This window comes from Pongo pygmaeus, chromosome 19, assembly GCF_028885625.2.
Source record: "Pongo pygmaeus isolate AG05252 chromosome 19, NHGRI_mPonPyg2-v2.0_pri, whole genome shotgun sequence".
Taxonomy (NCBI): Eukaryota; Metazoa; Chordata; class Mammalia; order Primates; family Hominidae; genus Pongo; species Pongo pygmaeus.
The window spans coordinates 15,271,281-15,343,369 of NC_072392.2; the positions used below are offsets into that span (position 1 = coordinate 15,271,281).

Sequence of the window (72,089 nt, forward strand, 5' to 3'; positions counted from 1 at the left end):
ACATTGTTAAACAGAGATGTGAAGATTTTGCATCATTTTTCAACAGTGGCCTTTTTTAATATGCCCATTGAGATTTTTAAAATCCTAAAACAAACACAAAATATTGCTTTTCTAGTTTTAAACTGAATATTTCTATCTAAAGAGTCACACAGCCAACACTCAAATCCTTCTCCAAAGCACACACAGGTTTAGGTCAAAATAATCCCCCAAAGTTTGTAAAACCAGTTTCATTAGTTTTTGAACATTTCTGCTCAGAAAGGAAACAGCGTACGCTTGTGGAAATCATTTGTACTGTTCACTACGTTTCTCTAGCTCATCAAGAGATTGCATCTCTCTGCTGCCCATAAAGTGAGACATGACCCTATAACCGGCTTCAGGAAATGAGAGTGGAAACACAGCTTGAAGAGTTGGTATGCCATGTACCATGCTGTCTCTCCCCTTGCCGCCATGACAACTTGGCACTGTTCCAGTAATGGCGGCTCCGCCAGCCTGGGTCCCAGAGTGTGGAAGGCATGCAGCAGAGCCTTCACGTGATCTGTGCTAGGTATGAACTTGTCTGAGTAAGATTTGGAGGTCATTTGTTACTGCAGCATAACTTAGTCCACTCTGAGTGACACGGAGTGACTGACAGAACTCTTAACCATTAGACATAAGTTGGATGAGGCAGAGTATTAATAGCATATAAAGTGCGTATGCACAGCATACAATGAGCAACGCACATGCTTGTGTTTGCTTTTGGTTTATGGTTGGATTAAACCACTGATATAGCAAATTTGGAACTCACTCTTAGACTAAGAGTGATATATATTCAAGGAAAAAAATGGCTGGTGATGTTTTCCTGTTGGAAACTTACGTTACAAAAGAAGAGGTGTTTGTTTTAGTTAACAATTATGGTGTGAGTCATGGTAAGGACTGGAAAATGTGTGTTGAAATCAGGATACATGGAAACTAGCTACGTAGGCATTGAGGAAAGGAGATGCCGTGACAATAAAAGAACTTGCTTCTCGGCCGGGCGCAGCGGCTCACGCCTGTAATCCCAGCACTTTGGGAGGTCAAGGCGTGCATATCACGAGGTCAGGAGATCGAGACCATCCTGGCTAACACGGTGAAACCCTGTCTCTACTAAAAACACAAAAAATTAGCCTGGCGTGGTGGCACGTACCTGTAATTCCAGTTACTTGGAAGGCTGAGGCAGGAGAATCACTTGAACCCGGGAGGTGGAGGTTGCAGTGAGCCGAGATCATGCCACTGCACTCCAGCCTGATGACAGAGCGAGACTCCATCTCAAAAGAAAAAAAAGTTGTTTTTCAATGTCAGTCTTCTCATTACTTGGTATTCAACATTATACATATTAATTGTGATGCAATAATGAAGGAAGTGCATTCAGATTGGAAATTAAAACGAAGCAACACCTATTTGGTGTATATATACCTTCTAAGTGCATAGTGTGAAGGTGTTGGCAGAATATAAAATTTACTTTCCACACAGACTGTTAGGATAAGGGGTATCCAAATGAGGATTTCAAATTAGGAATGAGTGGTTGTGAGGTTTTTGTTGTTGTTGTTTGTTTATTTACTGTAGAGATGGAGATCTCACTTTGTTGCTCAGGCTGGTCTCGAGCTCCTGGGCTCAAGTGATCCACTCACCTCGGCCTCCCAAAGTGCTGGGATTACCGGCATGAGCTGCCACAGCCAGCTATGAGTGTGTGCGTGTGTTTTTTAAGGCATTATTACTACGTGGCACTGATAATATGAGTTAAGGCCCTTTAAATAATGTCAAGTGATTTGTCCATGTGGCATGTGGAATATCTTAGCAATATATTTAGCAATTCATGAGGATTGTTAGAGATGGACGCTGGATGCAAATGACTTAGTTGCTAAGAATTTGACTCCTTTCAGATATTTGATGATTTTCTTCAATTACTAGAGGAAGAGAGTAGTGGCATGTTGTTAGGTACACAATACTTCAAAACTGTAACTGAAGGATGCCATGGAATTTGAAAAATTCCAAAGCCCATTCAAATAAAAAGTGTGTTAGGAACCATTCACTGCTCCCTTCCAGCTTTTGCGTTTAAAACACTCTTGCTTCACTTCTAAATGTTCAGATGGATGCAGGGAGCACAGAACAGTTTCTCACCATAATCTATTTAGTTCTTCGTCAGGTGATTTCTGAAACAGCCACCTAAAATTTCCTTCAGTCTGAATGGCCCATAATTGTGAGCTAGGAGTCTATGTTTTTGATATGTTTAGATTAACATTAAATTTACTTTTTAGTACTTTCATGACTTTTTAAAGTCCGTGATCATCTGAAATTTATATTAACATATCAAATGAAATTACACTCTAATTTTTTTTTCCAAAAAGCCAATTGTTAGATCATCCATCCTTTTCCTCATTGTTATGAACTGTGGATTTTATTGGATCCACACACACACGTGGGCCTGTTTTTGGACTTTCTATTTCATTGATCTGTCTGTCTATCCCAGTCATAATTACTATAGTTTAAAAATATTGCTTCTGGAATAATAATCAAGTGAAAATGGATGAAAAGTTTTTTTAAATATCATGAGAGAAATCTTACCTTAAAAATAACTTCAAAGTTATTATGAAGTATTTCATCTATCACTAGAAGATAATATATGCTGTATTATACATGCTTTACTTTCTTGCCCTCAGCAAGCCTGCACGTGTGAACAGCTTTCTCTATGTCAAAGCAACTCACATTGACTTCATTGTCTCTCTGATTGTTGCTTTTCTCTCCTTCCTTTCACTGCCGATCTGCCCCTGCTGCCATGGAATGTGCTCCTCTTTCCCTTAAATTCCTTTGTTATCTGGGTACACTGCACTCCCCAAAGAGAACTATTAAAAGTTATCAGTGACCTCCTTCGTGTCCTTCAAGTCTATTTCTGATCTTCAGCCTCCTGCACCTCCCTTATATAATGTTGCCCCATCAGCACACTGCCCTGGCCCACCTTGGTACCCTCTCTCCACTATCTACCCTGGACCTCTTCTGACTTTCCTGCTGGGAACTTCTCTGCCTTCTTGCTTTTCCTGCGTGTGTGCTGCCTGTACACACTTCCCTTCAAGTGTGACTGGGGGTGCCTCGAACAGGTTCCTTAACCTCGCTCCCCACCTCCTGTGGTTTGGATATGGTTTGTTTGGTCTGGCCAAGTCTCCTGCTGAAATTTGATCCCCATTGTTGGAGGTGGGCCTGGTGAGAGGTGTTTGGGTCATAGGAACAGATCCCTCATGAATGGCTTGGTGCCATTCTCTCAGGAGTGGGTGACGTGTCATTCTTAGTTCCCAAGAGAATTGCTTGTTGAAAAGAGCCTGGAATCTTCTCTTCTCTCTCTTGCTCCATCTCTCATCATGGGACACACCGGTTCCCCTTCCTCTTCTGCCATGAGTGGAAGCTTCCTGAAGCCCTCACTAGAAGCAGATGCTGGCACCATGCTTCTTCTACAGCCCTTAGAACTGTGAGCTACATAAATCTCTTTTCTTTATCAATTACCCAGTCTCAGACAACACAAACAGACTAAGACACCCCCAAACCCTGAGAGTATGAGATGGTTTAGCTCACGTGGCTTGTGTTCATCAAGGACCAGCTGAACGTTTTCACAGCGTGGTCTACTATCAGCTAACACCTTCCTGATCTAAAAGGAACTGCCCGCTCTCCTGTGGTCTCCCAGAACAGTTCCTCTCCTTGACACTCCGATGGCACCATTGTCCCAGCACCTCCAAGACATCTTCTGGATGTGCATGAAAGGAGCCCCTAATTTACAAACCCTTACCATGTGATTTCTCCTCCTTCCGCTCTACCGCCTCCACTAGCTTATTCTTCCTACTTCCTAAGTAGGTTCCATGGAGACTTTTATTAATCCTGATCCCAACAGGATTAATCAAAATTTCTTACCCTGGCACCCAAGAACCCCAGTGTCGGTGCACAGACGTCGTTTGCAGCATCTGTACTCGCTGCCACCCTGATTGATACTGAAGTCAACAGGATTTGGATTTCAAGCTGGACTTGGTCTCTTAGTGGCTATGTGGGCTTGGGCAGGTTACTCAGCCTCACTCTCATCAAAGACCTTGGGTGGCATAAGTGGGATTTCCCACATGTAGCCTGTATGTGTCAAACGATGAAGACCCTCAAGTGATCAAGGATCTTGCTTGTTGAACCTAGACACAGAACGTGGCTACACTGTACAACAGTAATGGTAACACCTCTGGACTTAAGAAGGTGAACAAAAGGGCTCACCTCCCTTCCTTCTTCCATCTTCTCAGAGGTCAACACAGGGACCCTGCTTTGTTTCTTCTCTGCTCGTGGAGATCAACAAAGTGATTCTCTCTTCCTTTCTTATTGGTCACCCCTTTTGACCCATTGGAGCTATTTATTTCTTGCCATCCCCAAAATGACCATTACATATAATAGGTGTTCTGTAATACTTTGCAAATGAATTGTTGCATGAGACCACCCATTCATTGTATAGAGAAAAGATCACTGAGAACGAACAGATCTTGGTTTAGGTTCAGATTTGCCCTATTCTGGCTGCATCACATTCAACAACTATATAACCTTGCTAAGCTTTAGTGCCCTAAATTTTCATGGGGTGCTCTTGTCAGTGTTCAATAGCCACATGTGGCTAGTGGCTATCATTCAGACAGATAAGATGTGGAATATTCCCATCATTGCAGAAAGCCCTATTGGACAGTGCTGATAGATAAAACACTACAAGAAGGGTGGTGTGTCTGCCAATAATGTCATTAAATACTATTTATGGGAAATGCCTAGAACAGAAGCTACACAGACAACAGAAACACTGCATTTGGCAGAGGAGACAGCCTCTGTCTCTAGATTACTCCAGTGTGTCCATGGAACTCGATTAGTAGGGATTCAGACAAAAAACTGAAAGACCCCATTGCAATCATCTGGGCTCATTGAATGATAGGAAAGAAGAGGAAAAGGCTACCTTGGAAAGGTAGCCCCACCTTACACAGGAGCCCCTAGTGTTCAGCCAAAGATACCAAGCAATTCTAAAAGATAATCTGAGGCTTCAAATGGGAAGTTATAGCCTTCAGGTTTTTTTTTGTTGTTGTTGTTGTTTTTGAGACGGAGTCTCGCTCTGTCACCCAGGCTGGAGTGCAGTGGCGTGATCTCGGCTCACTGCAAGCTTCGCCTCCTGGGTTCGCACCACTCTCCTGTCTCAGCCTCCTGAGTAGTATTTTTAGTAGAGACGGGGTTTCACCGTGTTAGCCAGGATGGTCTCAATCTCCTGACCTCGTGATCCGCCCGCCTCGGCCTCCCAAAGTGCTGAGATTATAGGCGTGAGCCACCGCACCCGGCTGGCTCTCAGGTTTTTAAGCTTCTTAATCGATGTAAGAAATCGAGCCTTCAGTCAAAAAGGCAAAGGGAACTGCATGGTATTCAGCTCAGGGAAAGACATTGGGAGGCAATGTATAAGAGATTATAGCTTATCCCAACGAGGGGATATTATTAGATGACTGCCGGACCTCCAATTTCCCCAGATCCTCTTCAATATATTTCTATAATATGTTACTTTTAACAAATGCCTTGGCTGGATTTGGCATTACCAGCCTTACCCTTAGTTCCTCGAGGGCGATACCTATGTCCATCTTTTCCTTCTTCACAGCACAACCACCATGCTCCTTTAGGACTTTAAGGCACTCCTTGCCTTAAAACCCTCCAAAGGGTTCCAGATCCCACTCACACACCCAGGATTGGCTACATAATTTGAAGCGCCCAGTGCAAAATGGATATGCAGGGCTCTTTGTTCAAAAATTATTAAGAATTTCAAGATGGGCTGGGCATGGTGGCTTACGCCTGTAATCCCAGCACTTTGGGAGGCCAGGGCGGGAGGATCACCTGAGGTTAGGAGTTTGAGACCAGCCTGGCCAACATGGTGAAACTCCATCTCTGCTAAAAATACAGAAATTAGTTAATGTGGTGGCACGTGCCTGTAATTCCAGCTACTCAGGAGGCTGAGGCAGGAGAATCTCTGGAACCCAAGAGCCGGAGGTTGTAGTGAGCTGAGATCATGCCACTACACTCCAGTCTGAGCAACAGAGCTAGTCTCCATCTCAAAAATAAATAAATAAATACATAGAATTTCAAGATGGTGAGAATAAAGCACTAAACCAAGCATACACCCTTCTGAGTCTCACACCAATGAAGCTGGCCCGGCCCATATATAACTCCTATAGATAGCTACTCAAATTTTCAGGGTCTTTTAAAATGTGTTTCTCTCTATCTAGAACACCCATGGGGGCTCTCCCGCCGCCATCGTGTTGCATATTGATTTCTCACCTTTCAGGTAATTGCTTAAATGTCCCAACTTTGAAAAGCCTCCCAAGGCCCAAACACTCAAGTCCTTATAAATTCTCATAATTAACATAGTTCTTTGTATGATTATTGGTTGCCAATCTAATCCACTGACTGTAAGCTCTATGAAGACAGACCCCATTTCTGTCTCATTCATCATATTATTTTCATGGTCTCATAAAGCACTAGCACATAGAGGGTGTTCAGTAAAAATTTGTTTATTGAATCCGTGAATAAATGGATGAATTGCAATTTTCTATAGACCATCTCTTCAAAGGATTGGCGGGGGGACAGGAGGAGGATGACTCTGGAGGTGAGCATACCACAATTCCCAGTCCAAATCCGGTTTCCAGGCTAGTGTCACTGAGGACACCTGATTCAACCAGCCTGAGAGCAGGGAGACAGTAAATCCAAAGGTTTGGATTTATTTATGTATTATTGGACCATCCTATTGTTCCTACTGGGTCTCAGTGTATTCTTCTCACTTGCCACTGAATTTGACTTGCTTATATATTTTTCAGGGAGTTTTATTGATTACGAAAAAAGACTTCATTAGACTATTCCTCAAAGCCTTACGGGTTTCCAACCTCTATTTTGAAAGACATAGCAATGGCTTCCAAAAGGCCAAGCAATGCAGTCTTTACAACTAAAAACATAAGCGTGTCTCATCTGACTGATAACAGTATTTAACTGAGGAGAGAGAGGCTGTGACTGGGGGGTAGAGGTCAAAAAAGAATTTAGCCTCATCTGTAATGTTTCATCATCCTAAAAGGATAATATATTTCTATGTTGTCATATAATTTTATATAATATTAAGATATAAAATATAAGTCATTTGCTATGCAGGTAATATGGACAGAGGAAAAAAAGAAAAAAGTATATATAAATTAATATTATATATTTGCTTCACCTTCCTGGCCATAAAAACATTAAAACTCAAATTCTTAAAAACAAGGATGCTCTACCCAAAAATATTCACATATATGGATATACAGATATAAATATATAGATAGGGTTTAAATGTTAAAATAAGCAGCTACCTTGATTATATCCATCACATAACTGACGCTACAGAGCTTCTCATTCTCATCATGGGATGGATTTTGTTGACTAGTATAATTCTCTAGTTGTTTTGATGTCTTTACTGAGCCAGAGTATTTCACTAATGCCAATCTGGTTATTCGATTTTAATTTGATGTCTCTTCAACTCAAAATTACACTCTAACCACGCAGTAGTCTGTAAAATCATGCAAAGGTGAAGAATCACAAGACTATGTGCCGTCATGTCCTTTTGTATTATCCATTTGGAATTTGTAGTAAGGCCCATGTCTTCGGCTCATGTGCATCTTCCTCTGTTTGCCCAATTGACAGCTCAAATTTTGTGTTAGAGAATGTCAAGCTTCTTTTATTTTTTATGAATAGAATTAAGCTACACTATAATGCTGTTTTTGTAGACATGGATGAACAGGTATTGCACTATAGGTTAGGTCATATTTCTTGATTTTTAACAACATATGCTTTTAAAGTTAATTTTACAGTTCTAGGTCCCCCAGAATGACTCAATCTCCCATTTTCTATTGGACTGTACACTAGTGCCATAAATTAAAACCACATCATGTTACCTGTCCCGGCTGGTACATTCTTGCATCTCTGGGCCTCAGTTCATCTCAGGCCCAGTGTGGCCACTGACACTGCAATTTAAAGTATGAATAAAACAAACCTAAGCTCTAGGACTAAACTGGGGCTCCCGTCTCTACTGTTATCCTTCTTAAGTTGCTTTGTAAGATAAGCATCTGAAGACCTCATAGTTTTATTTCAATCTCCAAGCCAGAGCTTTCTGTTTCTTACCAGGGTTTCAATAACCTCAACAGCAGGGTACAGCAGTTCCAGCCACACAGGGCACATTCCAGAGCAGAATAGAGGCTCCCTCTTTAGTCTGGGCACATGTTCTTCAGGCCTGCTTATTTGAGGCCTGCTCTCTGCTCCCCTAAAACTCCTTATTGTTTCTCCAACCCAGCAGCTGAAGTTCAGCTGCCACTGAACCTCACTGTTGTTTCTGTTATAGTAAAGTGATACCAGGAAAGCTGAATAACCTTCGCTTATATCTCCTGGCTGGCCCCATAAGCATTTGAGCTTGCCATCCCCACTCTATAGCTTCTGAGGGCTTTAACACTAAAGCGCCTTGGGTTGTTTTGGCTCTCATAGTCTTAGAAATACCTGCACCTCTGGGCTAGCTATCCTGTGCTTAGAGGGCCTTGCTTTGTCCTGTTTCCTAAATAGGTAAAAACTTTTTTTTTTTTTTTTTTGAGATGGAGTTTCTCTCTTGTTGCCCATGCTGGAGTGTGATGGCACAATCTCTGCTCACCACAACCTCCGCCTCCCAGGTTCAAACAATTTTCCTGCCTCAGCCTCCCGAGTAGCTGCAATTATAGGCATGCACCACCACACCTGGCTAATTTTGTATTTTTAATAGAGACGGGGTTTCTCCATGTTGATCAGGCTAGTCTCAAACTCCTGACCTCAAGTGGTCCACCCACCTCGGCCTCCCAAAGTGCTGGGAGTACAGGCATGAGCCACTGCACCCAGCTGAAAACTATTTCATTTTAGCCTGCTATTTCTAGGGATGGGATGTGCTCAATTGCCTAGCCAGCACTACCTGCACTCTGGGGAACTAAACAGTCTGAATTTCAGAGTGGAAAATGACCATTCACGTTATAGTCCCTGCATTCAGCTGTTTCTTCTGGTTGGTGCATCAGTCAGGATAGGCTAGGTTAGGCTGCAGTAACAACTCCATAGTGTCCATGGCTTATGACTACACGAGTATATTTCTTCCTCATATTGAATGGCGGCAGTGGGTCAGCAAGTAAGTTCTGTTTATTGTGGTGGCTCAGGGAATATCTCAAATGTTCTTGGTTGTCACGTCAAAAGGAAGAAAACTTTGGACAATCTCACACTGGCAATTAAATATGCAAGTCTGAAGTGACTCACATCCCTTCTGCTCGGTCACATGGATCCACTCATCCACAAGGGACTAAGGAGGTGGAATGCTGTAAATAGTTTAGTATTCTAAGCCACTAATTGCTACCAGGGTTGGTTTTCAATGACAGAGTTCTGGAAATCAAATAATTGTACCTCACTCAATCTCTTCTAGCATCCTGTTGGCAATACCCATTGACATTGATGAGTTGTGGGACTAGCCTCCATATACCTTTAATCAAATTGTCAGGGAATGGTTTTCTTTATCTGAAAAAACAGAGTACATAGATACTCAGCTCTTATACTTAAATTCTACTTAAAGATAGAATCAAAGAAGTTTAGAGCTAAGACTTGGCAATACTATGGTAAAATTTATTGTACTGATGGTATTGATTATTTATAATAAAATATTACACCTTCATGAATATCTGTTGGGATATTAAAACATTGGTTTTAAAATAATTTTCCTTTAAAAACACAACTTTTGAGGATGTCTAATTCATTCTAAACAGCTTAGAAGAAGGCACTGTAGGATGATAGCAAAGAGCTTTGGAAGCAAGTTCATCTGAGTTTAACTCCTGACTCTGAAATGTGCCCCTGTTTGGCTTTGGGTTATTTTCCTTCCCTAAGTCTCAATTTTCCCATTTTAGAATATAAATAATTAAATGTATGTACCTTAGCCATGATGTTGAAATAATACACGTACAGTTCTTCTGCTCAGGAAAAGCTGGCTATCATTATCATTACATGTATCAATCGCAAGATAGGATCAATGACACAGAAGCTGGATCCCACTCATGTTTTAATTTTATACACATTTTCCGAAAGTAAAAATTTCTTAAATGCCTCTGTCCTCAGTTCTAATTCCAATAATACAATCATTTTACACATTTTTTGTTGTTGCTGAGAAGGGAAACAGTGTCAGGGATTACTCTCCTCTCAGAGACCAACTAACAGTATAGGATGGTAGTTAAGAGTATCAGCCAAGAGGACTCAGGAGATTGTCATGTTATATGATGGGATCATAATAAGCACTCCACAAATGTTAGATGTCCTTCCTCTCCAGGAATTTGATTTCTGAGAATCCAGTGAAAACTTTAGTTGTCTATTGTCACGTAAAAAATTACCTAAGAACTTAGTAGTTTAAGACAATAATTTATTATTTCTTGAGATTCTGTGGGTTGACTGAAGAGCCCTTCTCTCTCATGGTATCAGCTGGGGCACTAGGAGAGTGGAAATATCCCAAATGGCCTCACTCACATGGCTACCAGTTGGTGCCTGCCTAGCCTGAGAGCTCATCTAGGGCTGTTGGCTGGGGAGCCTCTCCATGGGCTGCTTAAGCTTCCTCACAGCATGGTGGACTCAGGCTAGTCAGATTTCTCATATGGCAGCCAGCTTCCAAAAGCAGAAGCTTCCAGGCCTTCTTAAAGCCTAGACCTAGAATTGACACAGTGTTACTTCCATTGCACTCTATTGGTCCAAGTGATCACAGAGTCCGCCTATATTCAAGGAGGGAAGACTTCACAAGGACATGAGTATTTGGAGGCATGGTTATTTTCCCACAGGTGTTTCCCACCAATATCTATGATATCTACCTTAGGGAACTGGGAAATTTGGTCACCCCTTCTAGCACTGCTGCAAAGCACCAACATGTTAATCTTTCAGACTGTGCTACATGTGGTGTTGTCTGTGGACCTGGCTTATTATTTTCCTCTCAGGTTGCCTGTCCTCCTCTCTCTTCAGGAGCCCCTGTCTTTCCTACACCCATGAAGAGCACTGGGGTTGAGAGATGAACACAACCAGCTTGTTGCAAATAAATGGGTGGCCCTCAATACAGATATGGATTTTCATTATCAGAAAATGTGCAGTTTTGCTAAAGAGCAGGTCCTTGGGCAAGTAGGGCATCATTTTTGTGGAAGTAGGGAAGGCGTTCTTATGTCTGAGTGACTGCAGGGCTAAAATGCCAAAGACAGGAATGTTGAAACTTAGTCCAAAGATTTCACATCACCTTAAAAATTAACCTTTACTTTACAGGGAGGGAAAAAAGTAATTGCAAAATAAAAAGTTATTTTTATGGTTCCCACAGCCCTGTGCATACACAAGGGGATATTATTTAGAATAGCTATGAAAAGCTCCCTGTTCCCAATAAGCTCTCCCCTCACTCTACCATGATGCCATCTGAGTTGTTCAGGAGTCATGGTGGTGTATTTAGGGGTCTTTCCTTGCTAAAAGGAAAACGTGGGCTACAGAAAGGGTCTGCTTCTAGCTCCTAGCAAAATTAGCAAATGGGTAGGTCCTATGGGAATGAGCCAGAAGTCACAAGACAGATCCTTCTGATGTTGAAAGCCAAGGATCTATCTGAGCTGAGAAAGAATTCAGAGCTGTTTAGAGAGAGGGATGAGGGAATGTATGCAGCCACTTCCCCATTCTGGATTCCCTGCAGATGGAACTGTCTCATTCTGTAGCCCAGGCTGGAGTGCAGTGGCATGATCACGGCTCACTACAGCCTTGACCTTCTGGGCAAAAGTGATTCTCTCACCTCAGCCCCTCAAGTAGCTGGGACCACAGGTGTGTGCCACCATGACTGGTTAATATTTTTTATTTTGTAGAGAGATGGGGCCTCCCCATGTTGCCCAGGCTGGTCCTGAACTCTTGGCCTCAAGCAGTCCTCCTGCCTCAGCCTCCCAAAATGCTGAAGTCCTAAGATTCTTAAACAGGACCACGCTTCTGAGCCTTGGAGCTCTTGGACTTTAGCATGAGCCACAGCACCCGCTTCATATGGCACTATCTATTGACCTCTCAGGATCCTTCTCAACTCAACCTTCCAGATAAACATTCCCAGTGGTCTAGGACTGGCCCCCGAGGTGAATTGATTCACCGTTCCTGGGGAAGAGATTGAGTATTGTTTATTTTCCCCATGAATGCATGAATACTTATCAGACCATATATATTAATATAGAGCTCAGATAATATCAGAGCACTCTGCATAGAAGGCTGGTCTTGGCAGTTGGTGCCAATGGTGAATCCAGCCCTGCTGGGAACAGTTTCAGGGCCAGGGCTAGAAGAGGGGAGGTTGCAAGGAAAGACTCAGGCACAATGATGAGCAGCAGCTTCACCTCCTCCTTTGTGCTTTGGGTTAGCCCTTCATACAAAGGAAAGGAATCCGCCCCTGTTTTTGGTGCAAAACAAAAATTATAACCTAAAATCAGACCCCACACTTCAGCTATTTACAGCATGAACTCAGGACTCAAAAGTGCCAGGTGAGGTGTTTATGACAACACTCTCCGGAGACATAAATGGAAATTACTAAAATTATAGGCAACTCGGTTATTTAGGGGCAATTACACACATTTCTAAATCTGAATGATGCTTGGGTAAGTGGAAGCCTTTGACGTTCCAGCAGCCCTTCTTAAAGCCACATGATATTAAAGATAGTTTGGGCTTAAATAAATAAAGCCAGATCATGTGCCAGTATTTGTAGTCCTAAGATTCTTAAACAGGACCACGCTTCTGAGCCTTGGAGCTCTTGGACTTCAGCATTAGAATATTTACCCTCCTGGAGTAGCTGCAACATTTTAGATGAGAAACCAAATGTTTATTTGTGGAATTTAGCCTTGCCCACGGTTTACCAAAATAACAAAAAAACTTTTCTATGTTTGAATTACATTTCCTTCCCATCACAGTCTTGTAATGCCAGGAATATATATGCTTCAGTAAAAGGACTACATAAGCATATATTCCTAAAAATATATATAGTTCATGAAAAAAGTCAGAAAGGTTTTACCCCAAACACATAACAAATAAGAGATATGCTGAATTTATGTTTATTCCTACTATTGTCTAAAAGTCATAACTACCAACATTTGGTTACTCTCATTGCTAAAAATTTTAGTGGCATTTATATACCTTTGTTTCCATTAGAGGCAAAAACAGAACAACTAAACCTACAATTTGATTTCTAAACTGAGACCACAGCACAACCCCAATACAAGCTTCTCATCTGGACATCCACTCTTCTGGCATTCTGAGATGATTTGTGAAATTGACTAACCAAGGTCTTAAAACACTTTTCAGAAACAGAGAGAGAAGGAAATGGAGTTGGGGTTAATGGACAGTGGTTAAGGCAGAGCAAGGAGAACACAAGGATACAGAGAGAAATGCTAATAAGAGAGAGAGACACACAAGCGTGAGAAATAGGAGAGAAAAGAAAGAAAACCTTGTTCCCTTCCTGGTTCATCTTCCCATTTCAGAGCTCCCAGACCAAAAGGATTCAAAACTAGCATGCTTTCTACACCATCTAAACATACATTCCAGGTGATTAAATGCCACTTTTAAACATACAAAAGAATTAGAATAAATTATAAATTATCTTGGGATACAGAAGTGCTTTCTGAGCATAATTCCAAAGGCATAAATCATACAGAAAACATTGACACATTTTTAATTCTGTACTTTAAAAAACCATAAACAAAATGTAAAGGTAAGTAACATATAAAGAATATATGGTCAGTACATAGGACAAAAGTGTCACAGATGAAGAAATACAGTGGGCGAGGTGCCTGGAGAAGTGGGGCAGCGGGTGTTCAACTCCAGGTTCAGGGGCTGGGGGAACTGATGAGTATCTCTGAGCATGGACATGGCTTTATGAAAGCAATGCTCAAGTAATGAAAGTTTGAATTGGAGAGATGAGAGTGGAATAGAAAGAGACGTGCAGAACACATTATGAATTATGCATTATGAATCACAGCCAAGCTGGCCCTACCTACTATTGTTCCAAATGCACTCTGTATTTCTCTACCTTTGTTTTTGATCAAATTACCCCAACTACCTCATACCCAGTGGCCTTTCCCCTTCTCACTGTGGATCCTTTAAAGTAAAACTCAGAAACCACCTACTTCATGATTCCTGACTGCCTCAGAGAGAATACAGTCCTCCTTTCCAGCCCATTCGGATTAACACACAAAATGACAAGAATCACACCAGTTATCCTTTTACCTTCTCTATTAGATTGATTATATTTCTTCATATCCTTCCCATAACCCAGACGCCTAGTAAATAGTAGAAAATTAAGGTTTGGATGCGAACAAAAGGCTTTCCGAGACAGGAGGCTGGTACATTTCCATCAGCATAATCCTTTAATAAGTGACTATATTAGCACTTGGTTCAAATGCTGAGACAGTGCTCTGGCTCAGCCTTAACTTAGGGGTATCAAAACCACACCCGATGGGGTCCCTAGCAGAAGCCGACCAGCCGGAGGGTGTTGGGGTAGCTCTTGCGCATGCTCATGCATTTTTCCTGGTCAATGTACAGGGAATTGGCTTTGACAGCTAGGTCATACTCGAGGGTGGCTTTGGTGTGGACCAGTGACTGCAGGGTGTCCTCTGCATCCCTCAGGCGCTGCTGCAGGGTCTGTATGGTGTCGTCAACCTCGTGTACCTCGTTAACAAGGCTGCAGCATAAAGGAATCAGCATGGTTAGGTCAGCATGTAGCTTACGCAACTCCAAGTACATCACATTGTAACCAGTGATGCAAAGCTCACATTTTCTTTACTTTAGGATATATTTATCAGCAAATGAGAGGTGCATGAAATTAATAAAATATAAAGAAATATAAAGAGAATGGTAACAATGAACCAATGGGAATGTAGATGTCCCAGGAGATAGAAAAGGATTTCATAATTATAGAAAAATATCCAGACCATTTTAAAGTCATTATGCCAAGGCAATTCTGTAGTTTCACAGAAATTCACAACTGGAAAACGAATTTAGAGAGGTCACCAAGACCAACTTCCTTGTTTTACAGACTAGGAAATAGAGCCCAGGGGTTCATAAGCTGCCCTCTCCATTGACACAGGGCCCACATGTGTTTGTAAGCTGCACCTGCTTATCCAGGAAGCTAAGAAGGAAATACAGAGCTTCAGTGGCCATAATAAGAAACTGGGTCCCATTTCCTGGCCCCATTCCCCTCTCAGCTCCTTGAGACAGAAGAGTAGAAGCAGAGACCCAGGAAGACCCATCTCATCATCTGCAGACACATCCTGGAATATGCTTGCAATTTCTCAGACCTCAAGGCCTTCACTCTTGCTGTCCCCTAAGCTCAGAATGCTCCTAACCCACTCTTCATCTCGCTAATTTATCCCATCCTCAAATCCTAGGTGAATTAACACTTCTTCCAGAAGTCCCTCCCTTAACCCGGAAACCATCTGCTGCCCAGTGTTGTGACTTCCAAGAGGACCAAGCCTTTTACAGCACTCAGGGTCTTGTGATTGTCTGCTTGCAGCATCTGCTGTCCTTGCCCAGGGTTGCATCCTCAGCCCCTCCTGCAAAAATACAGGTGTGAAAAAATTACTTATTGGGTGAGGACCAACTTTCATGCCCTAGGTGAAGGAGGATGTCTTGGGAGGTAGGGAACTGCCCAAAGGTCTGAATCCATGGGATCTACTAAGAACAAGACCCAGATCCAAGGAAATAAAAAGGAAGGAAAGGCAGGACGGAGCCTGGAGCATTCACTTCCAAGCCACTTGAAGGTGGCCTAAGAGGAGGAAGGTGCTGGTAAAGGCCCCCATGTGGGCTCATTGAAGCAACAACAGGCCATGGGAACATATCCACGCTGTGCAACACCTTTCATCTTACAAGCTCTACTGTCTCCTGCTTTCCAATGGGGAGGGGAAGAATTAAAGCTTAAGTGCCAAAGTTTGGTTTTGTCTGGGGACAGTAAACACAAAATCTGAGAACTCATCAGAAAGCAAATTTCTTGTTATTGTTTAGGTCAAACTGAATTAAAAAAGAAAGCCTTTTTAAAGATCCCAGGGTATAAAATATCACTAGGAAAGAAACAGATCTTTGGCAAGGCTGCCGCAGATGGCTGGTAATGGGATTTTTGATGGTGGATTGTTTACAATCACACGGGGCCTGCCTCTTGTCTCCCACCCTCCCTGGCTTCAATAGGAACCCTGAACCCCAACGTAGGAAACAGAGCAGGATGATATATGTGTCTTTACTCCTTTCAGCCAAATACGAGTCTAGTGGAAATTTTATCTGGGAGGGAACATTTGAAAATATACATGTCAAAACATCAATGCTAAAAAAAAAAAAAAATCAAGAGATACAGAATGTAGGCAGTTAGAACACTTGTTTTCACACTGCTGCATGGACACAGCTAGGGAATAACACGCTCCACTTCCCTCAGCGTCGATTAGAAATATGTTGTTCATCATCTTCAAGGCCCTATTTCACTCCCAGTTTCCTTGTTCTTGGCTGATTGCAGAGAGCTGTTCTGCTGAAGTCACTCTTTCTCTTTCTTTCTTCTTTTTTTTGGAATTACAGAACCACAAAACATCTTGCATTCGAATACAAATAAAGCTACCACAGTTTATATATATATATATATACAAACGAATATATATATGTGTGTGCATATATATATATATATATATATATATATATATATACATATAAAGATTATTTAAGTAGAGCAGAGCCTGGTCTGTCTGGCCTGCCACCAAAAATGCCAAGAATGTTTAGAATCACTTTTGAAATAACTCGTTTAGAACATTTTTAAATAAAAGTAAGTCTTGAAATGAAAACAGCAATTTTTTTCAGTCCCCACTCCCCTTAGTTTATGATCTTTATTTTTTCTAAATCTAGACCGCCAAAGGGCTGCTTTCAGAACCATCCATTTAAAAAGGAAAGTAATCCCCTCCCACAATAATAATCCTAAAGATTTTTGGCAAGGATATTTTAACAAGAAAACTTGACAGAAACAAAAGTAGGTTTTGTTCAAAAGTCAGTAAAGGAGCAGAGGAAATAGACATACCATGAAGTCGGCAGGAAGTGAAAGAAAAGCAAATTCTGTTTAGCCAGGAAAAGGAAAAAAAAAAAAAGAGTAAAAATCATTCAGTTCCTCAGGAGAAGCTGTGAATGCCTCATTGTTTGATAATTCCAAAGTCCTATTAGACCACTACCCAAAACCCATTTTAAAAGCAACCCTGTGTTTGTCTAACGGCAGTATAAACAATTTATTTGTTCCCATCTCCACTTTTGATGACTCTGCAGAGATTTTTAGAGAATGAAACATCAGCTCAGCTTCTCCTAATAACATTTACATAAAGTCAAAACTGGTGATCTAACTCTAATAGGCCAAGTGGGTGTGCGCTCACTGCTGGGTTCTTCTAAAGCAGAGAGGTGCCTCCAGCTGGCTGGCTGGGGGACCATCTAGTCTCTGGAGTGGAGAGCTGCTTATCCTAAATAATGAGCTGTGCATGAAGAGGGGTTCTATGGAACCCACTTTGAAAAACATGCAGACTGAGTGATCTCTTCTGTCGCTATGGCCTAGATAACAGCTCCACCAGGAGAAATACAACTCATCCTGGAAATGAAGATCATGTGCGTACAACGTAAAGCACGCCTCATGGCACTCAACACAGACAACATGCATGCTATACACGTAAGGTGTTTTATCAGAATGATTTCCTCTGTGACCTTCAGTTTCATCCTCTGTGTGAGAGAGAGATGAGCTGCAGCATTTACTTTGCCAACTCTTCTCAAATGAGATCAGGTACCTGACAGGGGGATGGTAAATGCATTACACGACGTAAAAGACAGGAGAAAGAGAAGCAAATGGCTTGGTGGAATAGAACTCTGGGGTGAGACAGGCAAAGACTCAAACTGCAGCTCTCTCACCACTAAATGTGGTCTGGGCCAAGCCACTCACCCACTCCTGCCTCAGTTTCCTCACTTGTAATATGAAGGTAATGAATGAGATAGTATAAAGTGCTTAGGGCAGTGCCCAGCATCGAGTCAGGTTAAGAGATGGTAGCAGCTATTATTATCATTGCATTGAATATCACCATCATTATCTTTACTATTATTATCATCATCAGTGTTGGCCTCACAAGATCCCCCTTCCTTCCATTTCAGGAAATTCACTGTCTCAAACCACCACTTATTTATTTTATCCCTAGGATCAATCCTTCAAGATAAGAGAATTTTATCGTGGAAGCAGAGCGAGTGGCATCTCCCCACTGCAACAGAAAGGCTTCAAGAGTTCACGCACTGCCACTTGGCTCCTCCAGTTGCTATCAAGTTGATTTACTTCTGCATGGAGCATTTTAGGACCTAAGAATAGCAATGATGAAACCCAGAAAGAAAAGACAGACTCACAGGTATTGGGAAATTGGAAATGAAGCCAGATTGTGGCGGGGGTGGGGAGGGAATCTTGGCCAGTTCCTTACAGGTCCATCCCAAAATGAATCTTCAAAGTGAAAATAATAATAAAATTCATGTAGTGTTTAGTAGATAAACTGTGGGGTCAGATTCCTCCTGCTGTGTATATACAGGAGCTGTGCTCGATGAAGACCAGCTGGCTTTGATTTCTACTGAGAATGAAACACATTGAAATAAACTTAAATGAGATCCTCAGTCACAAAGACAGCAAATGAGTAGATAGGAGTCAGTGGAATTGGTACTGAAAGTCCCTTTTCTGTTGCGTTCCCCATGCTGAGAAATACACAGAAGTCAAAAACTGCTGCTTATAAGACAGGAGTTCTGGAAACTCCGAAGACTCCAAGAACGTGCAAAAGAACCCGAACACCACACTGGCCTCCATGAATGAGTTAAAGGCTTAATAGCACTTTTTTTGCGTGTAGCGTTGATGTCCTTTCCTTTTTTAAGGACTTGTGGTAAAATATACATAACATAAAACTTTAACTAATCTTAAGTGTACAGATCAGTGGCATTAAGTACATTCACACTGTTGGTGCAACCGTCACCGCCATCCATCTGCAGGACTGTTTCATCATCCCACACTGAAACTCTTCTGCATTCAACATCTCCCCATTACTACCATTCTCACAGAAGGCTCCTACACGATGTGTATGGGCAGAAAGCAGCTTTCTAAAGAGCCTGGCACCACAGTTGGTCTGGTGGCCCTCCGAGTGAGCCCCGAGCCTTCCCTTCCCACCTTACCGTAGCTGAGCCATGTCTCGGCACAACTCAATGTTCGGCCGTCTAGTGCGCTCGTCCAGTCTGGTCTGAGCCACCTTCAGGAAGGCAGTCTTGTCCTTGATGGCCTTCTTGATGGATTCTATGGTCATTTCAGTCTGGAAAATCTCCTGCAGGGTCTGTGACAAAGAGAAGCAACCGCCTGAGGCTTTGGTGTGGTCCCTTCAACAACCCGCCTCCCACCTCTTGCCTGTCCACTCCATGTCCAGCACCTGCCTCGACCTCGCTGATGAGGAGATTGCTTCACCAAGACCATCTATCCTTCCCAGTCCTGCCCCAGGGAACCCACTTGTCTCACTGGAGCTGGCATGCACCTGCTCTGGAGAGTGGGCGGCGCCTCTCTCCCCAACCCTAGGCTCAGCAACCTCATTTTGGTAGCTGGAAATCAGCCAGAGTGGGAGTATTTCAACCACAGAAATTGGCAAATGCTACAAATCAGGGGCTCCCTGCATGCTGCCCCCAATGGCCATTGTTAATTACTGACCAGTGTTCTGATAAAAGTGAGGCTTTGAGTGGCCCTGGTCTCCCTCCTCACATCCATTTGTCCATGCATCTCTTCCCACTTCCTCTTCCTACCAACTGGAGCAGCATTGCTTCCTCCTCGCAGAGGATTTCCCTTGCAGCGAATCAGGCTTGAGCTTCAGGGTACCTCACTTGCAACAGAGGAGTACTGGCAATTTTGTATTCCTGATTTTGTATTCGTTTTTTCTTAAAGAGGCCACTCCCCCAAATTGCATAAACATGGATCCCTCTTTGGTTCTCCCTCCTCTTTCTCTGTAAAGAGAGTCCCTGTCCTATGCTCTGAAAAACCTCCCTTCTCCACGCATCTTGATCTCTGCACTCCCGTAGCTCCACATCCTCCCCATTACCGTCCCTCTTCCTGGGTTCCCTTCCATGGCCTGGAGACACAATCAAGAATCATCTGTTTTTTTGAAACCCTATGTTTTTACCACCACTTCCCCATCCAGTCCCAACTGAGTCCTCTGCCAAATGTATTCAACTACGGCTGTGCCCACTCCCTTCACTTCCCACCCACCCAGTCTCCCAGTGGCATCTGGATTCTGTCTCTGGCCCTAGCTGCTGCCATGAAACTTCAGTTTCAAAGCCGACCTCGAGGCCTCTCTGACACCTCCCTCTCCTTAAGACCCTCATCTTCTTTTCTCTGGCCAAGTGTTGTTCCAACTCCCTCCTTTCCAACTACTCCTCATTCCCTTCCAGTGCAAGGCTTTGTCCTTGGGTGATGTCTCTGCAATATCCTCTCTACACTACAGAGATCTCATGCAATCACAGATTTAGCACTTGTGTAATCCAGGCACTCTTCAATCTGTCACTTGAGCTTTGACCTCCCTCCCAAGCTAAAAATCATTTCACTGTTTCTATCACTAAGACCTTCTTCAGATACTGTGTGCTCCATGAAACCATCTTGATCTCTTGCCAGTGGAAACAACTGCTCCTTCTTGTAAACTGTGTTCACATTTCATCTGTGTTTCCAAGTTCTTTCTGCACCTTTCTGATGCAAATTCCTGTTTTCTATGTGCATGTCTTGTCTCTAAGACATGAGATGTATGTACATCCCTGAGTGCCTAGCACAATACCTTGAGTGTACCTGTTAGGGCTGAATAGTGCCTCTTCCCCCAAAATTCCTATGTTGAAGTACGAATTGCTGGTGCCTTGGAAGGTGACCATATTTGGAGATAGTGTCTCTGGGGGGGTGATTAAGTTAAATGAGGTCTTTAGGGTGACCCTAATACAATACAACATTGGTGTCTTTATAAGCAGAGGAAATTTGGACACAGACACACACAGAGGGAAGACGATGTGAAGACACAGGGAGAAGGTGGCCATCTACAAGCTGAGGAGAGAGGCCTCAGAGAAAACCAACCCTGCTGGCACCTTGATCTCAGACTTCCAGCCTCCATTAATTAATTTTCTCTCTCTCCAGTGAGAAAATTGATTTCTACTGTGTAAGCCACACAGTCTGTGGTGCTTTAAGTTAGGGCAGCCCTGGCAAACTAACATATCAGTAAATAAAAATTTGTTGAAGAAGGAACTCTGTCACACCAGCCTTCTAAAAGGCCTTTAGAATGTCGTCTTACAATTGATAGTGTCTGACCCCATTAACCTCATCAACGTCTTCTACAACCTGTCTTCAACCTACTTTTCCATGTTCCTCTCCCAGGACACAAACCATCTACACCGGCCACACACCAGACTCTTTACAGACCTCAACTCATCCTCTGATTTGCTGTCTCCAAGGCTTTCTTCAAGATGTGGCCCCACCTGGAATGGTCACTTCTCCTTCCAAACCCCAAAAACACTTTTGTACTTGTTATTTGATAATCATGATTTGCAATATTCTATTCGTATTGTTTATGAGCTTTTCATATGCAAGTATTTCTTCTCTGTAATGTAAACTTCCTAAGAACAAAAACTACATTTGATGCTTCTCTCTGCTGTTCACAGCATGGAGCACGCTGTCTGGTTCAACTAATATTTGTTGCCTAAAGCAGGCACCATGAGAAGGAAAGGTAAATCACTGCAGCCTGAGAAAATGTGGTACCCTCAACTGGGTAAAACCATCGTAGGCAACATGGCTCATGGTGCAAGGTTCTTAAAAATAAGAAACAGCATTGCTTGCTTCAGCAGCACATATACTAAAATTGGAATGATACAGAGAAGGGTGGCATGGCCCCTGAGCAAGGATGACATGCAAATTCATGAAACGTCACATATTTTTTTAATATAGGTAACAACAATACATTATATAGTTTCAAATAGCTAGAGGGAGGATATTGAATGTTTCCAACACAAAGAAATGATCGGTGTTTGAGAGGATGGATATGCTTGCTCATTACCCTGACCTGATCACCATACATTAAATGTATCAAAACATCACTGTCTACCCATGAATATGTACAATTATTTTTCGTCAATTTTAAAAAATAACACACAACAAACTATATGCAGCATAATCCACAGAAACAGTAAGAGCTCCAAGACTGGTATTAAGGAAAGGAAGAGCTCCTTGTTTATCTTGAAACATACGAATTCTGCTGGACTCCTTCATTTTATAGTAATTGTAAAACTCTTACGCTTAGAGCACTTAAAATTTTTCAATATCAGAAACACTTTGAACTACCTAACAGTTTCCTGTATTTGATTTTGTATTCCAGAAAAGGGTTCTGAAATACTTTAATAGAAAACATTTCTACCATATGTTCTAATAATAAATTCACTTCCTAGTTATATACAGCGATTCATTAAACTTTAATAATAATATTTTTGTTTCTTTTAAAGACTAAGAACCTTTCATTACATAGTGCCTTCTTTGTGTTCCAAATACCAGTGGATTCCAGTTTCATTTTGACACCTGGCTACCTGGCTGAAATAAATGGCATGCTTTGTGCTGTTTTAAATTTTTCTTGCTCTGTGTGGCCAGGCTGTCACATGCCTATGTTGCCTCTCTGGGAGTGGTGAGAGATTTGTGGTCCCAGAGCACACCGCTCTGTCCGGGTCAGCTAAGGGGTACCACTGGCGGTTGATTTACCTTTGCTAAGTGCGTCTGAATCTTATTCTTAGCATCTGCAGTCTCAGCAATGCGATTGGTGAAAGACAAGTTCACTTTGTTGAATTGATTCCACATCTCATTGGCAGTCACAACCAAGAGGTTTTCAATGTCGTCTCTTAGCTTAGCGGAAGCTGCCCGTTCACTCTGGGAGCGGAGAATATTGTCATCTGTAAATTTGGCCCAGGACTCGGGCACTGAGACACTGAAAAAGAGAAGCAGAGGCAGACAACGGTGAGAGTGATGAATCAGCCTACAGGATCGCTAGGCAACAATTTATCCTGTGAGAGAGAAACCCCCAGGTCGCTGATCCTAGCTTCATTATATTAATGTAAATATCACAGTGAGGCTTATTTTAAACTTTCCTTAATTATTCCTTATTTTACTGCTAATCAGTTTTCTATATAACTAAAGCATAAGCTAGTTCTTCTGCCAGTTTCAGGGGTAAAAGGATTAATGAATGATGTGAACGTGTAGGTTCATTATAAATGTGTCACACATCACATCAATAAGCATATGACAAAATACTCAACCTCAAGGGTAATCAAAGAAGCATTAATGAAAACAGCCTACTAAGGAAATATTAGTAAGAGTAGAGAGAATGATCATTTGCAGTGCTGGCGAGCATATTTAGAAAAAGTTTCTCTCGTATCCTACAGATGAGAATGTTGAATTGGTACAACCTTCCTGGAGGGTAAAGAGGCAACACAAACCAAGAGCCTTTCATTCAAATGTGGAAAACCCAGAAATTCCACTTCTAGAAATGTATTATAAGGAAACAATGTATCCAAGGATATATGTGTGAGGATATTCATTTCAGCCATATTTATGCTGATCCCTGAAAAATGAGAAACAACCTAAATGCTCAAAAGTTTAAAACAAAAAGGTTGATTATTGCGCATTCAAAAAAGTAATCCATATACCAGGCAAATTCATGTTAAAGTAGAATATTTATTTTATAGACAATGTTACTGAAAAATCAGACAGGCTATATTTCAACTGCGTGCATTATATGGTATGTGAATTTCACCTCAATCAAGTTAACTTTTTTAAGGGAGTGGCTGCAAGAGACCATGGATCCTGCCCAAAATTGCATCCAGGGGCCTGGCAAAGAAACCACTGATGGGGTAAGTTGAACAAACTGTGGTAGGAAAGGCATCAAGCTGTTTTCAGCCTGTATCCCACAGCATCCAGGGCATGCTATACAATGGCAATGTGTGGCTTGTCTGTGTTTTTCTTTTTTTCTTTTTTTGAGACAGAGTCTCACTCTGTCACCCAGGCTGGAGTGCAGTGACACGATCTTGGCTCACTGCAACCTCTCCTCCCAGGTTCAGGCGATTCTCCTGCCTCAACCTCCTGAGTAGCTGGGATTACACGCATGCACCACCACGCCTGGCTAATTTTTGTATTTTTAGTAGATACGGGGTATCACCATGTTGGTCAGGCTGGTCTCGAACTCCTGACCTCAACTAATCCTCCCACCTCAGCCTCCCAAAGTGCAGGGATTACAGGCGTGAGCCACTGCGCCTGGCCTTGTCTGTGTTTTTCTAGGACCTCTGCATCAGGTAGGGTTATTTTCATAGTTAGAAAATATAAATAACAAATATTCCTTTACAAAAGAATTCAGGATGCAATTATCAAGGCCTGACCACAGAACGTGCTTGCTTACTGGAGACTTGTCCAAAGCTGGGTATGTTTCTCACCTTCAGATATCTTACCATGCTTTCCGTTTTAACCTGTAAGCTATGTCCTTTCAAAAGGAGAAAAAGTTAAATGACTTCGAAATCACGGCCGTGGCGTGTGCCTGACTTACGTTGCATCGACCCTCTCCACTCCGCGGAAGGAGCCAACACCGTCTGACGTGTTGCGCAGGTGGTGGCATTTGTCGTCGATCCGGTAAGCCGTCTGTTTGTCACTCAGGTCCTTTTCCAGCTCATGCTGGGACGCTCTGTCAGCTCTGCAATACAGAGTCGGGAAGTGGAGCTTCACACTCAGGTGACGCTGTCCTGCAAGGACATATGAGTGCCCTTCCATATTGGAACCTCTCTCACTGTTGCTCTCACCATCTCTCCCTCTTCACACAATGTTCAATTTCTCAGTCAAAATGAGCACTCTCTGGATATGCCCATACATCTACGTCACTGGGACCCTAACTCCCACCTTGTCTACACTTCTCCTTTCATAGGGTGGGATGGAAGTGGGTAGAGCAGGTGAAGATAAACAGGGGTCCAGGATCTGCAGCCCCAGCTGGGGCCCATCTCCCTAAAACACACAAACTCTTCCAGACAGGACACGGGTTCAAAGTAATCTGTCCACATCTGTGCCTTCCATTCCTTCCTTTTCCTTTTCCTTTTCCTTTTCCTTTTCCTTTTCCTCTTCTATATCTCAGCTCCCTTTTCCTCCATTATTTGAATATAAATCCCCAAGAAATCATGAGGCCTTTATAGCTGAGCCTCCTGCCATCCATTGGTAACCTTGGTTTGTGGTCGTGCTATGGCTAAGAAGTTTGCCAGGAGATAAAAACCAAGGATCAAAATTAACCTCCAGGGCAGGAGTGAGAGAGGGCTTCAGCAGAGATCGAGAACTAATGGTCCACCCAGGCTCACACACTCCAGCAGCCACCCTGCTGGAAGGAAGAGGCCTCGGTGAGCTCTGAGATGTATGGTCTTGCCTGCACTGCCAGGCAGACAGGGGACCCACAGCTTATTACCAAAGACAGACCCTGGGGGCAGGCATGGGTGACAGGTGAGCCACATGGAATACTTCATTCGACAAATAATTATTGAGTGCCTCCTATGTGGCAGACACCATTCTGCGAGCCTGGGATGCATCAGTGGACAATACCAACATCTCTTCTCTAAGGAGCCGACATGCTTCTGGAAGGAGACAGCACATTCAATGAATCGGCAATTTGTGTGGTTCGAAGAACAATGCTAAAAAGCAAAGCAGGAAAAAAGAGACCAGGACTGTGGTTATGATTTTAAAGAGGATAGCCAGAATTGGTCTCACCAGGTGACATTGAGCAAAGACATAAAAAAGGGGGAATCAGATCATGCAGGGCCCTAATGGACATGGGAATGAGTCAGGCTTTCCTTCGAGTAAAATTGGAGGCCACTGACTTACAATTTAAAAGGATCATTCTGGTGCTGGTCTGAGAACAGACTGCCGGGGGCAGGAAGACCCATTAGGGGGCCACTGCTGTTACTCAGGTGAGAGATGAAGGTGGCTTGGACCAAGAGGATGAAAGTGAAGGAAGCAAGAAGAAGTATTCAGATTCTGGATATGGTTTGAAGATAGAACCAAGAGAATCTCCTATGAAATTGAACACCAGTGAGAAAAAAAACAAAGAGCTTGAGTCGTTGGAATAATGGAATTCCATCAACTAAGGGGGGGGGGGGGTTGGCTGCGGAGGGAGAAGCTAGGGAAGAAGATGGAAGTTCAGTTGACATAGTAAACTTGAGTGTTCACTGAACATCTACATGGGAGACATGAAGGAGATTATTGGAATTTGAAAGAGATGTCTAGGCTAGAGATAAAAAGTAGGGAGCCACTGACAGATAACTAGTATTTGAAAAAGTAGGATAGCTGAATGAGCTTGGGAATTTCTGTATTCTCAGCACCTAAGAACGGTTTTGGTAGAGCAAAGCCGTTCACTCAGTAAAGGCTGCGTTGAATGGAATGAGTCAATTCTAGCTGCAGGTTCCCTTCAACTTAGCCTGTGCTTTCGAGCAAATCACTTGACCTCTCAAAGCTGTTTTTCTTATTTGTAAAGTGTAAATGAGAGTAGCAGCATGCAAATGATCTGCACTTTGTGAATTCTAAGACAGTATACACATACGAAGGATGAAAAATGAAAAAGCTCCCTTCCCTTGCCACTTCTGTGCTGAGACTCTTGCCTTAGGTGATTATGTTGAAATTCTAGGACTAGAAGGCCTTTCTCCTTTGGTCTGGGACCAAGATGTCCCACAAGCTTCCTGTCTTAAGCTGAGACCGTGTTAGAGAAGGGGCTGAAATGTTCATGAAGCATCTGTTGTTACAGTTCACCTCTTGGGAGGTGGGGCTTGGGGAGTTGGAATAGAGACTTCACAGCCTTTTACTTCCCATCACCTCAAGTGAAAATCCCTTCTCATACACACTTTCAGGTCTTGGCTGGAACAGTGGTTGAAAACATATGCCTTGAGAGTGTGGAACGATGAACAGTGGGACTCAAAGGAGGGGAGGGAGGAGGGTGGGATGTTGGAAGGTTGCTTGGTGGTTACAATATGCGTTGCTCCAGTGATACATGCTCTGAAGGTCCTGATTTCACCACAGTGCAATATATCAGTGAAGCAAAATTGCACTTGTACCCCATGAATATATACACATTTTTTACAAAATTAAAATGTTAACAAAAGCCATATGCTTCAGCATCAGACAGCCCTGGTTCAAATGTCTTTGCTACTTGCTAAACCTGACCAGAGGAAAGTTATAAACTAATGGTAATAATACCCATCTTTCCAGGCTGTCGGGAAGAAAATTATGTGCCTAGCAGATGCTAAGTGCTCAGTAAGTATTAGCTCTCGTAATATTGTAACATGGGTGATTTTTATGACTTTAGAACTGGGGCTGCCTGGACACCCTCTGATCTGGCCTCAGAGTCTGCTTGGGCAGGCATTTAAGGCAGCATCCCATCACTACGTCTTACAGCCCAAGATGGGAAGACCTTGGCTGCCCTGTTAGTGCCTAATGAGATTCTATTTTCAGCTGAGATCCAAGCTGAGGGTTTCATTGCTCCTTCTGAAACAAGTGTAGTTGATAAACTCTCTTCCAGTCACCTGCCCTGGACAGAGCACAGTGGCCCCCCACAAATCCTGGAGAAGCCATCCCGGGAAGTGAGGTAGGCATTATACCCACTGTGTATTAAAGGAAAGCCAATCTCCTTAAAGGATCAACAACAAAGATTCCAAACAGGTACATATACACAGAACTTTCTGCAAAGGTCTGCAATACAGCCAGTATTGAGGCAATTTGTAACAGGGATTTATACGAGATGAGGCTGTTCCACAGTAGAACAATCTAGGCCAAGAACAGCCAAGAACACAAAAGATGGGCAGCAAATTCCAGACTATGAAATAAAATGCGAATTAGGAACTAGAACCAATGCTTTGAACCACACTAAACATGTTTCTAAAATTCCTAGGGAGCAGAAACTACATACAGTCATCCTTAACTACTCTTTTGCTTCTCCTCACCAATTTCCAAATTTAAAAACCCTTCCAGTCACAGCTCAAGACAATCTCAGCACACAAACCTCGCCAACCTTCGTGGTGTTCAGATCCTGATGCACAGGGTGGGCAAATTAAATGAGCAGCATGGACGCTTTTATAACACACATAATCACCTCTCTTATTGGGTGGCATATTTGACACTACCTCTTTCTGTGGCCATAAGCAAATGGCACTGATCTTTCTACTTAATGTTAGCCAACAGTCTTGGCCAATACTTTTCCTATGCTGACAGCTGTGATCATTGCCTGAGACCTTCTTTATTATTATTCTTCCCCCTCCTCATTCCTCATCCCACCCCCAATCATAAATATTAAGTACCTACTATCGCCAAGAAAAGGAGAGCCCATCCCCTGGATGAATGTGTATTCTAGTGAGGAATAGGATGGGTTAACAATTACAATGCTGTGGGATGCAGGGAGCATTGCAAGGGTGTAATCATTGCAGAGGTCGGATCTTTTTTTTTTCTTCTTTTTTTTTGAGACAGTCTTGCTCCATCGCCCAGGCTGGAGTGCAGTGGCGCGATCTCAGCTCACTGCAAGCTCCGCCTCCCAGGTTCACGCCATTCTCCTGTCTCAGCCTCCCGAGTAGCTGGGACTACAGGCGCCTGCCACCACGCCCGGCTAATTTTTTGTATTTTTAGTAGAGACGGAGTTTCATCGTGTTAGCCAGGATGGTCTCGATCTCCTGACATCGTGATCCGCCCGCCTCGGCCTCCCAAAGTGCTGGGATTACAGGTGTGAGCCACCGCGCCCGGCCGCTGCAGAGGCCAGATCTTTAAGGAGGTATGGAAAATAAACACTCAAATAAACCACCACTCATTACTTTTTCAAATGTTAGAGCTGAACAAGTATAAGTCAATCTCTTATATAAAAAAAATGCCAGTCTTTTGAGTTAAAAGAAATCTTAGTTACACTCCAGTGAGGGCAGAAATCCTTCCCACAGCATCTCAGAATTATTTATTTAAATAAAAATTTAAAGCAAGTACTCCATGTACTTATTTTTCAAAAATATATTTGTTTTTGAGACAGAGTCTCTCTCTGTTGCCCAGGCTGGAGTGCAGTAGCACAATCAGAGCTCATCACTGCAGCCTCATACTCTTGGGCTTAAGCAATCGTCCCACCTCAACCTCCTAAGTAGCTAGGACCACAGGCACCCACCACCATGCCTGGATAATTTTTATTTTTTAACTGTAGAGCTGAGGTCTCGTTATATTGCCCAGGCTGGCCTTGAACTCCTGGGCTCAAGCGATTTTCCTGCCTTAATTTCCCAAAGTGTCTATTTGTATTATTTTAAAAAATGTTTGTGGGTACATAGTGGGTATATACATTTATGGGGTACATGTGATATTTTGATACAGGCATACAATGTGTAAGAATCACATCAGAGTAGCTGGGGTATCAAGTAATCATCTTAACTTTTGAATAAAAATATGTGTATATGCCTGTGTGTGTGTGTGTGTGTGTCCTTATAAGAAATTAAGAGAAATTTGAATGAGAAGCATGAAAGTATAGTTCAATGACAGATTTTGAATTGTATAGAGACATAAAGCTCTTACGCAAGTTGGGCAATAGCCTTATCCAAATGTAGCTTCATTCTTTCTTGACAACACAGGATAGTATCAACTTCCTACTCAATTGGAAAAAAAACACATTAATGTTTTCATTATTGAATATAACACTCAAAATCAGCAATGTAACAAAACATCAATGAAGGAAAATTTTGTTTCTTAAAATACTGTGAAGTTAAACAAGAAAACAATTTTGCTTCCACTTATTTATCTACATGCTCCATGATACTGCAATCTAAATATCAGACTAAGGTGCAGCCTTTATAGGTCAGACCATGGGGAAATTATATTATGGAACAAGTGGGGACACAGTTAAAATTTTAGGATTTTTCTCTCTTTTTATCCCTGTCCTTAATTAAAACAGTAAAAAAAAAAATTCTGGTAATATACAAAGTCAAATTTAAATGCACGGCTTCATCTATAATAGCTATTCTTCCAAGACAAAGTAAGTCAGGGAGGAAAAAAGCACAGCCAAAAGAAGCTTCTCTCTGGCAGTACATGTATCCTCCAGAAGATAGTGCTTGGGTCCAAACATGGAGGCTGACTTCCACCCTGGGGGGTCGCACTCCCCTCCTGCTTGTGTACTGCAGCCCAGTGCCCGTCCTTGTACAAACACCTGTGCTAGCCAGGCCTCTCTACTGGACCACACACGTTGCCTTTTGATGCTGCTAGGATGTATCCATTAGCCCGTAACATGTCAGAGACTATTAAATCAACATTTATTTCCCCCTTGAAATTTCTATGCACATTAGAAAATGCAGGAACTCAGAATAGCACCAAGATATTTAAAAAGTGCACATCGTTACTGTTACCATTTCCTCAGCCAAAAAGTTGTCATACCATGCATACTGCTTTGGGACATTTTAAACTTGAACATTTTCCCATGACATTAAAAAATACTGTGATGAATGACCTTGATCAATATTTAGACACCACCAAAGAGTATGCCTTTTTCCAAGGTTTTGACAAGTACAGCCAAATTGCCCTTCAGAAAAGTGGTACCCATTTACAACAACAAATGAACATGTGTTTTCTTGTCTTACCCAGCAAGTGCCCACTGTCACTCCTTTCCATGTTCACCAATGTGATGGAACCACACCCCCACTGCCCCACCAAAAGCAGCAAACCTTCCTAAATTTGCAAGCTGATATTATGAGTATTCATTTGTTCACCATTTGCCTTTTTTGCTTGTGTCAGCTGCCTGTTCACATGCTTGTCCACTTTTTCTGTCATTTATTTTTTCTTTTTCATTTGTGAGGGTTATAAACATGTTTGAAATTCAGTCTTTTGTATTATATATGTCACAATTTTTTTATCAATTTGCCTTTGCTTTTATAAATGTGCGTGGTGCTTTTGATATAGATGTTTCTGATTTGTATGATGTCAAATCTATCAAATATATCTCCTTTTGGTTTCTGCCTTTGTCAATCAGATAATAAAGGCCTTCACCACTCCAATATGAAGTATTACTCACCTATGTAGTGTTCTTCTTTTATTGTTTGTTTAACATAAAAATATCAAATATGTCTAGAGTGATCACCCTACTGTCTGGTTGTTTGGTATCTGAATTAATGGAATAAAGGAAGAGCTAAATTCCCTTCACACATTGACACCAACATTCTCCCTGCCTTGACAAGCAGGCAAGATTTCCCAGTCTCACAGTAGGTTGTGCATCAGTCTTAGTATGTTTGTGTTCAGTTTTTATCTTTCTCAGTGCCTCGTATGTATGTGTACCTGTGTGTACTTTGATGAGATTTTAGCAAAAGATGCATGGAATCCTGCTTAGAAAGGACCATTTAAAACCCCAAAGTGTGTTTTTGTCCTTTGTGTACATAAAGCACAGAGTGGAAATTCTTAGGACTTTTAGTGGGGGGAAAAAATGCATTTAATGAGACTCTTGCTGTAAAAAATTCCTACAACAATAACTTTTTTTTTCTTCTTTTTTTTGAGATGGAGTCTTGTCTATCTCCCAGGCCGGAGTGCAGTGGCACGACCTTGGCTCACTGCAAGCTCCACCCCCCGGGTTCACGCCATTCTCCTGCCTCAGCTTCCTGAGTAGCTGGGACTACAGGCGCCCACCACCACACCTGGCTAATTTTTTGTATTTTTAGTAGAGATGGGGTTTCACCATGTTATCCAGGATGGTCTTGATCTCCTGACCTCGTGATCCACCCACCTCGGCCTCCCAAAGTGCTGAGATTACAGGCATGAGCCACCGTGCCTGGCCAACAATAATTTTTATATGTGAATTTGAATAATGTCATATGATGAATGTCAGATGGTTGGGGGCAGAAGAGTTCATGAGAATACAAAAAGCCCAAAGCCAAAGGCCTCTGGGACTGTCCCCAATGCTATCTTATCCATCCATCTGTACCCATACATGGAGGTGGCCTTGAAATACCACAGTACAGCAAAAGAAGGACAAAGCATTCCCTCACCTGCCCATGGGAAGAAAGTTTGCAAGAAGGTGGGGGATACACACAGAAAGCAGAAGCGTAGGAAGAGCCTTCATCTAACTAGATCTCTGGCTGCTGCCTCACACCTAAGGAAGTGAACTGCACATTTAGGAACCTGGAAAATGGGTCCAACATTTCCAGATCCCTGACTTAGGGAGAAATTACAGGCCCCATGAGTTACAGGGTCACACTGACTTCATTGAGCTTCTCAGATTACAGTGACTAAAGTGATTAAAATGCAGTTTCATTTGTGGGCTTCAGATGAAAACAAAACATGGAATCATGTCCAGTTGCTTGAAGAACCTTGAATGCATCCTACTATTTACTATTTGAGTGGCTGAAACGTTCATGAAGCATCTGTTGTTACAGTTCACCTCTTGGGAGGTGGGGCTTGGGGAGGTGGGATAGAGACTTCACAGCCTTTTACTTCCCATCACCTCAAGTGAAAATCCCTTCTTGTGCACACTCCCAGGTCTTGGCTGGAACAGTGGTTGAAAACATATGCCTTGAGAGTGTGGAATGAACAGTGGGACTCAAAGGAGGGGAGGGAAGAGGGTGGGATGTTGGGAGGTTGCTTGGTGGTTAAATGTGCGTTGCTCCAGTGATACATGCTCTGAAGGTCCTGATTTCACCACAGTGCAATATATCAATGAAGCAAAATTGCACTTGTACCCCATGAATATATACACATTTTTTACAAAATTAAAATGTTAACAAAAGCCACAAGCTTCGGCGTCAGACAGCCCTGGTTCAAATGTCTTTGCTACTTGCTAAACCTGACCAGGGGCAAGTTATAAACTAATGATAATAATACCCATCTTTCCAGGCTATTGGGTAAATAATTATGTGCCTAGTAGACGCTGAGTGCTCAGTTAAGTATTAGGTCTCGTAATATTGTAACATGGGTGATTTTCATGACTTTAGAACTGAATGCTCATGTAAGATGTGGGCTCTCCTGTACTCTCAGCTGAGGAATATGCACCACATCACAGAAACATTGAGTGTCAGCCACAAATGTGGACAAGTGCTGATCCTGCGCTGTGGCCTGAATTGTGGATATAAAATCATTACTTGGATGTCCTCGTTAAACTCAGACCCTGCTCCCACAGGTTGAGGCTTTATATGTCGTTCTATTTACCTGTGTTAATTGAGTCTTTTTAAGTTTTGGGAAAGTGGGTAAACCACCTGTCTAACAGGTGAACAGGCTACTGAAATCAGATCTTCAAAGTCAAGCTGCAAGCCTGAATTGAATCTAGCTAATAAGCGAATACCACCTATAGGTGCAGATATTTCGTTTCCACATACAATGCTTTTTAATGATAGATTCACCAAATATTCTTGTCTTCTCACTTATCCTTGATTTTAGCGAGCAGAGGCATTTCCTTTCATTAGAGATCTGTATTCTCAGTATTTGTTCCTGAGTTCAGCCAAGATGACCCATCAGTTACCCTTTCTGGCATGGCTGCTTGTGAGAAGCTTCCGGTCCCACAACCTGCTTAGAGGTAGAAACCTAGGTGAGGAGTGTAGTTCTTATTGCTGGGGGTCAGAGCCCATCCAGATCCTCTTTCCGTGCTGGTTGCAGGATTTCTATTCAATCCTGTCCTTAGAGGAGAACCCCCTTGGGCTGGACTGGGCTGAAATGCTGAAACGTCTCTCCAGCAGCAGGTCTGACATCTCTGGAACTCATTGGTTGCATTCTCAACAAACCTCTGAGGCTGGAGTATTTTTGCTTTCTGCTTCTGCAACACGGAGGAAGGAAAAGCCTCTTGTGGGAAGGAAACTGGCCAGCTGGGACCAGGCCCAGAGCCTCAGCCTGAGTTCTGAGCAGCTGTCTCAGTCCCCATCCCAGACCAGGGCAGGCTGCAGGGTAGATGACTCTGCAGGTTCATCTGGCTCCAAAGTCCAAGGAGTCAGCACGGCCTGGGAGTGCTAAGAAGATAGTACCATGATTGACTCCCCAACAGAAGCCATTCTGTAAGAAGTTATCAACTATCACTGACTGAATGTAATAGTCAACAGAATTCAAAGAATTCATAAGAAAATATTTCATTGCATCCATGTCTTTCAAAAGTAGGCCTTTTAAGGTTACTTCTTTCCTTTGCTAATACACATTTAATTATTCTAAAAATTAAGACCTATTTTGGTCAAAAGTAAAACATATGCCAATACCACTACCTTGAATAAGCCACAGAATACATTCACTACTTCAATTAATTGGCAATGACCGAAGCACCTCCCTCAATTCATGAACCATTACTCTAATTGCACATTCAGTTTTTTGAGATAAAGCCACCCCTGTCAGTTTTTTGAGATAAAGCCCCCCACTGCTACTGACCTAGAAACTAGAAATCTCCAATGCAGTGGTTCTTGTTTTTAAGAAACAGCATTGTTGAGATAGAATTCATAGACCATATATTCACTTGTTTAAAGTGTGCAGTTTGATGGTTTTTAGTATATTCACAGAGTTGTCTAATCATCACCGGAACCAAATTTAAAACATTTCCATTACCTTCCAAAGAAATCATGTGCCCATTAGCTGTCACCCACAATTTCCAATCCCGCGAGCCTCCTTTCATAATAAGCAACCACAAATCTACTTATAGTCTCTATAGATTTCCCTATTCTGGAAAGTTCATGTAAATGGAATTACCATATGTGGTCCTTTGTGATGGCTTCTTTCATGTAGCATAATGTTTTCAATATTCATCCATGTTATAGCAACAGATCAGCACATCTCCTTTTTTTTTTTGGCAGAATAACCTATTGTACAGCTATCTTACATTTTACTTTTCCATTCATCAGTTGATAGATATTTGGGTTGTTTCTACTTTTTGGCTGCTATGAATAATGTTGTTATAAATATCCATGCACAAATTTTTGTTTGGGCATATGTTTTCTTTTCTCCTGGGCTGACACTTGGGAGTAGAACTACTGGATCCTATGGTTCATACAGGGTCATTCATGCTTAACGATTTTCCAAAGGATCTGCATCATTTTACACTCTCATCAGCAATGTATAAGGCTTCTAATACATTCAATGTATTAGGCTTCCTCCACATTCCAGCCAACTTGTTATTTTCTATATTTTTTATTATAACTATCCTAGTGGGTATGAAGTCATATTTCATTGTGAGATCCTTTGCCCATTTTTAATTGGGTTGATTTTTTTTTAATTGTGACAGTTATTTATATATTCTACATACAACTCTTTTCACTTTGTTGCTAGTGTTCTTCAAAATACCACATTTTTAATTTTGATGATGTCCAGTTTATCTGCTTTTCCTTGTGTTGTTTGTGCTTTTGATATCACATCTAAAAAACTGTTGCCTATTCCAATGTCACAAATATTCATGCCTACGTTCTTTTCTAAAAGTCTACAGTTTTAGCTCTTATGTATAGGTCTTTGATCCCTTTTGACTTAACTATTTTGTATGTTGTGATTTGGAATCCAACCTCATTCTTTCGCATGTGGATATCCAATTGTCCAAATACCATTGGTTGAAGACACTCTTCCCATTGCATTGCCTTGGCACCATTGTCAAAGATCAATAGATGGTAAATGTGACGGTTTATTTCTCAACTCTCAAATTGTGTCTATTGTTATGCAGGTACTACACTGTCTTACATATTGCAGCTTTATAGTAAGTGTTGAAATCAGGAGGTGTGAGTCCTCCAACTTTTCTTCTTTTTCAATATTATTTTGGCTATTCACTATCCTTTGAATTTCTATATGAATTTTAGGATCAGTTCACCAATTTTTACAAAGAAGTCAGCTGGGATTTTGATAGGAATTGTGTTGAGTCTATGACTCAAGTTGAGAAATATTGCCATCTTAACACGAACATCCATGTTTATGGATGTTCCCATCCATAGACATGATATGCCCATTTATTTAGGTCATCTTTAATTTCTTTCAGCAATATTTTGAATTTCTGAGGCACTTGTTCTCTACTCTGCCTAGTCATTAAGATTACCTGGGGGATATTTTAAAAAGATCAATGCCTAGTCCCCGCTGCAGATTTGAATCAGCATCTCTGGGTGTGGGACCCAGCCATTGATATTTTTAAAACCTTTGCCAGGTGATTCTAACATGTAGCCAGGTTTGAGAGCCACTACTCAAGTAATGGAAACACTAAATGTAGCCAAGTACCAAAAAAAATCTGTTGGAAATATCATAGTGTGTTTGTGGCAAGGTGATGAAGTTAAACTGTTAGAACTGCCTTGTAATTTATTTCATACAGAACATCTCAGGATTAGTGAGAACAAAAGGCCATAGGAGAGACGATAGTAAATTCCTATCCAGTTAGGATGACAAAGTAGATGACAGATTATTTTAAGGCTTGTGAGATTCATCAGAGGCTGGGAAAGAAGAAACAGAAGAGCGGAGACCCATCACTGCAAAACTATTTCATTCAGAATGTTCTATTTCTAACCACTCCTGTACAGCAATAGGGACAGTGACTTTTACAGTAGATTACAAAACCTTTCTGTAGTAGCCAAGGCTTTCCTGAGTATATTATTTCAACTCAGAGTTCTCTCAGAGAACCAGACAGTAGAGGAAAGGAAAGAGCAAAGAAAAAAAGTCTGCTTGTCATCTTTAATGTCATGGGTCACTAAGAAAATTTAAGCGATGTTAAAGCAGGGTGTTGATGCCGTGTGGGGATAAAATTACTCTGAGGACTCGGCTGCTACCTTGTCATACTTACTTTCCTACCAAGGACTCAATGCTCACCAAGGACCAATTAAAAAAAGGCAAAGAGGTGGGACCCTGCAAAGCTTGTGCAGGGACAGAGAAGATGGATTCACTGCAGGAGAAATTCTGTGAAATCAGACAGGGAAATGAAGCTGAGAAAAGAGGAGGGAGTCAGACAAGAGAGGCCTTAGTGGATTTTTCTCCTGCAGAAAATAGGGAGTCAAGGAAGAGTTGATAGCAGAGAAAAGAAACTCATGAGAATGTATAGGATAGATCCAAGGGAAACTTGGGGAAGGAAAGGTGCTTTGGAATTTCTTATTAATCAGATATTTTTTAAAAGAGCTGGAAATTGATTAAAGGAGTTTGGGAGACAACAGGCAGCAAGCCATGGTGATGAAGGAACACTGGTACCATCAATAGAAAGGGACAGGCAATAGGCTAAGCAGGCTTTATGAATGTGAACCAGAAAAAAAAAAGTTACCAAACTAAAAAATGTTTGGCAAGTACTTAGGAATGAAGAACTAATACTTTATAAAGTGCCCGGGCTGAAAAAAGAGATTGGGAATGGCTCCAGGTACATGATACCTGAAATCTTAAGAAATGATAGAGATCTGTGGTAACAAGTCTAAGAAGTGAAGATCAGAGAAATTAGAACTAAACCAGATTTAATTGGTGGAAGGTGGAAGAGAGATTAGTGGGAGAATCAGCGGAGTAGTGCAGATGCAAATGTAAGTTTCTGGATGGCAATTTGGCTACATATCAAAAGCTTTCAAATGCATAGAACCTTTGGCACATCAATTACACTTCCCAAAATACATTCTAAGGAAATAATCAGAAGTACCTAGAGTTATCAATAATCATATTTCTGTATACCGCAGTGCTATTAAAATAGGAAAACAAATGAGTGGGATAGGGAAGCAACCTAACTATGTAAGAGGATTGATTGAAAAAAAAAAAAAAAAAGATAGCACCTTTACATTGTAGAACACTGCATAACCATTAAAAATCATGTCTTAAAAGAATATCTAGGCCAGGTGCCGTGGCTCATGTCTGTAATACCAGCACTTTGGGAGGCTGAGGCAGGCAGATCATGAGGACGGGAGTTCAAGACCAGCCTGGCCAACATGGGGAAATCCCATCTCTACTAAAAATACATAAATTAGCCAGGCATGGTGGCAGGTGCCTGTAATCCCAGCTACTTGGGAGGCTGAGGCAGGAGAATCGCTTGAACCTAGGAGGCGGAGGTTGCAGTGAGCTGAGATTGTGCCATTGCACTCCAGCCTGGGCGATAAGAGCAAGACTCCGTCTCAAAAAAAAAAAAAAAAAAAAGAGTATCTAATGATATGGTAAAAATTACCCCAATATAATTTTAAATGAGTATACACTATTCAAATTTATAAATACAATGATTTGAATCTTGGAGACATATCTGAGCATCATTGTGTGAGTTAGGTGGTGCCTATCTAAGAATGATTAATAAAAAGATGCAACAGAATGATAGAAAAAAAAGCATGATTAATAAAAAGACTGAAATACTCCAAAATTAATAGTGATTTCTATCTAATAAAGCTTCAAGTGATTTTTATCTTTATTTACTCTTGTTTGCATTTTCATATTCTCATTGAATATATATTATAACCAAGAAAAACATGTCTTTGCTAAATGCTATCAGCATCTGATATGATAATGCTTTACTTATAAGTCATTTTATGTAACATCCTTTTTTGCTTCTACATATTCAACACACATTTACAACTAAGCTGCCTGTGACTGATGCATCTCCCCCATATTTACCGTCAGCAGTTGTGTTTCGACTTCATCGTGAACTAGATCGATTCCCATTCTCTTTTCTCGATGAAATAGACATTCTCGGGCTACCTACAGATACACAGATAATGGAAAGCACTAATAAAAACTGACAATCCATGACTAGCAGCTCTAATAATTTGTTTCAAAAATAAGTCAATAGATACTCCCAATACCAACTTTTCCAGCCCTTTTGTGAAAATCTAGCCTGAAACAGACTGTAACAACTAAATGAATCTCTGCTGCTAGTTAAAAGGTAAAGAGGTAGCTCTTAAAATAGTTTGAAAATATTCCTAACTTGGAAAGTTGACAAAATGAAACAGATGGCATTTACTTGATCCCCACAAATTAGCATTTGAGGGCATTAGTTGGCATTACTTTCTTCAGGTGAGTTAGTTCAATAACATGAGACACAAGTCTTCAAGATATTATTTCTAAATATTTTCTACTGAGAATAGGAAGAAATGAATGATTATCTTTAAAAACATCAAAATATTTGTGTTGCCAAAAGTCCCAGTGATTATTTTTAAACTGTCATTTAGTTTCCCCAATTATCAAAATAATATGCCTTTACTCACTAAAGAGAAAAAAATATACAAAAGTAGAAAACATGATTTAGCCATATTCCTATTACTACTTTATTTGTTCATCTTAACAAGATAGAGGTTATAATGTTCTTACAACTTTATATTATGCTTTTTAGTATTGACATTAAATAGTAGACCCAAATCATGAAATATTCTTTGAGATAAAGTATGTTAGTGGCTCTAATGGAAAACAGCTTAAATTTCTAACAATAAATTATGTATGAAAGAACATTATGTAGCAGTTAAAATGCTTTTCTCAAAGACTATTCCATAACATAGGACTCCCAAATAATGTTAAATTTTTAAAAGCATAAAATATAATGGTATATATACTATAATCCAGATATACTATCGTTGAACAAAATCTTTGAGTGAATCTCTAATTGTTTAATAGTATCACTTACCAGAAGAAGAATTAATGGGTAGAGGGGAACTCTGATTATTTTAATAGGTATTACCAAACTGCTTTCCAGGAAATTTCTACCAATCCATAGCCCCACCAGTAATATATGAAAGTGCCCATTTTCTGCTCTTATGCCAGCTCTAAATGTTATGCATTTTCATTATTGCAAATTTGATAGGCCAAAGGTAGTTATTTCATTGATTTAATTTGTATTTTATCATTAAGCTTTAACATTTTTTCTTATATTTGTTGATCGCCTGTATTTTCTCTTTGGAGGCTTATCTGTTCATGTGACTAATTTTAAAAAGGACCCTCTAATACTGTGTTGACAATAAATTTTCAAACACACAAGAATATCTGGACAAAAACTGCAGAAAAAATTCAAATTAGAACCATCTTTCTGAAAGTAGTCATCACTGAAAGGGTTACTAAGAGAAGAAACTGAATCTCCACTGGAAATTAAGAAAGTAGCTATCATTTTAAGGATATTTTCAATTCTTAAAGGCAGTCAAGGGTAGGAAGAACTGTAGAATAAACCAATACTTCAGAGTAATCTGACGCTCAGGAAAAGCGTAGAAGCCCTTCTGATTCTAAACAAAAATTTATGAAGAATTAATTCAAAAGGATCATTAGTGAACTATCAGCCGTTCTCAGGATTCCTGGGGATTGTGTGCCTCTGTGTGTGTTTCCGTACAGCAGGGAAGGGTTGCAGTAGGAAGTGACAGTGCACAGGGTGCCCCAAGAAACTCCTCCACCCACCAGACTTCCAGCTCCTTGATTCTCTAAACTCTTCTACTACAGATGCCGTGGTAGAGACCTACGGCAAGTGCTCATTACATGGGAATAAGTCATGCAAACATGAGGAAAAATGGTGCTAGCTGTGCTCATCAAAATGTATACTTCTAAAATAATTTGTATAATTTGCACATCTTCAAACATGGAATGTCTTCTTTCAATGGAGGAGGGTGGAATGGGGTTGGAGTGCCCATCGCTTAGCCTGAGGGTTAGAGGTGACCTAAGCCCATTCAGAAGCCTGGTCAGAGGCCAGTAACCAACTGAAATGCTCCCTACATTACTATGGCAACTGGCCTAATCTCAGCCCCATTTTTCTATTTAATCAAGCAAATTCCATGTCCTAAGATGGTCTCATCTGATGATGTCACTACGTCCTGAAAGGGAATCATAACATATACACAGGAGGCGTTTCATGATGCAGATTAAAAAAATAAAGTTTTTGGTCTCAAATATTGTTTATTTTAACTTAGTGACAGCAGTGATGAAGCAGCCTATTTAAAAGATAAGATGGTCATGTGGTTTGGATCTGTGTCCCTGCACAAATCTCAAGTCAAATTGTAACCCCCAATGTTGCGGGTGGGGCCTGGTGGGAGGTGATTGGATCGTGGGGGTAGATCCTTCATGAATGGTTTAGCACCATCCCCTCAGTGCTGTTCTCAGGATAGCGAATGAGTTCTCTGGAGATCTCGTTGTTTAAAAGTTTGTGGCACCTTCCCCCCTTCTCTCTTGCCCCTGGACCCTTCATTTAAGATACCTGCTCCTCCTTTGCCTTCTGCCATGATTGGAAGCTTCCTGAGGGCTCCCCAGAAGCAGAAGCCACTATGCTTCCTGTACAGCCTGTAGAACCAGGCGCCAGTTAAACCTCTTTTCTTTATAAATTACTGAGTCTCAGGTATTTCTTTATAGCAATGTGAGAATGGTGGAATACAGATGGCATGTTCACCTTAAAACATTGTGTGTCCTAATGGTGTCTCTTTAATTGGCCTTCTTTGCTTTGCATTCAGAATTATCTCTTAAAGTGGTTGTTCTTAAAGTGTATAATGCATTTAAAAAAAAAAATAAGCAGTGGTTTTGCCATTGCTGAAACCAGTCACAGATTTATTGATAGGGGGTTGGCTTCAACAGATGAAGTAAAACATAAGTCAATATATAAATAACCACAGTAACTCAACCAGTGGGTTATAATAATAAAAATTCAGTGCATTCTCTCATAAGGTCTTACCTGAAGAGGGGCTTCAGTCTCCATCAAAGCCCGCTCCAGTCTTTTCTTCACATCAGTAAGTGCATTTGTCTCTCCAATCATTTCATCCAACTCATGAATGATTTCAGATTTCCAAAACCCTATGTCATTGACACGTTCTCCCAGATTTTGGGTTGTGTCTGCCTGGGTTTTTCTTGTTTGTTGATATTTGTCTTGAATCAGGCGAGATGTATCCACTCTTAGTTTCTCCGAATTATGTCGGGAAGTTTTGGACTCTTGATAGTTGGTTAAATTGGACCTGTACCAGTCATCCGGTGTGTATCTTGTGAAGAAAGTGGTTCTGTTGGAAACAAAGGGAAGCATGGTATTCTCGGACACCCTCTGTGATCTGGTGCAGTACGGGGCCACGCTTGGGGTACTGGAGGAGACTTTGTAGTATGTGCTGGGTCTCCAAGGAAGGCTCAGGCTATGGGTCAAATTGGAGTGGGGAAAGCGGTCCCTGTAGCTTGAGGCCATGGTACTGATGGCTGGTAGAAAGTTGGTTGGTGCTGGTCTAGGGTGGGCGTAAGTTGCCGTTAAAGTACAACCTACGCGTTCCATGATGCCAAAACACTATTTGTAAATCTCTCCTGTTAAAAAATAAAAAGTAAAATAAGACAGTCACATAAAATAATCTCTGGTGAAACATACAGATAAAAGGCCACATCTGACTTAGTATCAGTTGCAGAGGCCCCGAACACATTAGATGCTTGTTCTCATTTGTTATCCACATTCACCATTGATAATATATTCCAACAAAGTTTTTTTTTTAATCTCTATGTCTCTAGAATGTATTAAGATCACATTTTTATTGGCCATTTGAACTTTTGAATTTTTGTGAAAATTATGAGAGTAATATTGTCTTGTTGTAACAAATTCAAATTAGGAGCCTAAACTATGCATCTTAACGGATAGGGATTCAAAACAGATTTCTCACTTGAAGTCAGGAGTTAGAGACCAGCCTAGCCAACAAGATGAAATGTCATCTCTGTTAAAAATACAAAAATTAGCCAGCCATTGTGGCAGGCGCCTGTAATCCCTTCTACTCAGGAGGCTGAGGCAGGATAATCGCTTGAACCCGGTGGCGGCAGTCGGGGGCAGATAGATTGCAGTGAGCTTAGATTGCACCACTGCACTCCAGCCTGGGCTACAGAGAGACTCTGTCTAAAAAATAAATAAATAAATAGATTTCTGTCTCAAACCATGATAGACTAATAAAAACTAGACTTAGCCTCTTATATCTAAAAAATCTAGACAAGAAACTACTGATTTTAGACATTGGACAATGGACAGCACAGGACTCTGAGCCCTGAGAAAAGAGAAACAAGGTGAGCCCACCTATTTACTAGCTATGTGACACTGGGCAAATTACTTAACCTCTCTGTGCCTCGGTTGCTTCACTTAGAAATAATAGGGAATAATAATAGCACTTCCTTCTTTGGACTGTTGTGAGCAGTGGTAGCAGCAGGGGATTGCTTGGCAACTCCCCACCCCTGTCCCCACAAGTCATCCTAAATAAACACTCCATCTGGATAACAATGGTGTGGTTGATATGCAAACGCAGCTCGAGGCAAGTACCTGGATCTCCTTTCCTGGCAACCTGCAACCTGTAAGCACCTCCAATGTATAACAGAAATCCTAGGGAAGCCATGGGGTTATGAGGGCTAAGACAATGCTAAGTATTTAGAAGGCTTAGCACAGTGTCAGACACATAGAAAGTGTGCAATAGATCTTAACTTTTTAAATTGCTACCTCAGAGAAGTAGATAAAGTAAAAGAAAAATATCCTTCCTCCCCGCAAAGGTGAACTCCTCAGAAGTAGCCACTGAATAGTTCATTAATAGTTGTATCTTTCCAGGTTTTTCCTATTCATATATCAACATACGTATTATTTATATTTTATATACCTCTACCTATATACCATCTATACCTATATATAAAGCTTTTTAATACAAAAACTGAATTAACCGAATCATTGTATAGATCATTGTAGATCATGCTTTTTTTTTAAAAACTTAAGTATATTTTCTGGGCCACTCCCCCTGTTAGAACATACAGATCTACTTCATTCTTTTTACCAGTTCCATTGTCTGAAACTTTTGGTCATTATTATTCCAGAAAGCCAAGGATGCCACAGATCATTACGTATCTTTTAGCATTTAAATGTCATTCTGTTTTGGGGTTAATGTCTATGGACTTTTTTACTAAAAAGTGAAAATACAATCAGATCCAATTCTATGCACTGCTCAGAAAAATAAAAATTCTTTAGTGACTACTTAAATAGGTATGTCTTGAGGACTTTGGTACCCAAGTACAAAATAATCTATCTGTAGAATTGCGTTCAAGTCAAAATCCACACAGATCACATGATAAAATAGCTGCCCATGGCCCTGTGCTTATAGAACCCTAGTTCTCTTTCTGCTAAATTCTTCCTTCCTACAGCCCCCAAACATGTTATACTGGCCAAACTTACAGACTGATGGTGAAAACAAAAGCCTTAGTTACCATTTGCAGTTCTTTGCTTCAATTTGAAACTTAAACATTACTTTTTGAAAAAGGAAATTTAAAGTACTGAGGCCTTAGGGTCCTTAAAGTTGTCTTTAGTTCCAACCCCTTCCCTATGTCAGATCAATACATAATCTGGTTTACTTCTAGCAAGAAACTTCAAGTGGTGATGGACCACTCCTACTTGGCTTTGGTTTATTTTATTTTATTTTATTTTATTTTATTTTATTTTATTTTAAATTTTTTAGACAGAGTCTCACTCTGTCGCCCAGGCTCCAGTGCAGTGGCATGGTTTCGGCTCACTGCAAGCTCCGCCTCCCAGGTTCACACCATTCTCCTGCCTCAGCCTCCCAAGTAGCTGGGACTACAGGCGCCCACCACCATGCCTGGCTAATTTTTTTGTATTTTCAGTAGAGTCGGGGTTTTACCATGTTAGCCAGGATGGTCTCGATCTTCTGACCTTGTGATGCACCCACCTCGGCCTCCCAAAGTGCTGGGATTACAGGTGTGAGCCACCACGCCCGGCTGGTTTATTTTATTTTTAGAGACAGAAACTTGCTCTGTCACCCAGGCTGGAATGCAGTGGCATGATCACCGCTCACTGCAGCCTTGAACTCCTAGGCTCAAGCAATCTTCCCAAGTAGCTGGAGCTACAAACACACACCACCATGCCTGGCTAATTTTATTAATTTATTTTAGTAGAGATGAGCAGGTTTCAGTATGTTGCCCAGGCTGGTCTCAAACTCCTGGCCACAAGTGATTCCCCCGCCTCAACTTCCCAAAGTGCTGGGATTACAGGCATGAGCCATCATGCCCAGCCTGCTTTATTCTTGACAATAAGAGATCCAGAAACCAATAGCTCACTTCATCCTTCAACCATGGAATTTCACGTGTAGAATGCCACATGAGTTTTCCCAGCATTTGTTATATTGGCATCTTGAGACGTCTCAACCCATGTTTGAAACGTGAGTCATCTGCTCTGGGGGCAATATCTGAAGATGCAGAGGTTTATACACCAGATGAGATATGTGGACTGAGAAAAACAAATATAGTTTACAAAAGCACCTGGTGATGTGTTTTTTAATTAGAGGTGAGATTTGTCTTAGAATCTGGAATCTAAAGCATAAAGCATAGTGGTTTACAGATCACAGAAGTAGAACTCCTCATGTACGGCAGTCAGTTTCATACAGAGAGACAATATTTTACAGCCCCACCTGAAGTTCTAGCTTCACCAGCCAACTTGTAAGTCATTCAGGAAGACTGAATAAAAGACATCACGTGGGGATGGTTTCACCAAAATATTCCACTGTCATGCATTTTGGGCCATTAATAGTCAAGAAAACCAAGACTTTCATGAACCAAGAAATACTTAAAAACTGAAAACTGATTTCTACCTCCAACCATGACAGCATAATAAAAACCAGACTTAGCCTCTTATATCTAAAAATCTAGACAAAATATATGAAACAACTGCATTCAGACCTCAGACAACAGGCATCACAGGACTCTGATCCTTGAGAGAAGGGAAACAAATAAGGTGAGCCCTCTGATTGTCAAGGCATTGTGCCTAAAGGCAATTTTCAAACAATGAGAAAAAACATGAAAACTGAACAGAGCCTGGCAGCTATTCTGAGTTGAGAAAGTGATCAGAATTCAGGGAGGCTGAGAAAGCTAGAAATTGTAAAGCAGGTTTCTGGAATAAAGTGGGCTATGCAGAAATAGAGATCCAGAAATCTACAAAGAGATCTTTGTGAGTCTTTGCTGAGAATAGGCTGCACATGCATCAAGGAACACTCCACAAACCTTGGCAAAGACTGATAGCAGAGCTGTTAGCTGAACAATTTCTAGAACTCACAGAGGGTGGAGATACATTATGAACACAGACTAACTAGATTGGAGGGTCATTGACAATCACCTGGAGCATTCAAGGGAGACACTAGACAGGCCACACATTAGAGGTAGGGCTGAACTATTCCTGGAGTGAAGATAATGAAGACTCACTCTAGCAAAGCTTGAAAACAGGTCTCAAAGATATCGAGCTAATCCACAAGTAACTTAACTACGTGACAACATCAAGACACTCAAATATGTAAATCACAATGTCCAGCATCCAGTCAAAAATGACCAGACATAATAAGGAGCTCAAAAATGTAACCCCTAAAGAAAAATCAGTCAATGGAAGGAGGCCTAGAAATGGCAGAGATGATGGAACTAGTAAACTACATACAAGTATTTGATACAAGGACATTGAGAAGACAGAAATGGAAGACTGGAGAAGAACCAAATAAACTTCAGGAATAAAACACACAATGTATACTTGTACAACTTCACTACATGAGATTAACAACACATTAGAAATTAGTGAGCTCAGAGGTTTTTTTTTAACTAAAAAAGAAAATTAAAAGCACGTTGGTAACCTATGGTGCAACAGCAAAGGTTCTAATATTAAGGTTTTGCAGTGCCATAAAAAAAGTAGAGGGACAAAAATATTTGAGGAAATAATGGCTGAATATTTCCCAAATTTGCTGAAAACTATAAATACCTAGGTCAAGAAGCTCCACAAACTCCAAGAAGATAAATACACCCACACACACACATGCACACACACAACCCCCTGCTGCCACCACCACTCCAAGGCTTATAATCAAAATGCTGAAAAACAGTGATAAAGAGAAAATTTGAAAATCAGAAAGGAAGGACATATTTGGAAAAAAAGAATGAAGATAAGAATTAGTGCTGAATTATTATCAGAAACTACCCAAACCAGAAGACAAACAACATTTTAAAAGGGCTGGAAGAAATTGTAAGCCTCAAATTCTATATCTAGTGAAAATATCCTTCAAAAAATGAAGGTAAAATAAAATCTTTTCATAAAAACAAAATCCAAAAGAATTCATCAGCAGCAGACCTGCAATAAGAGAATTGTTAAAGGAAATTCTTCAGGCAAAAGGAAATTATACCAGATGGAAACTTGGATCTACACAAAGAAATAAAAATGTCAGAAATGGTAAGCATGTGTGCTAATAAGAAAAAAAGAATCTTTCTTTCAAATTTCTTTAAAAGATCATTATTTAAACTAAAAATAAAAAATTGTGGCATTAATAAAATAGAAGTAAATTATATGGTAGCCATAGCACAAATGATAGGAGGGCTTAGATGGCCATATTAGATTATAAGGGTCTTATAACTGAAAAGAAATAATGTCATTTAAACATATACTGTGATAAGTTAAAAATATGTATTGCAAACTTTAGAGTAGCCAGTTCTCAAAATGTAAACTAAGGACCCATGGGCATGCCTAAGACCTCTTTGGAGGTGAAATGGTCAAGATTGTTTTCATAGTAAATACTCAGATGCTATTTGCCTTTCTCACAAATTTACAATGGAGTTTTTCAGAGGTGACATGATACATACTATCACAACAGGCTGAATGAGGATGAGAGCCCAGCTACTAAGCGAAAAATTACTATGCCAAAAATATAAAACAATGCTAAATACTTCTTACTAAATTATTTTTTGTTTCAGAAAATATTTTAATACAAACATTATGTTAATATATAATGGATTATTATGGTTATTTTAAAATAATTTACAGTTTTTAATTTCTAGTATAATAAATACAACAGGTATAATCCACATAAGTAAAAGCTCTTTGAGGTCCTCAATATTTTTAAGAATGTAAAGGGGTCCTGAGATAAAAATGTTTTTGAACCACTGACCTGGAGCAATATCTAAGACTAAAAAACAAGAGTTTCGACCAATAATGAAGAAAAAAAATAGAAGACAAAAAAGACTCATAATTATTCCAAGAGAAAAGAGAACCAAAAATAAGACAAAGAAAAAAGAGAAAAATGATACGAACCCAACTATACTGATAATTAAACAATCCAATTAAAAGGCACAGATTGTTAGAAATCTTTTTTAAATAGCAATATTGAACTATAAGCTGTCTAGGAAAAATCTCATTTTAAATATAAAACACAAATAAGTTAAAAATAAAAGTATGGGCTGGGCATGGTGGCTCATGCCTGTAATCCCAGCACTTTGGGAGACTGAGGCTGGTAGATCACGAGGTCAGAAGTTCAAGACCAGCCTGGCCAAGATGGTGAAACCCCAACTCTACTAAAAATACGAAAATTAGCCGGGCATGGTGGCAGGTGCCCATAATCCCAGCTACTCGGGAGGCTGAGGCAGAGAATTGCTTGAACCTGGGAGGCGGAGGTTGTAGTGAGCCGAGATCATGCCACTGCACTCCAGCCTGGGCTACAGAGCAAGACTCCATCACAAGAGAAAAGAAAAAAGAAATAAGAAATAAATGAAAGTATGAAAAAAGATAGACTGTTTAAACACTAATCAAAAGAATACGGAAGAGGCTATATTAATATCAAATCAAGTAGACTTCTAAACAAGAAATATCAGAGATAAAGAGAAAAATAAGGATAGCGGAATCAGTCAAGGAGATATAACAATATTAAATGTTTATGTAACCATTTACCTAACTTTCAACACCTAAAGCAAAAATTGACAGAACTAAAATGAGAAATACACAAATCCACATTATATTTCAATATTTCAACATTTGTCTGTTAGTAAATCATAGAGCAAGTAAACAAAAAATTGGTTAATACATAGAATATTTGAACAACGTTACAAGTAACTGGACCTAATTTGCATCTTTAGAACACCCTACCCAAAATAGCAGATATGCACTATCCCCAACTACACAGAAAACATTCACCAGTGTAGACCATATCGTGAGTCATAAACAAGTCTCAATAAACTTAAGATATCAAAATTATACAAAGTATGTTAACTGACCATATCAGAATTAAGTTAGAAAACAATAATAGAAAGATATTTGGAAAATCCCCAAATAGTAGCAAATGAAACAACATCTTACTCCATACCTCATGAATCAATAATCACATGGGAAATTAGAAAATATTCTTAACTGAATGAAAATGAAAACAGCATAACAAAATTTGTGAGATGCAGCTAAAATAGTTATTAGAGGTAAGTTTATAGCTTTAAGTGCTTACATTAGTAAATAAGAATGAGGTAAAATCAGTGATCTGTGCTTTCATCTTAAAAGGCAAGGAAAAAAAAAAAAAAAAGTAAACCCAAAGTAGAAGGAAGAAAATAGTAAAGAGAAAAAAAAAATCAATGAAATAGAAAATAAACAAATAGAAAAGAAAAACAATGAAACTCTGTCAATAAAATTGATAAACCACTTGATAGGCTTATCAAAATTGAAAAGAGAAGACAAATTACTAATATCAGGAATGGGAGAGGTAATATTCCCACAGATCCTGCAAACATTATATAAAGTGAATAAAGCAATATTACTAACAACTTTATGGCAAGAAATTTGACAACATAGATGAAATGGACAAAATTGTTGAAAGATACAAATAACCAAAACTGATTAAAGAAGAGTTAGAAAACCTAAGTAGCCCTGTAGTATTTTTTAAAAATTGAATCTACAGTTTAAAAACTTTCCTCAAAGAAAACTTCAAGCTCCAATGGGAGCCTATGGCTTACTTTGGTGGTGTACATCTTTTACAATGATTAACTTACTCTCCAAATTCTAACTTAGTCAATTTTTTTTTTTTTTTTTTTTTTTTTTTGAGACGGAGTCTTGCTCTGTCCCCCAGGCTGGAGTGCAGTGGCACAATCTCCGCTCACTGCAAGCTCCGCCTGCCGGTTTCACGCCATTCTCCTGCCTCAGCCTCCCGAGTAGCTGGGACTACAAGCGCCCGCCACCACGCCTGGCTAATTTTTTTTTTTTTTTTTTTTGTATTATTTAGTAGAGACGGGGTTTCACTGTGTTAGCCAGATGGTCTCGATCTCCTGACGTCGTGATCTGCCCGCCTCCGCTTCCCAAAGTGCTGGGATTACAGGCGTGAACCACCGCGCCCAGGCAGTCAATTCTTAAGAGAGCATGTGCAGCACATACTAAGATCATTAACTGATGCTATAAATATCTCATATTCACAAAGAAACTGAGCAAATTCTTTGGAAAAATAACTGAAAATAGCTCTGGAAAAATCCCCTAAATTAGGCAATTGCTTACTATACATTTAATCATGATGTTTTGGTTTGAATGTTCCCCTCTAAAACTCAAGTTGAAATTTAATTACCATTGTGCATTATTAAGAGGTGAGACTTTTAAGAGGTGATTATGTCATAAGGGGTCTGACCTCATGAATGGAATAATGCCATTATTGTGGGAGTGGATTCGTTATCACAGAAGTGGGCTCCTGATAAAATAATAAATTCACCCCCGTTGTCTCTGTCTCATTCACTTGTCCTTCTGCCATATTATGTTGCAGCAAGAAGACCCTCATCAGATGTAGCCCCTGGATCTTGGACTTCCTAGCCTCCAGAACTATGAGCCCAATAAATCTTTGCCTTAATAAATCACCCAGTCTCTCGTATTCTGTTATAGCAGCAGAAAACTAAGACATGTGCCCAAACAGAATTTTAAGAAATGAGACATGGGCTACAAAGTCAAATACAATGTTTGACTAGGTGCACTTAATTTACGGTCAACAGTTATTTACATACTGAAAAAAATGCTATAATAGTCTTCTACAAATTTTAACATACTAAATATAGAATCAATCACACAGAGATTTTAAGAACCAAAAAGCTCCATTTGCAATCCAAAAGTTGCCTTCATATTGGGTAAACATTTTATTAGCATATTTAAGCAAGACTTGAAGATCATAAATATTTTAAAGTACAAAAATCTACAGACCATTTTCTGCAGAAGACACAAGTTTACATGACTTGCCCCACACCCTGCCTTAGATCAGGGGCAAGCATAAGCTTGAAGGGCTCACGTACAAACCCCTTTAGTTCCTTTGTAGCCACTTAATTACAGTTCCAAATTGGAGCGGAAATAAAACAGTGCTGCCAATACACTAACAAATACCAGAAGTAGAAGAAATCATATCAGACATCAATGTTTAATTTCTCTTTATGCATATATTGCATAAGAATACAGGAAAACTTCATCTCTTCAAAAAAAAAAGTTTGGGTAAGGAACTCTATTCATTAATGGTATATAAATTATTACACATTGGAGAGCTACATGGTGGTATCCAGTAAAGTTGAAATGGTAAATTACCTGTGACTCAGCAATTCAGTTTCTTGGTACCTAGAGAAATTCAAATGTTTACAATTAGAATGTACAAGAATTCCTTTCTAATATTTTTAAAGGGAGCAAACTAAAAGTCCATCAACAGGAGGATGCATACATAATATGTGGTAAATTCATACATAATATGTGGTAGATTCATACATAATATGTGGTAGATTCATACAAGAATCACCACACAACAGTTCAAATGAATGACCTGGAATACGTACAGCATAACCATTCCATCAACTTAAAAAGTAACAATAGGCCGGGCGCGGTGGCTCATGCCTGTAAGCCCAGCACTTTGGGAGGATCACGAGGTCAGGAGTTCGAGACCAGCCTGGCCAACTTGGTGAAACCCCGTCTCTACTAAAAATACAAAAAAAAAAAAAAATGGCCAGTTGTGGTGGCAGGCGCCTGTAATCCCAGCTACTCAGGAGGCTGAGGCAGGAGAATCGCTTGAATCCAGGAGGCGGAGGTTCCAGTGAGCTGAGATCATGCCATTGCACTCCAGCCTGGGCGACAAGAGCGAGACTCTGTCTCAAAAAAAAGTATACATTGGTTTGGGATAAACATATGAGTAGTAAAAGTATAAAAATATGCAGAATATAAGTAAATGCTAGATTCTGTTGGTTAATAAGGATAGGGAAGGTGAGAGGGGAATGGGATTTCCAAGGGTTACGTAAGAGACCTCAATTGTGCCTGTAATCGATTTTTTGTTGGTTTAAGTTTGGACCGGGTACATGGATCCACCCCTGGGTTCACTCTACTTATTGTGTGAAGTATTTTATTTTAAAGAAGAAAAAAGTAGAATATTTTGTCAGTTACCTCAAAACATTTTCGCCTATCAGTAAAACTATATTTTTTCACAATAATCAAACAAATAATTTTACCCATTCCCAGGATGTTTATTTCTCTACAATACCATATACATCCAGGAGAAAACATAAAGGAGTTTGGTCTAAACTGCCCAAACACAAGCGAAAGCTTTGCAGCCAGAGCTAAACAGAAACGGCTTTGGGCGGTGAGAGAACAGCTTTGATCTGAATTTCAAGAGCTCTGTCTACAAGACCAGGTGACTGAACTCTCCTCCCCGTGGCTGCAGATCTGAAGGCTCGGCTATTGAAGCAGAGGGGACGAGGAACAGCGTGCGGGGCGGCCAGCACCGCAGTGGAAAGGCACAGCGCTGCTAACGGGTAATAATTAGAATTAAGAAATTAAACGAATTAGCATAGTGCCGGGGGTTCGGATGCCCCTTCCCTGGTTCCACATTTAGAAATAACTTCTCAACCCTTGAAAAGCATCAGAAAGGTAAATTACGAGGAAATAGACGTCTGGGTGGGAGGTGCCTGTGGATTTGTACGGTTTTTATTTGGAAAGAAAAGTGAAGATCGCGGGTAGGAACTGCAGGGTGTCCGCGACCTCCCGCGATCCTGAGGCCAGAAGTTGGAGTCCTGGTTGGCGAAGGGGGATCCTTTGGGGTCGTCCTAGAGGCAGGCTGACTCGAGACCACTCACCTGTCGGCGGATGCCCGGCGAGGGGCGGGAAGGGGCGGTGGGAGGAAGGGGTCGCAGCCTACTACCTGCAGCCCTCGACTGGGGCCCAGACCAGTCCGGCCCTGGCCCCGCCTTTCCTATCTGTGACGATAGCAGCGCCTGAGGGCCACTCAGCGGCCGCCCCGGCCGGCTCGCCGAAGCTGATTGGCCAGTTATAGGAGAGGCGGGAGCTGTCAGGCCAGGAGGGAAACCCGTCGGGCGGCGGTTACTATGGACGCGCTCACGCTTAGTAACCGAGGCTCCCCGCCCTCCGGGAGACCTGCTTGGTCTGGGAGGTGAAAGGGGTGAAGAGTAGCCCAAGAGAGAGGCCTCGGTGATTTCCCCGCCTCTCCTGTGAAGCCTGATTCGGAACTCTTCCAGCTGCGAAGAACTTGGCCGATTCTAAGGCACATCAGGGCTGCCTGGAATCTTAACACCTGCCTAGGTGTTGACAAGCCCCCACCTTTCCTGACAAGCCTCTCCTCTCTCCAGCAGAGCTTCTCCTGTGACAGAATTATCTAGTGTTCCTTCCCTCCTTCCTCACTCTAAGAAAATGGTTTGGACTTTCCCTCTCTCTCTTCAGCAAATATTTCTGTAAACAGCAGCCCTTACTGTTTCTTCCAGGTGCTGGCCCACATTTTTACATACATCATTGCTCATCCATGCAACCTCCTTCCAACCCTGTAAGAGGGGTTTATATTGTACAGATGAAGAAACTGAAGTTCTAGAAGTTAATTGACTTAGACAATGTGACTCAGTGGCAGAGCTAACACTAAAACTCAAATCAGTCAAACTTCAAGGCATCTTTCCATGAGGCAGCAGTTTAACCGTGTGAGCGGCAAGAGAATTCACTGAGTTACTTTGGTAACTAGTAATGCTAAAGAAAATAAAGCCCGCAGTTAATTATTTTTGGCTTTTCTAGGAATTACTGTGTGGCACTCCACCCAAGGGTGAGGCTGAGGGACTTGCCAGGATAAGGCAGGCTGCCCAGCCCCTAAGAGACCTCAGTGAAGTGACTTCAAGTTGGGGGCTGGTCCTCAGCTTTGCCAATTCAGACTCTTGGTTATGCCAGTGTCCTGGGTTTATTAGAGGCTGACTCAGGCCAACCGAACTCATGGGAACCTAATCTAGAAAAGTTAGAATGCTGCCTCAAGTGTTTACATTAAGCAACACGACCCCTCTAACTGTGGAGATAAGCCCAGAGTATTTTCCCCAAGGAGGAAAACCACAGAAAACACCCAGTGCTCAGAGGCTACTCATTTGCCTAGACACAAGACTAGACAAAGCTCCCGTACCCCACACCAGGGCACTGCAAATCCTGACTAGTTTTCCCACTATGTTCCTTATCAGCAACTTTTTCTACATTCGGCCTAAGAAACATTTTACTCTGAGCTGTCTTTTTTTATTACTTTTTTCTCATGCATAGTGTTCTGCATTTTGTATTTTCACTATTCAGGACGGGCTTTGCAGATGCCTAGAATCTGTAGACAATGCAGCAAATGATGCCATGTTTGTTCTTTGGGCCAAAAGACTGGCAACTGTTCTAAAGTAGATCTAATTGCCTGCAAACTCTTTAAAGATGGTGAGCAGTCTTTGTGCTTTGCACACATCAAGATGCCCAATAGCATTGCTAATTGAAGATGAAATTCATTCAATGTCTGATTTAAAAATAAACAGGTGAAATTATAGCAGAGTTTGATCTTTTCAATGATACATTGAGTCAGTGAATTTCAAAAACCTCCTGATTAAAATTTCAGGTTAAATTGGTCAACTCTGTTCTCCACAGAAAGGAATGAATGATGTTTTGGAAATAATTTAGATACCCTCTCAAAAAAAATTGTTTCATGATTATCAAGTCTTTGCCAGAATTAAGAGGTTAATGCTCACCCTTCAGTTTTACGGTACAATAGAGACCTCCTACAATGCTTATAAAAAAAAAAATAAAGCAAAACCACTAGGATTCAGCTATTCAACCTTACTTTCTCAGCAGCTCCACAAGTTCAGGAATGTGTCTGTTTCTGTTCATCTCTGTATCCCCAGCACAGGGCTTCCTACTTTCCATGAAAGAGGGACTCAGTCAATGCTTGTTAAATGAAAGCATGAAGTGTGATGTTTAGTGGGGTAGGAAACTATCAAAGATACAGAAGTGGAGAAGCAGTAAAGCAGACTTTGCCTATTTTATAACTTTGTCTTAGTCATTTTCATAACTTGAAGTCATTTTTATAACTTCCTTAGCTGCTACATTTTCACTCTATTTAGAGTCACCAAACCTCCTCTCCAGTCTTTCTGAGTCTTCCTATCACTCAGCCATCGCCTTTCATCAAGATGCTATCAGCCCCTTTCAGCTGTCTATCCTTATCAGAAATCAAGTGTGGGCCTAGCCATCTTCACCCCTGGACTTCCACCCCCATTCCCATCCTCACAGTGACTCACATCCACAGCCTGCTTTCTCCATTTCTCCTCCAGCACTAAAGTTAATCATCCCATTCTTCCTATTCCCCTGACCTCACCCCATGCCTCTCTCCCCCTCACTCACTGCATACTAGCTACACTGGCTTTTTTTGTTTGTTTGTTTATTTCTGAGATGGAGTTTCACTCTTGTTGCCCATGCTGGAGTGCAATGGTGGTGCAATCTCTGCTCACCGCAAATTCTGCCTCCCAGGTTCAAGCAATTCTCCTGCCTCAGCCTCCCGAGTAGCTGGGATTACAGGCATGCGCCACCACGCCCAGCTAATTTTGTATTTTTAGTGGAGACGGGGTTTCACCATGTTGGTCAGGCTGGTCTCGAACTCCCGACCTCAGGTGACCCGCCCACTTTGGCATCCCAAAGTGCTGGGATTACAGGTGTGAGCCACTGCACCCAGCCTACACTGGCTCTTATTCAGGTTTCTTGATGCTCTAAGCTCTTTGCCACCTCAGGGCCTTTGCACATGCCGTTCCCGCTGGCTGGACCCCTCTTTCCCCCTCAAATGTCATTACCTCAGAGATGTCATGCCTGGTCACCCAGACTCAGTTGGGCTGCCCTGCTGTACTCCCCTAACTCCTTTCCTTTGTGACATTCCAGTTTCCAGTTATTTATTTTGTGTGATTATTTAATTAACTTCTAAGTTCCCTTCCAGAATATGAGTGTCAACAACGGAGGGGAGGGAAGGAAGCAGGGCTGTTTTGTTCACCACTGAAAACTCAGCAGTTCACCTGGTGGTGCTGAGGAGGGCAGAGTACTGTGAGGAGGCGCATTTTACCTCTGACACCTCCTAAGGGGGATTAAAACAAAAACACAAAACCAAAAACACCTCTCCCACAGCTGAGCTCACAATTCAACAGAGGGATTAGAAGCCAGACTTTCTGGTTCCAAACCCTGATGTGGATGACGAGAGGAAAGCTCCCGGCTCTGTCACAGCCGCTCCAGTGTTCCCAAAACCCAAATGTTCTGACAGGAGCCCCCTATACATTTATTTGATGTCCTTGCTACGTGTCTGGCCCTTTGCCAAGTGCTGGAACAGAAACAAAGTGGGGTCACAACCCCAGTGGCTCCACCACAGCGCTGCTGGTGAGATGGGGAGCAAGTTCATTCAGGAATGAATCTTATAATTATCCTCTTCCAACCTTTGCTGGTTCCTCAGAGTTTAAAAAAGGAGGTCTCAACTCCTCAGATCAGCATCCAGAGCTCTCCATGACCTGGTCCTAGTCTGGCAGTGCAGCCCCATGTCCACACTCCCCGCTCCATGATCCCAAACATGAGTGAACACACAACCCTGCCTCTAACATCCTGTGATTTTTCTGATCCCTGACTTGCTCATGCTGTTCCCTGTACCTAGCATCTTCTTCCTCCTTAATATTGCCCCAAATTTATAGAATCTACTCATGTTTTTATGTCAATGTCAAATGCTACCTCCAAAATACTGTTTGTTTTGTCTGTCAAAATTAATTTATTTTCCCTGTATATATTTGTGTAGCATGTACGATCCACTTGATGTTATACTTATTTACTGATGTTTCTGACTCCATAGACTGAGCAGTCCTTGCATCTGCACACAGACACACACACCCCACCATTGCTCTGCACTAATACAAATTATAGTTGCTATTTATTAAACCCTCACTCTGTGCCATATATCATATATTGTGCTAGCTTTACATACAGTATTTCATTTATGGCTCCTAATACCACAATGGGATAGGCCATTATCATTTCCGTTGTCGAAATGAAGTGGGGATTCCCTTGAAGAGGTTAGGTAGCTTGACCAGTGCCACACAGACAGCAAGAGGAAGAGCAGTGCTTTGAATCCAGTTATTTCTGGCTTTCAGGTCTGTGCTCCTCACCTCTATACTACAAGTGCAAAGTACCAACCATGAAGAAGTAGCTTTTAATGATTATGCCATTGCCAGGAACCACTCATTCCATCCATGAACTCCTCCAACTTTTTCAACAGCCCTGAGAGGCAGGTATTACTTCACTAGCACCTAGTCAATAAATACTAATGGCTTGTTGAATTACTTTGTGTGAGACTGACAACAGCAGACAAAGCCAGTACTGGGACAGAGGTCCCCTGTTAGGAGGTCCTAAAGTCAACTTTTGTAGGGATGAAAACCTTTAAAAAGGCAGTCGGAATAATGACACTCTCCAGACAGGAGAGTGAGTGGTCCACAGAGTGGCCACAGAGCAGGTGGCTGGTCCAAGGGGGTTGAAACAAACCCCACCCCCACCCCACCCCACCGCCCCCCCCAACTCCCGCCCTGCTGCCGCCCAAGATTCTAGGACTGGAGTCCTTACAGGCGATGTTTGCTGTTAGCACAAAGTCCAGTGGAACCACAAGAGTACTGGCTGAGACAGCTGAAGGTGGTCACAACTACTTTATGAGATCCTTTAAAGATCTGCAAGATTATAATAGGGCAATGGAAAAACTTCTGCTCATTCTGGATGGCAGAGCAGGAGACAGTGAATGGGAAGATTGTTAGAGACACAAATGGATGAGAAAGCAAGCAGGGAGTCCCAGCACAGTCTGCTTCCATCAGAAGAAGGGCGGCACTCGGGGCTGAAATGGAGTCAGCAAGTTCCATTCTTCAGCTCTGTAGCACACAAAAAAGACAATTCTTACTGCATTAGATTGGTGTTTCCGGAAGTGTGTTCCCTGAACTATTCAATCAGTTAATCGCTAATAAAATAATAGTTCCATCATCAAATAAATTTGTGAATTTCTAACACAAAAAAAGTTAAATATGTTTCTTTAACACAAGAATCCTCAGAGTCTGTAATGTGTCAATTTGTGTTTTCCCATGGAATTCTAACCACAGAGTTTTTAAAACTCAGAACATTTTAACATCCTCCAGGACACTCATGGAACACAGTTTGGGGAACCTGCTTTAGCATAATGCAGCAGTTCCAAATTTTAGCATTAACGTGCCCTAAAAATATATTTCAGTCAGAAAAAAAAATTTTTGCCCATATCTAGCTTATTTCAGACATTCTCTAAAGCAATATAGAAATAACTGACTTATCTGTGTATTCAGTATAGAAAACTCCATTGTGATTTGATGACAGTTTCCCTATTAAGTATCTTGTCTAGAAGTGTGTATGTGTGTGTGTGTGTGTGTGTGTGTGTGTGTGTGCATGAAGGTGATTCATGGAAAATTAAAGAAAAAAAGAGTAAGAGAGGTGAAAGAGGTATAGTTATCCTTTGGTGTCCTCGGGGAATTGGTTCCAGGACCCCATAAATATCAAATTCTCAGATGCTCAAATCCCTTATATAAAAATAGCATAGTATTTGCACATAACCCACATATATCCTCCCATATACTTTAAATCACCTCTAAATTACTTATAATACCTAATACAATGTAAATGCCATGTAAATAGTTGTTACACTTTATTTTTTTATTTGTATTATTTTTTATTATTGGATTGTTGTCTTTATTTTTAAAAAATATTTTCTATCCACAGTTGGTGAAACCAAGGATATGGAATCTATAGATATGGAGGGCTGATGGTATATGTGGGTGTGAGGGAGGAGTGGAGGGGGAGGGCTGATGGTATATGGGGGTGTGAGTGAGGAGTGGAAGGGGAGGGCTGATGGTATATGGGGGTGTGAGTGAGGAGGGTAAGGGGAGGGCTGCTGGTATATGGGAGTGTGAGTGAGGAGTGAAAGGGGAATGTTAGGAAGTGGAAAAAGAAAACACTGCCTTTATAGCCAAACTGTCTCTAACTTGCTTATTTCTTCTAAAACCTTTTAAGTCCATACTTACATTTATAGCTATTTAAACAGAAAATTGGAAATATTTGCATTGTAGGAGAGGTAACAGAAATGTCTTCCATCTCAATTTTATAGTAATATAGTTTCTAGACATGTGTTTTTTATCACTTGTTGCAAATCACTTAGAAAAAAGTGGTATTTTACTCACATTTGCATCATCAATATGAATGGTATTATTTTCCTTGATTTCTGCGCTGGGAATCCGTACTTTTGGAAACAGCAATGTCAATCTGTGAACTGGATGTGGGATCTGAATGGACTTAACATGCAGAATATGACATTAATATTTACATAAAAGGGCTTCATGGAAGATTGGTTAAGAACCTCAACTGGGTGTGTAATGCATTCATTGAGAATTTTTATCACTTACAACGGCAAGGTGATATCAGTTGTCACGGCTGTGTTTTGCTTATGTTACTAAGCTATTAAAAGGGGTGTGTATCACTGTCAGCTTTTTCAATTGAATAGACTTTTTCAGAGCATGAAATTACAGGGCACGCCTTGCTGGGAATGCTTCCAGAGAGCCAAGATGTGTAAACTCAGTCAGGACTATTCTTATCTGAATATCTATCCCGTGTTTAGTAGATGGAAGAGCTGTGATTCAAGAGGTTAAGTGATATGCCCAAGGTCACAGTCACATTTTTGCTCATGATCAGTCTCCTGACCAAGTAGAAAGTGGTGGGTTTCCACAGTGCTCTCTTTATGCTTCTCTGAGAGCCGTTATGTTATTGTTGTCTGTTTTCACAGATTGCCACTCCTGTTAGACTATGAGTCCCATGAGAATAAGGCAAGTGTTTTTCCAGCCTTCATCACAGGAACCACTTTTGAAGCACCTGCTCTGTGCAAGCCTCATATACCTCATTTATATCTCTCAGAGTAACCCCATGAGATTTGTAACAGTATTTCTCTTTTACAGAGACTTAGAGGTTAGGTAACCCGACCAAGGCCACATTAGCTAGAAGGTGATACACCTGGAATTCAACCTAGGATGTCTGACCCCAAAGCCTGTGATCTTTCCCCTACCTCAAATGGCTGTACATTTTTCCTGTGCATTCTCTTGTTAGTCCTTAGCACTGACTGACCATCGGGCTTGGCCTGTGGTGCACTTCTGCTATGTGTTTATTGAATGAATACATGGATGGTTGAGAACCATAACTTGGGAAATTATGACCAGCTTTCCTTCTGGAACTTACTGGTGGTGTGGTATTGGGCAAATCCCCAGATCAACTGGATCTCTCCATAAGAAGATAACAATAATGCCTCACTAGTCTGAAGGGAAGATAATGAATCAGATGCTCTATCGAAGTCTTTTCCAGAAAATAGACTGAAGCTGGGATGCTCACTTGTGAACGGTTCTTAGAGAGCCCATCAGGCACGGCACCTATTTCCATAGGAACTGGCTGCTTTTCTTTTTTGTCCTGGGAGAAATATAACTCAAGGGAAAAGAAATCAAGGTTGGAGTTATCAGGTGAGGTGTGTTATGAGTAATCAACAACCTCCCCAGCAGCCAAGATGGCTAGACAATCAATCAGTCTTCGTGCCTGAAGACTTTCTTATACCATCTGGGACTACCCTGAACTTTAACCTTAGAGTTTCACTTAGAAGGTCCTGGTATTATTCACCGACAGTCCTATGTCATAAATTAATCATCATCAACAACAAAAATGACTCATATTAAGCATTATAGGGAGATCCTTATTACCTAAAGAAGCAGATAGAGACATAGATGGGATACTTACAGTGGGGAAAAGTGCTTGGTTTAATGTTGTTAAGAGTCATTAAATGGTAACTTTTGGATTATGGATAGTGTTGTGTTATAGATTGTATTTTGTACTATGTATTTAAAAAACGGGAAACTATACCAAGGCTACCTAAAAAGATCTGACATTTTAAGATCTGAGGGCATTTATAATATGCTCTCTATGGTTCTGTAGAAACCGAGTATTATAAAGAAACATTGACTACTACTAACAGAAGGACACAAACTGGTCTAAGGAGGCTGATATTTTATCAGAGGTACATGGTGTTTCATCCAGATAAGCCAATAGGACCTTTATTAGTTTAGAAAAATTACCTTTTGAGCTCAGCTACTACCACTAGTAAGATGTTAGAATTTTCTCAAGAGGAAGATAGAGCATGTCAAATAGAATCAGAGAGTCAATATCTCTAATTTACCATCAGTCATGCAATCATTGAACATTTTGGAACTCTCAGTAGCATGCAAGACTATGAATTATGAAATGTGAGTGACAGTGGTGTACTGGAACTGGGTCATACTGGCTGGCAAGGCTATTGTTAAATTTTCAAGAATTTTGCAAGCTCATTAAGCACAGCCTTTATTAAAAACTACATTATATAAATTTACTGTTTAGTAAATTACATTAAAACAATGGCAACAGATACCCAAAATTTATCACCTTCTAATTATTTCACAATATTTTACTATTTTATGTCTTGAAGTTTATTTTCATCTATTGTATCTTTATATTGGACATACTTTATCATGATGTACTACTGAGCATCTCTTCCCAACTCTGACATCAGCAACATTGGTAGCTTGAAAATGATTACAATGGGAGTATTTACATCATGGAAATGATCAACAGCCACAAAGCAAGGCTTGATTTATAGTTTCATTGATTGTCTAGACTCAAGAAAGTGATGGAAAGTATAATGCACATTAAAGTATCTCCTGTTTGTAGCCATGAAATTGTGACAGGCACACACACACACACACTACACACACACACAAAATTGAAGCTACATTCTCCCACTATTTGAAAATAATTATCTTATTCAGCAAAGAAGTCATTCGTGTCATTAAAGTTTCCATATACATCTTCATTTTTGTCTTGTTAATGTAAACGGAGCTGTCAACCAACATTCATGTTGGACTCCTCTTATTTATTAATTGCAACTACAGGTTGGTTAGAAATACAAGAGTTTGGCAAAAATCAACAAAATAATTCTGTAAAAACCAACTGGCTATATTGAATTTATAATACAGAGTATTTGTACATTTTATTACTATTTATAAATTATATGCTAAGAATTGTTTAATATCATTAAAATATAATAAACATTATGTACAGATACATAGATTCTTCCCCAGAGATTCAGCTGTTAAATGTTTGCATCACTGTGAATGGGCCCCTGTTTCTGTCCTTAAGAGGTTAACATTTGGTGGGACGTGGGCAAAAATCCTACAGTGCAGGCTCTGGTGTGCTCAAAGCCATCAGAAAGAAACCCAGTCTCTTGGGAGCTCAGAAGAGGAAAAACCACTGCCAGCCAGGAAAGCCTGAAAGTTTTCATTTACGGGCTATAGAGAAAATTGTGTAGATCTTTAAACTGACAAGAGTTTGTGGAAACAAAAGCGGAGTTGGATATAGATAGATGTGCTGTATTTTTATAAAATATTTGAATGTCATTTCTCAGTGATTTAATAAGAAAGTTAATTTATTTTTGTTGACATTGTTGGAAATAGTTTATCTTTTATTTATAAACTAGAAACAGCCAGAGTCTGGCATGTGTTAACTTGAGTCTGATTTGTGCTGGTCTTTGTCTAATTTACGTTTGCTTCAGTCAGCCCGTTATGAGGTTGCCAGGCTGTGTAGATGAAGGTGGCAGATAGTGGGCTGAGTCTTCCACAACCTGAGCGCAAGCTTCCAACATGGCTTGTCAGGCTATATAGGGAAGAATCTATTCAGCTTAGGGTGTGCATGCTGACTGTGGGCCCTGGGGGAAGGAAGCCTCTCTAGCTATCTCTTTATGAAGCTATAGCAGACGCTGTCCACACTTCAACCCATGTCTCCTCGGACCCTTTGATCATTTTCCTGAGCACAGACTCCCCATATGCTTATTCCTACATCTCCTTGAAGATGAACTGTCCTCAGGCTGCCAGAATCTACTTTGCTTACGCAAGGAAGCCTGGAAGTGCTTGGGAATTTGTGCCTCATGCCAATCCATAACCAAAGACTAATGAGTTCCGGGGTATAAATACCCCAGATGCTCTTCTCCTGAGGCGTGACCCTCTGAAGCATGACCTACCCTGTTTCCAGAGCTCCTCCTGTGGGAATGAATCAAAGTTACCCTCCTGGGACTTTGCTGGATACCACATTCCTGCATCTCCCAACTTCCCTTCTATAATAGATCCTACTTCCCCATTTCTTTCCCAGTTTTCCCCAGTAAAACATTTCTTGATAAATCACTTTCACACTAATCCTTGGAGTCTTCTTCTGGCCAACCTGACCTAAGACAGTGGCCATGTTTCATGTGGTGTGTTCCCCACCCCCATTTATTGGCCATGAATGTTTGGACCACAGGTACACACCCAGCTCAAAGGTGGCCCCTCTGTGGACTGGCCAGTGGATTGAGGTGGCGTAGCTCAAAAGCCAAGCTATGCAGATCCTCTCTCTCGTGGGGTTTGATATTGAGTCATATAGAAAGTGGCTGAGTCATCATATTTGATATTGCAAAACTCTGGCTGAGATTCACGACTTGGTATGCCAAGAAGCAATGAGATAACTCTCATCGGAGCCTTCTTGCATTCTGAAGGACTTTGCCATTTGCAAACTTGCTCCCATTTCCATGGTATTTCTTAATTCTGTGTGATTTCTTCCTATAATCCTCATTACTCAAGGTAATGGGATGTCTCTGGTCCTCAAGAAGCCTAAAATACAAGCTAGGAATCACCTCATTGAGGGACCCAATTTTCTGGCCATTTATTGCTGAATTATTTAGGGAAAGGGCCTGAAAATTATCAAAGAGTCCATGATGATTTGAGTAGAAGCAACATGGAGCCAAATTAGCATTCAAGTAAGTTGGATAATGAAGATAGGAGGAATCTATTTGAGATATTAAAAAGCTGAAGGGAAGCAGACTAGTGTTCTTACCTGAGGTAGAAAAAGCAGCTGAACCTCCTTTTGTCTTCCATATCTTCTGTCTTCCTCTCATTTGCAGCAGCCAAGATGGGGCTATCAAGTTGGGGAGGAGAGAGTAGAAACAATGAGGGAAGAGGCTATGTACTAGGAGTGTTGGAGCCCTTGAGTTTACAGTTGCCTTTTAAGTATTTCAATGTCTTTTACTCAAGAAAGCACTTTAGTTCTAGTGATGAAAGAATCAGGCTAGACCAGAAACTGAGGCATGCTGTCTAGGGCTTGTTCTCTATCTAGATTAAAAAGGAGCTTTTGACCCAGCCCAGATCACTAGGGGCAAAAAAGAGACAGGAATTCAGGGCAGATATTTTGTTCAGAAATGCAGGTCGAACAATCTTTGGGGTATCAGGCCATGTAGGGTATGGAGATGAGAGGTACCACCTCTACAATTCTCCATATTGAAAATGGAAAGTCAATATTTTATAGCCACAAGCAAATGCAAATAAATACGATTCATGTTTGCCTGGAATCAACGTCACCTCCCCCTCTCCCACTCTGCACTTCTCTGAAATACTCATAAAAATCCTAAGTGCTCCTCAAAAGCCAATAATTAGCTCATCAGAGTCACACTACACAGACATATCTCCTCTGCTAGTACATTCCCTAGTGCAGGACAAGACACATCAAAATTGCCCAGAGAGCTTTTAAAATGTAGATTTCAGGGTCTCATCCCAAGAAGAACTGATTCAGTAAGCCAAGGGTGGGGTCTGGGAACCCATACAAACTTTATTACAAATGAGCAGTTTACTTGGATTTGAGCAATGATACTAGATCTTAAATTTTATACAGATGATCTTACTGTACGTTAATCTTAAAGATTTTTAAAGGCAAAGAAACTATCTTCTTTATTGATTTCCTTTGTTTGAGGTGGATATTTCTATGTGTTCACGAACTATATTATAAACAGTTGCCAATTTTTGGCTAGTGAGATTTTAAAAGTAGTTATTTATAGGTCTAATTTAAGTTTAAATGTTTTAAAGTCTCTAAGAGGAACCTTCAAATCTCTCCTATTTCTCCCTCATCTGCTCTATGAAGCACACATTGTCTTGGAGAAGAGGTTTCAGATAATGGAACTGAAGTTAGTCAAATCACAGAAAGTGAAACCTAGAGGGATTTTAATAGCTCCCCAGTTCAGCCCCCTCATTAGATGAGAAAATTGAGGCCAAAAAGTTTAATTGATTTGCCCAAAGTCAGCCAAGTGCTTGAGACAAGTGTCTCCAACATGTTTGGTCTCTCCCTTATACCCGGGAGGCCTGGTGTGAATATTTTCATTGGAATTTTATTTCTGGTGCCATTCTGCAAACAGCACTTTCTGGCCAAATTGAGCAGATGTGAGTGCACTATCCCTGAAATCACCCCATCTAGGCAGCTCCATCTCCCATCTGCTACAAAGGATCTATCCACCACTGCCTATAGCCTTCCTTAAGGAAGAACCTTCAAAATTCTAAGTTAAAAAAAAAAGCAAATTTTATCATGCCTCAAAATATTGTAACGTTTCTCACTTACCTAAATCTCTGGGACCTGCTTACACATATCTGCTGAGCATATCTACCTAGACATTCTCTTTATATATACATATATAAAAGGTATTTATATAAATACTGTAGATATTTATATATACATATATACACATATACACACACTTACATACCTACATATCTACATGTATATCTCTACTTCCCTGTAAATTATTTCTCTGAGTCCAAAGTAAGAGTCATAAACTCCACACTGTATTAGTTCTTCTTATCTCATCCAGCACAACCACCTTTGGATTGTCATTCAACTGAAAAATAAACAGAAAACACAGTGGGCACTGTGATGATCTGTAGGCAATCTTATGCCACCTCTCCATGTCCAGGGCCAAGCAGATTACTCATAGCTGCCCACAAGCCAAGTGCCATTCCCCTTGCTTCTACCCCACCCTTCAAAGTCACCGATGCTCTGAGGACACTAGGCGTGTCATTGATGTGAATTCCAAAAGGGATCATCTACTGCTTAGCCCCTGTAGAAACCTAGTACTGCAGAGGCCCAGACATGACAGCGGCTGCCCCCGTGAGACAGTGTCTGAAGTGCATGCGCACCCTGCCCTCTGCCATGTGTCAGAGCCCCAGCTTCCATGTTTTGGGCAGGCGACAAGTGGGTTGACGTATGGATGCCCCAGCTGTTCAGTAGCCAGGTCAAGGTCAACCCTTTGCTCCCAGTTTTGAACAGCTTCTTCTTTTCTGTATAACCCAACCTGCCAACTAAATGCTTCCTTTTCTCCATGTGCCATGGTGTGGAAAGGGCTGGGAAGTGCTGCCCAGGATGTGCATCTGCTAAGCATTCCTGAGGGCCACAGTCACCTGCTGTAGCAGCTCCCCGATCCCCTCTCTGGGGTCCCCACTGCAGCGAGGGAGCTGTGTGCTCCAGCAGGACGAGAGTGGCAGGAGATGTTTTTCTATCTAAGGTGGCTCCCGTGGCACAGAGGAAAGAACACAGGCTCAGGAATGAGACAGACCTGCTGCACTGGTCGCCTTGGTTTTGCCCCCTACTCATGCTAGACATTGAACAAGCCATTTTAACCTCTCTGAGGTGGTTCCTAGATGGCCAAATAGGAGCAGCTCCAGTCTACAGCTCCCAGCATGAGAGACGCAGAAGACGGGTGATTTCTGCATTTCCAACTGAGCTTTGAAGAGAGTAGTGGTTCTCCCAGCACAGAGTTTGAGATCTGAGAACGGACAGACTGCCTCCTCAAGTGGGTCCCTGACCCCTGAGTAGCCTAACTGGTAGGCACCCCCCAGTAGGGGCAGACTGACACCTCACACAGCCAGGTACTCCTCTGAGACAAAACTCCCAGAGGAACAATCAGACAGCAACATTTGCTGTTCAGCAATATTCACCGTTCTGCAGCCTCTGCTGCTGATACCCAGGCAAACAGGGTCTGGAGTGGACCTCCAGAAAACTCCAACAGACCTGCAGCTGAGAGTCCTGACTGTTAGAAGGAAAACTAACAAACAGAAAGGGCATCCACACCAAAACCCCATCCGTGCGTCACCATCATCAAAGACCAAACGTAGATAAAACCACAAAGATGGGGAAAAAACAGAGCAGAAAAACTGAAAATTCTAAAAATCAGAGTGCCTCTCCTCCTCCAAAGAAACGCAGCAACGGAACAAAGCTGGATGGAGAATGACTTTGACAAGTTGAGAGAAGAAGGCTTCAGACGATCAAACTTCTCTGAGCTAAAGGAGGAAGTTCGAACCCATCGCGAAGAAGTTAAAAACCTTGAAAAAAGATTAGATGAATGGCTAACTAGAATAACCAATGTAGAGAAGGCCTTAAATAACCTGATGGAGCTGAAAACCATGGCACGAGAACTACGTGACGAATGCACAAGCTTCAGTAGCCGATTCGATCAGCTGGAAGAAAGGGTATCAGTGATTGAAGATCAAATGAATGAAATGAAGTGAGAAGAGAAGTTTAGAGAAAAAAGAATAAAAAGAAATGAACAAAGCCTCCAAGAAATATGGGACTATGTGAAAAGACCAAATCTACATCTGATTGGTGTACCTGAAAGTGATGGGGAGAATGGAACCAAGTTGGAAAACACTCTGCGGGATATTATCCAGGAGAACTTCCCCAACCTAGCAAGGCAGGTCAACGTTCAAATTCAGGAAATACAGAGAATGCCACAAAGATACTCCTCGAGAAGAGCAACTCCAAGACACATAATTGTCAGATTCATCAAAGTTGAAATGAAGGAAAAATGTTAAGGGCAGCCAGAGAAAAAGGTCGGGTTACCCACAAACGGAAGCCCACCAGACTAACAGCTGATCTCTCAGCAGAAACTCTACAAGCCAGAAGAGAGTGGGGGCCAATATTACAACATTCTTAAAGAAAAGAATTTTCAACCCAGAATTTCATATCCAGCCAAACTAAGCTTCATAAGTGAAGGAGAAATCAAATCCTTTACAGACAAGCAAATGCTGAGAGATTTTGTCACCACCAGGACTGCCCTACAAGAGTTCCTGAAGGAAGCACTAAACACGGAAAGGAACAACTGGTACCAGCCACTGCAAAAACATGCCAAATTGTAAAGACCATTGATGCTAGGAAGAAACTGCATCAACTAACGAGCAAAATAACCAGCTAACATCATAATGACAGGATCAAATTCACACATAACAATATTAACCTTAAATGTAAATGGGCTAAATGCTCCAATTAAAAGACACAGACTGGCATATTGGATAAAGAGTCAAGACCCATCAGTGTGCTGTATTCAGGAGACCCATCTCATGTGCAGAGACACACATAGGCTCAAAATAAAGGGATGGAGGAAGATCCACCAAGCAAACGGAAAACAAAAAAAGGCAGGGGTTGCAATCCTAGTCTCTGATAAAACAGACTTTAAACCAACAAAGATCAAAAGAGACAAAGAAGGCCATTACATAACAGTAAAGGGATCAATTCAACAAGAAGATCTAACTATCCTAAATATATATGCACCCAATACAGGAGCACCCAGATTCATAAAGCAAGTCCTTAGAGACCTACAAAGAGACTTAGACTCCCACACAATAGTAATGGGAGACTTTAACACCCCACTGTCAACATCAGACAAATCCACGAGACAGAAGGTTAACAAGGATATCCAGGAATTGAACTCAGCTCTGCACCAAGTGGACCTAATAGACATCTACAGAACTCTCCACCCCAAATCAACAGAATATACATTCTTCTCAGCACCACATCGCACTTATTCCAAAATTGACCACATAGTTGGAAGTAAAGCTCTCCTCAGCAAATGTAAAAGAATGGAAATTATAACAAACTGCCTCTCAGACCACAGTGCAATCAAACTAGAACTCAGAATTAAGAAACTCCCTCAAAACCGCTCAACTACATGGAAACTGAGCAACCTGCTCCTGAATGACTACTGGGTACATAAGGAAATGAAGGCAGAAATAAAGATGCTCTTTGAAACCAACGAGAACAAAGACACAACATACCAGAATCTCTGGGACACATTTAAAGCAGTGTGTAGAGGGAAATTTATAGCACTAAATGCCCACAAGAGAAAGCAGGAAAGATCTAAAATTAACACCCTAACATCACAATTAAAAGAACGAGAGAGGCAAGAGCAAACACATTCAAAAGCTAGCAGAAGGCAAGAAATAACTAAGATCAGATAAGGACTGAAGGAAATAGAGACACAAAAAAACCCTTCAAAAAATCAATGAATCCAGGAGCTGGTTTTTTGAAAAGATCAACAAAATTGATAGACCACTAGCAAGACTAATAAAGAAGAAAAGAGAGAAGAATCAAATAGACACAATAAAAATTGATAAAGGGGATATTACCACTGATCCCACAGAAATACAAACTACCATCAGAGAATACTGCAAACACCTCTATGCAAATAAACTAGAAAATCTAGAAGAAATGGATAAATTCCTTGACACATACACCCTCCCACAACTAAACCAGGAAGAAGTTGAATCTCTGAATAGACCAATAACAGGCTCTGAAATTAAGGCAATAATTAATAGCTTACCAACTAAAAAAAGTCCAGGACCAGACAGATTCACAGCCGAATTCTACCACAGGTACAAGGAGGAGCTGGTACCATTCCTTCTGAAACTATTCCAATCAATAGAAAAAGAGGGAATCCTCCCTAACTCATTTTATGAGGCCAGCATCATCCTGATACCAAAGTCTGGCAGAGATGCAACAAAAAAAGAGAATTTTAGACCAATATCCCTGATGAACATCGATGCAAAAATCCTCAATAAAATACTGGCAAACCAAATCCAGCAGCACATCAAAAAGCTTACCCACCATGATCAAATGGGCTTCATCCCTGGGATGCAAGGCTGGTTCAACATATGCAAATCAATAAACATAATCCAGCCTATAAAGAGAACCAATGACAAAAACCACATGATTATCTCAATAGATGCAGAAAAGGACTTTGACAAAATTCAACAGCCCTTCATGCTAAAAACTCTCAATAAATTAGATATTGATGGGACATATCTCAAAATAGTAAGACCTATTTATGACAAACCCACAGCCAATATCATACCGAATGGGCAAAAACTGGAAGCATTCCCTTTGAAAACTGGCACAAGAGAGGGATGCCCTCTCTCACCACTCCTATTCAGCATAGTGTTGGAAGTTCTGGCCAGGGCAATCAGGCAGGAGAAAGAAATAAAGGGTATTCAATTAGGAAAAGAGGAAGTCAAATTGTCCCTGTTTGCAGATGAAATGATTGTATATCTAGAAAACCCCATCGTCTCAGCCCAAAATCTGCTTAAGCTGATAAGCAACTTCAGCAAAGTCTCAGGATACAAAATCAATGTGCAAAAATCACAAGCATTCTTATACACCAATAACAGACAAACAGAGAGCCAAATCATGAGTGAACTCCCATTCACAATTGCTTCAAAGAGAGTAAAATACCTAGGAATCCAGCTTACGAGGGATGTGAAGGACCTCTTCAAGGAGAACTACAAACCACTGCTCAACGAAATAAAAGAGGACACAAACAAATGGAAGAACATTCCATGCTCATGGATAGGAAGAATCAATATTGTGAAAATGGCCATACTGCCCAAGGTAATTTATAGATTCAATGCCATCCCCATCAAGCTACCAATGACTTTCTTCACAGAACTGGAAAAAACTACTTTAAAGTTCATATGGAACAAAAAAAGAGCCCGCATTGCCAAGTCAATCCTAAGCCAAAAGAACAAAGCTGGAGGCATCAGGCTACCTGACTTCAAACTATACTACAAGGCTACAGTAACCAAAACAGCATGGTACTGGTACCAAAACAGAGATATAGACCAATGGAACAGAACAGAGCCCTCAGAAATAATACCACACATCTACAACTATCTGATCTTTGACAAACCTGACAAAAACAAGAAATGGGGAAAGCATTACCTATTTAACAAATGGTGCTGGGAAAACTGGCTAACCATATGTAGAAAGCTGAAACTAGATCCCTTCCTTATACCTTACACAAAAATTAATTTGAGATGGATTAAAGACTTAAATGTTAGACCTAAAACCATAAAAACCCTAGAAGAAAACCTAGGCAATACCATTCAGGACATAGGCATGGGCAAGGACTTCATGTCTAAAACACCAAAAGCAATGGCAACAAAAGCCAAAATTGACAAATGGGATCTAACTAAACTAAAGAGATTCTGCACAGCAAAAGAAACTACCATCAGAGTGAACAGGCAACCTACAAAATGGGAGAAAATTTTTGCAATCTATTCATCTGACAAAGGGCTAATATCCAGAATCTACAAAGAACTCAAACAAATTTACAAGAAAAAAACAAACAACCCCATCAATAAGTGGGTGAAGGACATGAACAGACACTTCTCAAAAGAAAACATTTATGCAGCCAAAAGACACATGAAAAAATGCTCATCATCACTGGCCATCAGAGAAATGCAAATCAAAACCACTATGAGATACCATCTCACACCAGTTACAATGGAGATCATTAAAAAGTCAGGAAACAACAGGTGCTGGAGAGGATGTGGAGAAATAGGAACACTTTTACACCGTTGGTGGGACTGTAAACTAGTTTAACCATTATGGAAGACAGTGTGGCAATTCCTCAGGGATCTAGAACTAGAAATACCATTTGACCCAGCAATCCCATTACTGGGTATATACCCAAAGGATTATAAATCATGCTGCTATAAAGACACATGCACACGTATGTTTATTGCGGCAGCACTATTCACAATAGCGAAGACTTGGAACCAAGCCAAATGTCCAACAATGATAGACTGGATTAAGAAAATGTGGCACATATACACCATGAAACACTATGCAGCCATAAAAAAGGATGAGTTCATGTCCTTTGTAGGGACATGGGTGAAGCTGGAAACTATCATTCTCAGCAAACTATTGCAAGGACAAAAAACCAAACACTGCATGTTCTCACTCATAGGTGGGAATTGAACAATGAGAACACTTGGACACAGGAAGTGGAACATCACACACCGGGGCCTGTTGTGA

The 72,089-nt window shown here is 41.0% G+C and overlaps 1 protein-coding gene and 1 non-coding gene across 5 annotated transcripts; one reads left to right on the forward strand and one right to left on the reverse strand.

Annotated features, from left to right (window-relative positions):
* Positions 1-14,424: 14,424 nt before the first annotated feature.
* Positions 14,425-53,366, reverse strand: TEKT3 (tektin 3). Of its 4 annotated transcripts, none has more exons than XM_054457402.2 (9): positions 52,859-53,366; positions 51,330-51,359; positions 41,676-42,283; positions 38,657-38,740; positions 29,702-29,772; positions 24,693-24,836; positions 22,862-23,084; positions 19,279-19,433; positions 14,425-14,761 (listed from the first exon to the last, which is right to left on the reverse strand). In XM_054457402.2, exons 3-9 carry the CDS (start codon positions 42,252-42,254, stop codon positions 14,545-14,547), a joined length of 1,473 nt encoding a protein of 490 aa, XP_054313377.1. In that variant the 5' UTR covers positions 42,255-42,283; positions 51,330-51,359; positions 52,859-53,366; the 3' UTR covers positions 14,425-14,544. The 4 variants fall into 4 exon arrangements, with proteins under 4 accessions (XP_054313377.1, XP_054313381.1, XP_054313379.1 ...); XM_054457406.2 differs by having other exon boundaries at positions 14,425-15,632; positions 52,859-52,974; XM_054457404.2 differs by lacking the exon at positions 52,859-53,366 and adding an exon at positions 51,572-51,877.
* LOC129018436 (U6 spliceosomal RNA) lies at positions 21,949-22,051 on the forward strand. Its single transcript, XR_008495267.1, has one exon. It is a non-coding gene; the product is annotated as a U6 spliceosomal RNA (small nuclear RNA).
* Positions 53,367-72,089: the final 18,723 nt, after the last annotated feature.

Bases quoted from the DNA above. Each gene is read 5' to 3' on its own strand.
- TEKT3 (XM_054457402.2), bottom strand. From the start codon at position 42,254: ATGGAACGCGTAGGTTGTACTTTAACGGCAACTTACGCCCACCCTAGA. The intron at 38,741-41,675 runs GTAAGACCTTAT...GTGTATCTGTAG, and splicing joins AGACTGAAGCCCCTCTTCAG to GTAGCCCGAGAATGTCTATT. The intron at 14,762-19,278 runs GTAAGGTGGGAA...TTTATGCTGCAG, and splicing joins CGAGACATGGCTCAGCTACG to CCTTGTTAACGAGGTACACG.